Genomic DNA, 72,089 nt, shown 5'->3' on the forward strand with positions numbered 1-72,089 from the left:
GGATTTTTCTTCTATTTGGTAAGTTTAATTATCTTCAAATTTATTGCATTAGTTTTCAACTAAGAGATTGAAAAGTGTGTAAATTTTTAAGAAAGATCAATAATTTAATTAATAAATATTAGAATTCTAATTTTCTTAAAGATTTATCTAAGGTTTCATTTAGGATTTAGGATTTGTCTAGGGCTTGATTTAGGTTTAGGATTTGATCTAGGATTTAGTTAAGAACCATTAAGATTTTAATTAGGATTAAAATACGATCTAGTTAAGATTTATTTGAGATTTAATTAATATTTCTTTAGGATTTTTTTATGTTTCTTTTGTAATTTCTTTTAAATTTGATTAAATCTTGATTAACATTATTAAGATTTAATTAGATTTTATATAGGATTTTATTAGAGTTGTTAGGATCTTGTTGTTACAATTTCTTTTCTACATTCTATAGTCAAGTGTTTGATACATCTTTAAGCAAGACTTCACATAATACAACAATGCATGACATATAAAGACAAATTTGAGTGGAACAAAGAAGCTGAAACATCTTTTGAAGCCTTGAAGATAGTATTTATTTCTATACCAATCTTATCTCGAGTTGATTTTTTTAAGGTATTTTTCATAGAAAAAAATGTATCTAACTTTTTTATGCACGTTTTTTCATCATAAATGGAAGCAAATAATAAGCTCCATCTGATAGCCTTTCATTCCAAGAAATTTTCAATAGCCAAATTTAACTACGAGATCTATGATAAAGGATTTTTTATAATTAAAGATTCATTTTAAAAATAACATCATTATTTGGAAGGCACTTCTAATTGAGTTATTGTATATATGGATCATAAAATATTAAGTATTTTATATCAACATGTGTTTTGAATCATTGTCAAACTTATTAGAGTATAATTTTATCAAGATTTGATTTAAAAATCATCTCTAGATGTAGAAAATAACAAGGTTTATCAAATACCCTTTTTAGATGTTCTTATCTTATAACAAAAGAAGAAGATAAAACTTTTGATCAATAAAGAATGATTCTCTTGAAGTTGGAGCATTTTTATCTTTAAGCAATAAAATCAATATTGACTGTTGATTTAATCTTTGTCAATATGTCTTTTGATTCTCTTATTCATAATATCAAGAATAATTCTTTTAAGTCTCATGATACTTTTAAATTTGAGTTTAAAAATAATCTATTATATTTTGAGAGATAATTATATATTCTAGGAGATAAAGCTCAATTATGTCTTTTTGAAGCTCGTCATGTTTTTCTAATAGCTAGATATTTTGATATAATAAAATTTTGGAGCTAATATATACAGATTTTTGATCGCTTCAAATGTAGAAGGTAGTCAAAGACTTTGTAAAATCATGTGATATTTCTTGAAGATTCAAAACTTCTTGTCATTGATCTTATAGACTTTTTCAACCATTACTTGTTCTAGAATAATCATGGTCTTCTGTTTCTAAAGGATTTTTTTTGTAGGTCTTCTAATCTCAAGTTTATATGATTCTATATTTTTTTTATAGTAGATTATTTTATCAAGATGGCATATTTTTTATCATGTATAAAATCTATTATAAGTCAAGAAATAGCTAAGCTTTTTTTTCTTAATAATATCTATTGTTATCATGGATTATTCAAAGATATTGTATCAGATAAGAAGATTCAATTTATAGCAAGATTTTAGAGAGTCTTTTTTAAGATTTTAAAGGTGGATATGAAGCTCTCTTTAGCTTTTCATCTTTAAACTAATGGACAAATAAAATGAGTGAATAAAGTTCTGGAGCAATATTTGAGATATACCATCAATTATCATCAAGATGATTGAATAACTCTTTTACCATTAGTAGAGTTTGCATAAAATAATTTAATATATTCTTCAATTTAATAAACATTTTTTTTTTATTAATTATAGTTATCATCCATGACTTGATACTTTTAACTTTTTAAAAATTGATAAACTTGTAGCAAAAGATTTGGCAAATTATTTATTAGATCTATATGCAATGATGAAGGCATAATTAAAAGAAGATCAAGAATAAAAAAAAGATCAATGCAGATGCCTATTGTAAGAAACAATAACAATTCAATGCACGTGATAAGATATAATTATTTTTTTGTAATATCAAGACTATTCATCTTTGTGACAAGTTGGACTATTGTACGCTTTGACCTTTTCTTGTTTGTAAATAAGTCAATCTTATTATTTATCAATTACATCTATCAGATTCTATAGAGATTCATCTCATATTTCATAAATCTCTTTTTAAGTCATATAAAATAGTGAATATTTTGGGAAGAAGACAAATGTCACTTCCTCCTATAGAAGTGGATAATAATCAAGAATTTGAAGTAGAAGAAGTCTTAGATTGAAGGTAACGCCAAAATAGATTGGAATATCTTGCTCATTGGAATAGATATGATATTAGTAAATATACATGGAATGAAACATAACCGGTCTATCTCAAAAATCCAAGACCTTTTTAATCTACCGCAACATAAAATTTTATTATGAGATAAGAAAAATTAGACTACAAAAAAACTGAATAAAACTAAATAGAGTGGAAAACAAAAGAAAAAATTAAGCAAACAAAAATAAATAAAAACTATACTAAACAAGAAGATACAAAACTAAATTTTATTAAGAGAAGATTCAAAGCCATACCTGATCAGATATCCCAAAAGGTCCTAGCCAGTCCTATTTATATCTTATTCCACCATCCTAAACTTTCTAGAATATTCTTAGGTAGTGGATTTCACATAGATAACTATCCTAAGTCTTTTTTAAAAGGTTCTATGATAGGTTCTACCTATTTAAGTATTGTAAACTCTTTCTAGAATGTTCTACAATAGATCCTACCTAATCCACTAATTTAACCTCAATTTTAAAAACTTCTATAGTTCTAATTATCTATCCTTATACAAATATCTTATTCATATCGTGTTACAATTAATCCCACTCCATTAATACAAAACATCCTTATTTTGCTCTCAATGGTATCTCCAAATTGTATCTTGGCAATAAGTGAGGTTTTGTGCACATTTCCATGTTGCATCGTGAATGGGATAATCTTTCCAAAGAACTTTGTATTAAAATTATAGACATTCACTTCAATAGTAATGGTAGCAATATTCCAAAATACTGTTGATTTCATATTTCTATTAATCATCAACTACAACTAATGGTGTTGGTGGTTGGTATCAATCTGAAAAGTACTTTGGCTAGGTATGAAATTCTTTCAATTATGAAATATGAAAGATTGAATGGACTTCAATATGTGGCAGAAGCTCGAGGCAATATGCGACATCAAAAATTACTACAAAAATGTGAAAAGGTCCCAGCAATCAAGGTGTTAGTTTAAAAATTTGGATTGATATAATAAGTGGCAAGTTGGTATTGAAGAGTAACACTTGATCACCCTCTCGAAAGATCTTTTATTCCTAGTGGTTATCCACATATTATTTTTCTTGATTATGTATAGTAAAGAAGCAATACCATGACTTTTGTAATGTTATTATAAGCCATTGTATAAATTCATCTATTGTTGGGTTGTTGGTATTGATGGAACAATGGATAATTATTGGTGTAATTACATGCTGATTGGTATTAAAGAAAAATGGTGAATGATTGGTACTTGCTTTAATATTGTCATTGTAAGCAAATTCTCAAGGCATCAAGTATTCATCCTAATCATTATGATGAACCACCACAAATGCTTGTATTATATCCTCCAAGGTTTGATTTGAATGCTCTATTTATCTATTTATTTGGAAATAGAAAGTTGTAGACATGACAAGTTGTGTGTCTAGTAGCTTGAATAAAGCTTGTCAAAAACTTCCCATGAAGCATGGATCCTAATCTAAAATGATGACATGAAATAATCCATTATGACAAAAGACAGAATAAAAAAGGACTTGTGCAAGTGCTAAGGCATCAATATCTGAGCATATTGTGACAAAATGAAGTTGTTTTGAGAGTCAATCTACAAAGATAGCAATCATGATATAATTATGAGGCATTTGCTATAAATACATAATGAGATCTATAGTCACTTGCTTCCAACATGTTGTAAGTAGCACAATTGGCTATAATAATTTAGGAGATTTTGCATTGCGTGCTTTATTACATTGACATGACTTGCAGGAACATATAAAGGCTTGAACATCACAACTCAATCCTGTCCAAAATCATATCCTTGAGATGCATTCTAGAATCTTCTCTCATTTCAGATATCCAAATATTAAGATTTAATGTCTTTCTTGAAGTATGAGCATCCAAAGTATAGTATTATAAAGTACATAAATTTACTTCTTGAAATAGAAGAAGCCATTACTAAGACTATAATCTTAATACTATATATTGCTCATCTTCAATCAATTGCTAACCATCTTGAAATAAGCATCTTGATGTGTAACTTCCTTCCATTTCACTTCTTTTGTTAGATTTGAAATAATACTACTAATGGTAGCGATTTCTACCTCGTCTTTTGATTTATTTTTCAAATCTAATTTGTACAATAAGATGTCTGGCATAGTATGTTGTCACCTTTGCTTGTACTTAAGTTGGATATCAAAAAGTTGTAACTATTCTTTTCAATGATGATGTCGTGATTTTATATTTTTCAGATACAAATTCTGTAGCAAGGGTCAATAGTGAGTTCAAATAACCATTGGCTTCTCCAATAGATAGTGTCACCATAGCTTTATGATATGTACAATCGCTAATTGCTCTCGATTAGAGGTAGAGTAATTGCACTCTTTCTTTCTTAACTTCTGTGATTCATATGCCATAGCTTGAAGGTCCCTACCAAAGTCTTGTTAAAAGATTGTTCCAATAGTAAAGACAGAAGCATCAATGTCAAGCGTACAAGAAAAGTTAAGATCATGTAATTAGAATATTAGAGCAATAATAAGTGCATTCTTTAACTTGTGAAAGATGCTTTGTTGCTCCAATTTCCATTCAAATGGGGCACCTTTTTTTAATAGATTTATCAATAAAGCAGCAATGTGAGCAAATTGCTAAACAAAACGACAGTAATATCTAGTAAGGTCTAAAAATGAATGAACTTCAAAAGGATCTTTAAGGGTTGGCCAATCCTCCATTGCTTTCATCTTATCTTGTTTTATATGTACATCTTTGAAAGACACCACATATCCCAAAAAGATTACTTTTGATTTTTAAAGTTCATATTTTGATTGCTTGCAATAAAAGGGACTATCTTATAATTGATGTAGTACTTTTCATAGGTATTATTCATACTCTTCAGGAATTTTATTGTATATGAGGATATCATCAATGAAAAAAACTACATACTTATCTAAAAGATTCCAAAACTATTTATTCATGTGATCTATGAAAGAAGTTAGAGCATTGGTGAGGCTAAAGAATAAAACCAGCCATTCGAAATGTCTATAGCGTGTATAAAATGTCATCTTTTCTACATCCTTTCTTGAAATAGGTATTTTCTAATAGTGGCTCCAAAGGTCTAATTTATTAAAAATGGTCGCACCTTGAAGTTGGTCAAGAAGATCATCTATGCATTGTCAAGATAGAGAGAATTTGCCTCAAGAAAGCATTAGGCTCCTCGTTGCCACTAATTGCTCAATTAAGTCTTAAAATAAAGAAGACTAAGTTTTTATATATAAATATAATACTTTTAGATGTTATTACATCAAATATATAAGTCTTAAGTTCCCAACAACATCCAAAATATGATAAAATATCTAAATCCTTTAATATCCTTATGTAGTATTATTCCCAAACTTCAAAAACTCATATCCTCTAATTGGACCATTCACACATATTCAAATTTTACATGAAGTAGTGATGTACTTCTAACAACTACAACAACAATTTTTAACTATAAATTCATTGCAGATCTTAAGATATCACCAAAATCCTAACATAAGCTTCAAACCCTAGATTTTATATATTTGCATGAAATTTTCTTCATATCTCACAAATTAAGCACTTAAATTTCACAAATTTTTTATTTATAGCTTTTTAATATAATAATCTATCTTCTTCAAAAGGTTTGAGCCAAAAATTTGTGAGATATGAAGAAAATTTCATCCCTCCTAATAAGCCTCCTACAAGTTAAGATTTTCATCTTTTGGCTCTAATCTCCTCTCAAGGCTTCATACTGAATATTTAGGTCCTATAATTTTTTTGAAATACTAGAAACAAAAAAATTAAAACTCAAAATAAAGATTCTTAAATCCACTCTCTTTAATTAATCTATTAATTATTCTAACACATACTAAGACTTATGAATATATTATATATTATAACTAATTTTTACATACTGTAAGCAATTACAATATGACAACATGGAGGTGGATATGCATTCTTAACAGTTTGTTTGTTGAAACCTCGATAGTTGATGCAAATACAAAGTCGACTATCCTTCTTGGATATAAAGAATATATGTGTTCTCCATGGTGATGTGGTTTCTTCAATGAGATCTTTCTCCAAGAGTTCATCCAATGTCTTTCACAACTCTTCAAGTTCTTTTGGTGCTAGACAATAAATTGATTGACTTGATAGTTTGGCTCCAAGCAATAGTTCTATTTGAAAGGGGGCACCTCAATCAAGATGCAAGCCACTAGATAGGTCGATTGGAAAGACATTCTAATATTCCTATATAAGTTACTTTGTCCTTTTTGCTCCTCCAATTGTCTTGCCTACCAATGATGTAAGATTTGAAACCACTATATATACTAATTATTTATGCTGTATTTATTTCTTCATAAAGCTTGTCCTTACAAGTAAATCTTTGGTTGCAAATTATCTTTTTTCTTCACTTGATACAAAGGTACAAAGAGTCACCTTGTATCTACCATCTTTAAAAAAAATTGTCCTTGCTACTCAATCAACTTACTTATTTTTCATCTCTAATCATGGAATACCAAGCATAATATCATATCTTAGCTTTGTCACCTTAAACCTCTCTTTTAAGACACAAGTCTCAATCAACCTGAAGGTTTCTTTTGCACATGTTTTATTTAATATGTTTTCTTGGTCATCTACAAGGTATATACTTCTTCTCTTGATTTCTTTAGTTTTAATTCTAAGTCAATTAATAATTTCAATAAAGATATAATTTTTCATAGAGCCAAAATCTATAAGTACTTGGCATGGTTATCTTCTAAGTAGTCCTATTAGATACACTAGTTGACTCTTGTTATAGTTGTCTAAGGCCATGCCATTTGTCTTTGAGGGACAATAACTATCCTCAATACAATCCTTGGTACCTTTACTGAGGAACCTCATTTTTTTGCTCTATCTCATTATCAACTTAGTGAGTTTTGAAACTATAAACCAGCCTTATCTTATTGGTGCTTGAATTTTGAGGTTTTGGATAATCTTCAATCTAATGGCCTTATTCCAAAATATAGAAATATAATTCCATTTGTACCAATATTTGTTGTCTTTGTAGTGTCAATGATCCTTGTAAGGCATCAATCTCCATTGATATTGGTTTTTGTGCCATAGTATTAAATGGTAGCATGTAACTTTGTGCTATAGGTCTTACTCTATAATTTTTGAAATCTATAGCATCGATTGTCTTTGCAATCCAAATTGCATCTTCAAATATTTTTGGATCTCTTAGCTCTACCTCTTATTAGATTCTAGGTTTCAAATCTCATAGAAATCAATCTATCATTTTTGCTTTCGAAACATTGCCAATTTAAAAATATAAAGACTTGAATTAAGAGACATAATCTTGCACCAATCTAGATTGTATAAGTTATATCAATTGATTGTGAGCTATCTTCTCCACATTGATGGACCAAAATTGATTCTTAAACTTGGTCTCAAACTTCTCCCAATCACAAAATCCACCTTAAGCTTCATAGCTTTGAACTCGATGTCCCTACCAAATGATTGTTACATCTCTCAAATAGCTAGCTACATATATAATTCCTTTAGTGGTATTTGTTTCAAATACTTAGAGGTATTGTTACATGTTGAAGAGTTATTTTCATACATCTTCTTGTCTTGAAGTGCCAAAGTATTTACTAGGCTTATTCAATTTTATCATAGCAAATGTAGAATCTTTTGTCCTTGAGGCCATTATTTGTCCTTACAAAGTAATTATTTGGCCTAAGAGGTGTTATATTTGAGCTTCCATCCAAGATTGCTCTATCATATTTTCCATGTTGTAATTTCTTTGTTGGATTCTATTATTGTAATGCCTTTTCACTTTTCAATTGATTTTTTAAGAGTAATTCATAGTAGCTTCAATACAGTACTTGGTGTGATCTTAACAATTGATCTTGGACTAGATGATGACTATTGATATATTATCAAAAGTAAATAATATAATACATGCTCTAATATTAATGAAACATGACCAGTCTATCTCAAGTATTGAAGCTCCTTCTAATCCATTGTAACATAAAACTTCATCACAAGATAGGTCAAATTGGACCATAACAAAACTAAATAGAATTAAACAAAATGGAACATGGATGACAAAACTGAGCAAACAGAAATAGAACAAAACATAACTAAACAAGAAGATGTAAAATCAAATTTTACTAAGAGAGAAGGTTTGAAGACATATCTGACCAAATATCTCAAAAGGCCCTAACCAATCCTATTTATACCTTGTTCTATCACCTGGGACTTTTTAGAATGTTTCTAGATAGTAGATCCTACTTAAATAACGGCTTTAAACTCCTTCTAGAAGCTTCTATATTGGACCCTATCTAGATAACTATTCTAAGCCTTTTTTGAAGGATTCTATAGTAGGTTCCACTTATATAACCATCCTAAATTCTTTTTAGAATATTCTATGATGGATCCTATGTTATCTACTAATAAAACTTTAATTCTAGAAATTCCTATGGTTCTAATTATTTATTCCTATATAAATATTTTATCTATATCCTATTATATAGGATCAAAGAATGAATCTTGTAAATGCAACAAAAAGAGTTTAGGCTTTTCATAGATGACATCCATCAATACTAAGATAAAAATTAATAAATCCTTATTATAATAGAATCAAGTTCCAAAGAAGATAACATTCTACCTTCTATTCTTGTTTGTAGTTTCTATGTATTTGTGATACTAAAGAGATAGAGAACCAACAACTAGCAAATTTAACTCAAGAGCTTTTACTTGCTAACTTATTGAACAAGACATTACAATTGTGACAATCTTTAAAATAATATAATCAAGTTGAAGATCTTTAAGAACAACATGTCTTTCCTTGAATAGATGGCAAGATATAATGTTATTGTATAGCATGGTTTTCTATCTAAGAATACACTAAGTATCTAATTGTAGAGAGTTTAGCTTTAATTTATTGGTCAAGTTCCAATAAGTGATATATTTTTATTACATAGCCCAAATAAATACAATAGTATCAAAAGATATTCTATTGATAAATTTCTTTTCTATTTAAGAAGGTTTATATATAAGGCTTTTTAAAGCATCTACGAAAGCTCTATCATCTTTTGTTATACCAAATTATAATTAATTAATTACTAATGAATTTAATTTTTTATAAGTTTAAAAAAATTTATAATCTTTTTATAGCTCTATATCACTATTTTTAATAGACACACATACACACACACACACACACATATATATATATATATATATATATATATATATATTAACTATTTGCTTCCAAAAACCCCTTCACTTTGCATAAAATGTCCAAATTGTTGAAAAAATCCTTTTGAACTATTTTTCTTCCATAAAAGATTTTTTTTCTTCTAAATTTTAGGAATTCATATCTCTTAATTTAATTCTTCAAATTTTCTCAAATTTTTAGATAATATAGGCTTTATTTTTAAGCTTTATTACAAAAAAATGAACTATAAATGTACTACAAATCATCTGGTATCTTAGAAATCCTAGTAGGTACTCTAAATCCTAATTTATAAGCACTTGAATACTATTTTCTTCATATCTTAAAAATCCAAATTTTAAATACTACAAAACTTATAAATAAAGTTTAATTATATAATAAAACATATTTTTAAAAAAATTTAGCTAAAATCTTATCGAATTGCTTAAGATATAGCTCAAAACACAACCACTAATAAATTGGATCTTTTACTACCCTTAGATTGCAAGTGCTGACTTCAACTTCTTATAACTTCTTAATTTTAGTATAAAATTCATCAAATAATAAATAAATAGTATATTAAAAAATCTATTTATTTCAATCCTTGTTGTCAATCTTTCATTGCTTTTTGTATGCATGCATTATATCCAAAAGAACGATAGAAGGTATATAACCAATATCTTAATTTTGACTATCTATATTTATTTCATAAAAACTCCAAATCACACAAAATTTACTTCAAAACTATAGCCAAAAACCTAGTTTTTTTTTACTATAGCCTCTTAAGTTTTAATTACTTCAAAAATTAATCTTAATTACTAATAAGCCCTCAAATAACCTCCTTGAAGCCTACTAGCTATGCCTTTTAGCCAAAAGTAATAGGAATTTTCATCATCCATTTCCATTCATCCATATGGATATCTTAACTATTCTTTTTGCTACCAAAATTCCTCTCCAATATTTTTTTTTTAATAAGATTTACATAATATATGTCCTAAACATCAAATAAAAGAAACAAGATAAGATTTCAAGTATCACTTATATCTAATAAATATGGCTTTAAATATATAAAACTTTTAACAACATAAAATCAATTTTAATAATAGCTCTTCAAAGTAATAATCTAATCATATTTTGTAATTAACTAAAATCTAATAATGTTGTTCTTATTATATTGTATAGTAAATTATATATTAAATATTTATATGTATTATTCACATAGTAATCAAACCACAACACAATAAAATATTTGATATCACAATCTTAAAAAAGAGTCTCTATGTTTGATGATTTTATTAATTTGAATGCCTATCATAAAGAATAACCACAATTCAATGTAGGTGACAAGATATGATTACTTTGCTTCAATATCAAGACTACTCATTCTTGTAATAAGTTGGACTATTATAGGCTTGAATCTTTTTTTATTTGTGAATAAATTAATTTTGTTGCTTATCAATTATATCTATTAAAGTTTATGAAGATCCATCTCGTATTTGATGTGTTTCTTCTTAAGCCATATAAGACAGTGAATATCTTGAAAAAAAGACAAATGCCACATACTACCATAGAAATGCATAGTAATTAAGAATTTGAGGTGGAAAAAATCTTAGATTTGAGACGGTGCCAAAATAGGTTGAAATATTTCATTTATTAGCATGGATGTGATATTATTGAACACACATGAAAGCCAATAAAGAATCTTATAAATACTATAAAAAAATCTTGTAAATACCATAAAGAAGCTTATAAATGTATTAAAGAAGGTTAAGGCTTTTCATCGATGATATCTATCAAAATTAAGATGAAGAATAATAAATCTTTGTTATAAAAGAAAAAGATCCAAAAAAGATAGCATTCTACCTTCTAACTTTATTTATAGTTTTTATATATTTGTGATACTAAGAAGATAGAGAACCAATAATCAACAAATTTAATCCTTAAAAATACCAAGTCCTTCCTCAAATAGATAGCAAGATACAACATGTTTGATATTACAATCTTAAAAAAGACTCTTGATGTTTGATGATTTTATTAAATGAATTGGAACTAAATTCTCTTAAGGATTTAAAAACCATTCTAGTTTATAGCAATATAAATTCCATCACAAAGTAGCATAAAATGAACTAGAAAAAAATTAAATAGAACTAAATAAAATAGAATATGGAAGAGAAAACTTAGCAAAAAAAAAAAAAATAGAACAAAACAGATAATGCAAACCAAATTTTACTAAGAGAAAGGGATTGAAGCCATGCTTGATCAAATATCCCAAATAAAATCAATTAGTTCTATTTATACTTTATATAATGATCTTAGAACTTTCTAAAATATCCTTAATGGTGGCTCCATTAAGATAGTTGTCTTTTTAGAAGATTCTAAAATTGAGCCCCATCTTAGTAACTGCCATCTTGAGAGATTTTAGAAGTAGGTTCTATGTAGATAACTTCTTTTAGTTTTTCTAAGATGTTTCATGGTAAATCCTATATAGACTACCAAATTTGTTTCAATTCTAAAAACTTCTAGAATCTTCTAAAAAACAACTTTAATTACCTATTCTTATGTGTCAATAATACAATTATCTTATCTATGCCCCATTACAATTAATCCTCATCTACTAATATAAAACGTTCTTATTTTGTTTCCAATAGTACTTCTAGATTGTTTCTTAATAATAAGTGAGGTTTTGTACAAGTTTTTATATTGCATTGTGGATGGTATAGCCTTTCCAAAAGATCTTATATTGAAGTTAGGAACATCCATTGCTACAACAAAAGTAGATACTTGTTGATCATTAATCACAAATGATGGTGGTGGTAATTGATGCCACTCCAAAAAGTGCCTTGGTTTAGTATGAAACTCCTTGAACTGCAAAACATGGAAGACTAGATAGACTTGAATATGTGATGGAAGCTCGAGGTAATATACAACAAAAATCTTCAAAACCATCAAGGAGCTAGCTTATGAAGTTGAGTTGATATAATAAGTAAAAAAATTTGTATTGAAAAGTAATATGGGGTCATCCTCCTAGAAGGTCTTATATTACGGGTGGTTATCTGCATATTACTCTTTCAATTCTATATAATAAAGAAGCAATGCTATGCTTCTTATAAGAAAATTATAAGTCATTATATAAACTCTTCCATTATTGAGTTATTGATGTCAATAGAATAATAAAAAATTATTGGTGTAATGAGATGTTGATCAATATCAAGGAAAAATAATAAATGATTAATATTTTCTTGAATACTATCATTATAAGCAAATTCTAAGGGCATCAAATATTCATCCCAACTATTATGATAAACCACCACAAATGCTCGTAGCATATTTTCTAAGGTTCAATTTGCAGGCTTTATTTGTTCATCCATTTGATGATAAAAGACTCTAGATCTAGTAAGTCATTTATCCAGTAGCTTGAATAAGACTTTTTAAAAACTTTCCATAGAGCACGGATCTTGATCTGAAATAATGACACAAAGTAATCCATAGTGATGAAAGATAGTATCAAAAAAGATTCATGTAAGTACTAAAATATCAATATCAAATTGCATCATAGCCAAGTGAAGTTGTTTTGACAATTGGTCTACAAAGACAACAATTGTAGTATAATTATGAGGTATCTATGGCAAACATGTAATGAGATTCATGGTCACTTGCTCCTAACATGCCATAGGTAGTGGAATTGGCTACAATAGCTCAAAAGATATTGTATTGCATACTTTATTACGTTGATATGACTCTCAAGAGGATACAAAAGTTCAAATATTATGGTCCAAATCTATCCAAAATCATATCCTTGAGATTTGTTCTAGAGTCTTTTGACACCTTAAATATCCAGATATTAGAATATCTTATTCTTCTTAAAGTATGCATGTTTGGAGTATAGCATCATTACATGCATAACTTTTCTTCTTGAAATAAAACAAGCCATCACTAAGATCTTAACCACTTTTAGCCAATTGCTAGCCATTTCTATATTATACATCATCCACTTTTAGCCATTTGTTAACCATCTTGAAATAAATATCCTAATATATAGCTTTCTTTTATTCTACTTCTTTAATTAGATTTGAAATGACATTCGTAATAGTAGCAATTTTTGCTTTGTCTTTTAATTCAGCCTTTAAGTCTAGTCTCCATGATAAGTTGTCTAGCATAATATATTGTACTCAAATTGAATTTCAAATAATTTGAAACTATTCTTTCCAATAATGATGTTGTGATTTCATATTTTTCAGATGCAAATCATATAGCAAGAATCAATGGTCAATCCAAACAATTATTGGCTTTTCTTACAAATAGTTTTGCCATATCTTTGTGACATGTACAATCATTAATTATTCTCAATCATATGTAGAGTAATTATGCTTTGTATTTTTTAGCTTACGTGATTCATATATTATGGATTGAAGGTCCCTACTAAAGTATTATTGAAGGACTACTCTAATAGCAAAGTGGAAAGCATCAATGTTAAGTATATAAGGAAGGTTGGGATCATATGATTGCAATATTGGAGCAATAATAAGTGCCACTTTCAACCTATCATAGGTACTTTATTGCTCTATTTAAATGAAGTACTTTTCTCTAATAGACTTGTCAATGAGATAATAATGTATGCAAACCACCAAACAAAATGGTCATAATATCTAGCAAGGTATAAGAATGAGTAAATTTTAAAAGCATCTTTAGAGGTTGGCCAATTTTCCTCTGCTTTCACCTTATCTTCTTCCATATGCATGTCCTTGGAAGATACTACATGTCCTAAAAATATGACTTCCAACTTCTAAAGTTTAGACTTTGATTACTTGTAATAAAAGCAACTATCTCATAGTCGGCACAATATTTTCTATAGGTATTACTCATATTTTTTAGAAATTTTATTATAGTCTAGGATATCATTGATGAAGACAACTATATACTTGTCTAAAAGTTCTTGAAATAGTTTGTTTATGTGACTTATTAAGGAAGTTAGAGCATTAGTGAAGCCAAAAGATAAAACAAACTATTGAATATGTCTATAGTACATACAAAATACCATCTTTTTTATATCTTTTTTTATAATAGATATCTTTTAATAGCTACTATAAAGGTCTAATTTACTAAATATAGTTGTACCTTAAAGTTAGTCAAGAAGATTATCTACATATAAAAATAGATATGCATTCTTGATAGTCTATTTATTGAAGCTTCAATAATCAATGCAAGGCCAGAGTCCACCATTCTTATTAGATACAAAGAATATAAGTGTTCTCTATAGTGATGTGCTTTTTTGAATAAGCTCTTTCTTCAAGATTTTTTCTAATGACTTTTGTAGCTCTTCAAGTTTATTTGGTATTAAGTGATAAATTCGCCGACTTACTTGTTTGGCTCTAAGTAATAATTCTATTTAAAAAAGGGTACCTTAATCAAGTAGCACGCCACTAGATAAGTCAATTGGAAACATATCTTGATATTCTTTTTTGAATTATTTAGCTTGTTTTTCTCCTTCAATTGTCTTTTCTACCACTGAAGGAAGATTTGGAACCACTACATATATTAGTTGCTTATGTTATATTTATTTTTTCATAAAGGTCATGTCTACAAATAAGCTTTTAGTTGTAGATTGCTTTGTTACTTCACTCGATGTAGAAGCACAAAGAATCACCTTATATTTATTGTTTTTGAAAGAGATCGTCCTTGCTAACTAATCAATTTACTTATTTTCTACCTCTAGCTATGGCATACTAAAGATAAAATCATATCTGAACTTAGTTACATTAAACTTCTCTCTCAAGGCATATATATCATTCAATCTCAAGGTTTCTTCTTTATATGTCTCATTTAATACATTCTCTTGATCATTAATTAAATATATGCTTCTTCTTTTGATCACTTTGATTTAAATTCTAAATCAATTGGTAATCTCAATCGAGATATAATTTTTTGTAGAGCCACAATCTATAAGCACTCAACATGGTTGTCCTCTTAGTCAATCTACTAGATATGCTAGTGAATCCTTTTGATAGTTGTTCAAGGTCATGCCATTTATCTCTGAGAGACAATAACTATCCTTTGTATTGGCCTTTGGTGCTTTTATTAAGAAGTTCCATTTCTATACTTTACTTCTTTATCATTTCAATGAACTTCAAGATTAAGAATATACCTTGATTTATTAATATCTGAATTTTAATGCTTTAAATAATCTTTGATCTCATGGCCTCACTCTTAAAAATAATAACTTAATTCCTACTATACCAATATTTGTTGTCTCTATAGTATTAATAGTCCTTATAAGGTATCAATCTCTATTGGCATTAGTTGTTATGCCATACTATTGGATAGTATCATAGAATTTTGTTCTATAGGTTGTACTCCATGGTTTTTGAAATCTATAGCATCAACCTTTTGTGCAATCCTAACTACCTCTTCAAATATTTGCGGATCTCTTAATTCTACCTTTCAGTGAATCATAGGTTTTAATTCTTATACAAATTGATCGATCATGTCTGCCTTTTGAAACATTATCAATTTGAAGACATAATAATTTGAATCAAGAGACATAATTTTGTACTGACCTGAATTGTATAAGGTTAGCTAATTGATAGCATACCAACTTCTTTGCTTTGATGGGCCAAAATTGATTTCTAAGTTCAATCTCAAAATTTTTTTAGTTACAATATCTACCTTAAATTCTATAGTTTTGAGCTTCATATAGCCACCAAATAGCTGCTACACCTGTTAAATAGCTAACTGCATACATAATTCCTTGAGTGGTGTATGCCTCAGATAGTTGGATATATTGTTGCATATTGAAGAGCTATTGGCATACATCTTCTTGCCTTAAAGTTTCAAAATATGTTTTGAACTTGCTTAATTTTAACCTAGCAGATGTCAACTCTTTTGCTCTAAAAGCTTCCATTTGTCCTTGCAAAGTAGCTATTTGATTTAGAAAGTGTTGCACCTAAGCCTCTATTTTAGATGGCTTTATCATATCTTCTATATTACAATTTTCTTATCATACTTTACTAATATAATGCCCTCTATTCTTCCAATTGACTTCTTAATAGTAGCTTGTGGTAGCTCTAAAATAGTAACCAATATGATTTCAAGGATTAACCTCTAATTAGACAATGGCTATTAACATACTACTAAAGAACATACTAAACTTTACTCTAATACTAATGAAATGGGACTGAATTCTCTTATAGATCTAATAATTCTTTCAATCTATAGTAATATAAATTTCATTACAAAGTAGGATAAAATGGACCACAATAAAATTAAACAAAATAGAATATAAAAGACAAAATATAGCAAAAAGATATAGAATAGAACAAAACAAAAAATACAAACTAAACTTTACTGAGAAAAAGAAATTTAAGCCATATTTGTATGACGGATATACACATGTAAACCAATAATTACCTATATGATTAGATAAAAATAGATAAAAGTAGATTAATTCCATAACATCTTCTATAGAAGCTTTTTTGAAGCTTTATAGACGGTGCTTTGACTTTATAAGTATCTATAATTAATTTTTTAAGTTAAAAAGTTAGTCAACAAGTTGGCCATGTGCCACACATGTTGGTAGCTTGAAAAAAAAAACTAACTATATAGCCGACATATAGAAAATTTGTTTTGTAAGCTAAGGCATTTGTCCTATAAAGTCAACACATATAATATTGAAACATAGAAAGCAAACTCCACACAAGCAAGTTAGGACCAGCAAGGTTGCACTTCACAAATAGAATGTGGTATGAGATAATTCTTCCCATGCCAACCCTTTTCTTATATACTAGTACCAAGGTACCATGTGTTACAACCCATATGGGATATCTCTTAGGACCAGCCTCTCCTTGTATTCTAAGGCTCTATAGACCAGCAACTAACCTTGTAGGATATCCCTCATTACTCATATACTCTATTGACCATTAGCAACAACTAAATGAGTTCTTTCCTTCAACACTCCCACTTTGCTATTGGTCAATTAGCTATCAATCCTAATGCCTTACTCAATATGTTGTATCTCTCTTTCACCAAGGCTTTTGTTAGCAAATCAGCCAACATGTCTTTGGTTTCACAATACATCATATCAATAACTCCCATCTCTATCTTCTCTCTTATAAAGTGGTGTTGAATATCAATGTGCTTGGTTCTTGCATGATGCTTTGGATTCTTTGCAAAAGCCAAACATCCTTGATTGTCACATCTCAATGGAGTGGCTTCCAATTGCACAAGTCCAATGTCTTCCAACAACAACCTCAACCAAATTGCCTCCATTGCTCCATGACTTGCTGCCATATACTCCGCCTCCATTGTGGACCTTGCAATGGTTGGTTGTCTCTTACAATTCCAAGATATGGCTCCCATTCCAACAAAGAATACATAGCCCGTTGTTGATCTTCTATCATTTGTATCTCCAGCCCAATCCGCATCACAATATCCATGTAATCCAATATTATTTCCTCCAAGACATAGTTTATGGTTCAAAGAGCCTTTCAAGTACCTCATGATTCTTTTGATGGTTGCCCAATGCATAGGACCTGGTTTTGCCATGTGTTGACTTACAACACTTACTGCAAATGCAAGATCCATCCTTGTACCCACCATTGCATACATGAGTGAGCCTACTGCTGCCTTGTATGGTATGCCTTACATTTGATGCTCAACTTCAGCATATTCCTCATCCGTGAGCTTCATCAACTTCAAGTTGGCTTCCAAAGGAGTTCCAATGGGCTTGCAATCTTGCATGTTGAATCGTTTCAATACTTCTTCAATGTATTTGCTTTGACTCAATGTGATGGTCTTTGATACTCTATTCCTTATAAATTCTACACCCAAACAATAATGAAGCTCTCCCAAATCACTCATTTCAAACTCTTTCTCCAATTTCTTCTTCAACCAATCTAATTTTACCATGGTGTTGCTTAAGATGATTAAATCATCTACATAGAGGATCACAACCAGCAAGAAGTCCTTGGCTTGCAACACATACAAAGAATGGTCAGCTTCACTTCTTATAAAACCTTCCTTCACAAAGAATGAGTCAATGCGTTGATACCATGCTCTTGGTGATTGCTTGAGTCCATACAATGACTTCTTCAACTTGCATACAAGTTTGGGTTTGTCTTGATCAATAAATCCTTGAGGTTGCTCCATGTAGATGTCTTCTTCCAATTCTCCATTCAAGAAGGCTGTCTTGACGTCCATTTGATGCATCTTCAAGTCTATTGATGCTCCAATTGCTACTATGGTTCTAATGGTAGTGAATTTGGCCACTGGAGCAAATGTCTCATTAAAATCCACTCCAGCAACTTGTGAGTAGCATTTGGCAACCAATCTTGCTTTGTACCTCACAACATTGCCCATAGCATCTCTCTTGGTTCTAAACACCCACTTACATCCAATTGCTGAACGATTTGGTGGAAGTGGAGTCAACTCCCATGTCTTGTTGTCCATAAGAGATTTGTACTCTTCTTGCATAGCAATCTCCCACTTCATTGCATCACCACACCTCATTGCATCACACAAAGTCAATGGATCATCAAGAAGAGCAACATTGGCCTGATCTTCACTTACTTGTGGAAAGATGTGGTTTTTCCACCATTCACCTTGTGGTCTTCTTTCACGTGTTGGATATCTTCTTTCATGCAAAGAAGATGAGCCTTCATGCACCTCTTGCTGCCTTCTATGGCTCGTACACTTCCTTCTCTCATTCATTGGTTGATATTCTTCATCTTCATTCTCTTCATTGTGCTTGTTGTATCTTGCTGGAATTGAAGTCTTTATAGAGTTGGGCTCTTCTTCAATGATATCTTCATTTCCATCTTCACTTTGAGAATGCTCTTCTTCATCTTCTTCTTTGTTTGCTGAAATTGAAGATGTGTCCACAAACACACCACTACTCCCACTTGGACACATCTCCCACTTTTCACTTGTACTCTTATACTCCAAGAACTCTACATCACGACTTTTGATGATCTTTTTGGTGTCTAAACACATGAGCCTATATGCCTTGGTGCCTTCACAATATCCAAGGAATGCACATCTTGTGCCCTTTGCATCAAGTTTGCCTCTCATACTATCTGAAACTTTAGCATATGCAATGCATCCAAAAATCCTCATATGAGATAAACAAGGTTTCTTACCAGTCCAAGCTTCTTCGGGAGTCATTCCTTCAAGTGCACTTGTGGGACACCTATTTCTTGTATATACGGCATTTACCACAGCTTCCGCCCAATACTCATATCCAAGCTTTTGAGCATGAATCATACTCCTTGCCATCTCCACAATGGTGCGATTTGCTCTTTCAGCAACTCCATTTTGTTGTGGGGTATAGGGAGTGGAGGTTTGTCTTGCAATGCCTTCATGCTTCAATAACTCATCAAAGTCTTTGGACAAATACTCACCTCTATTGTCCGATCGCATCACCTTAATCTTGTGCTCACATTGCTTCTCCACAAGTGCTTTTCACTCCTTAAACTTAGCAAAACACTCACTTTTGGCCTTGATGATATAAATCCATACCTTCCTTGAAAAGTCATCAATAAATGTGACAAAATATCTTGCTCCACTCATAGATGCTGTTTTCATGGGTCCACAAACATCCGAATGCACAAGCTCCAGCAATTGATTTGCTCTTGTTGCAATTCCACTAGGAAATGGTGTCCTATGTTGTTTGCCTTGAATGCAACCTTCACAAGATAGATTCATAGTAGAATGGCCAAGGTCTAAGCCACTTACCATGGATTGAAGCTCCTTCATGCTTTTGGCATTCAAATGTCTAAGTCTTTGATGCCAAATGCCCACCTTATCTTCATTTGATGGAAATTCAGCAAAAGCAGCAACCTCTACTCCATTGATGCGCTTGCAATTGATAATATAGAGATTGCCATCTCTAATCCCTTTTGCTACTTCTTTGCCTTCCATGGTTCTCACAAAACATCCATTCATATTGAATTGCACTTTGCACCCATGACTTACAAGTTTACTCACCGAAAGGAGGTTCTTCTTCATCTTTGGCACATGCAACACATCCTTGAGTGTGATCCTCTTGCTTATGCCCTTGACCACTACTTCCACTACAATGGTGCCCATTCCAATGGCTTGTACCATACCATTATCACCTAACCAAACCTTAGTTGCTGGAATTGGTTGATAAGTGTTAAATAAACACTTGTATGGAGTCATGTGTTTGGTACATCCAGAATCCACGATCTATTTGCTCATATCAAGCATGGAAGAAGTTTGTTTTGCCATGAATACAAAATCATCACCTCCATGGTCATGAAAAGCATTATTGGCATTCTCTCTTTCTCCACTCTTTGCCTTGAAACAATTCCTAGCAAAATGCCCTGGTTTTCCACAAATATAACAAGTTTTGGGAAGATTACGTTGAATGAAAGTACTTGCCTTACTTGGTCTCGTGAATAGTGCTGATTGCTCTCCAATAGACTCTTTTTGCTTTCTTTTGGTCACTTCATGGGCTAGTCTTGCCGTGACATAGTCCAAAGTAAGATCTTTTCTTGAAATTGACTCCAATGCCACAATGAGGGAGGAATAGGAGTCCGGAAGGCTTGAGAGCAATGTCATCACAACATCTTCTTCAGGTAAAGGCTTGTCAATAACAGCAAGTTGGTTTGCAAGTACTTTTACCTTATTTACATGAGCCATGAGATCTTCACCTTCTTCCATCTTCACGGTGAAGAATTTTTGCCTTGACCATAGTACATTGGAGAGATTTCTACTCTCATAGACGTTGCAAAGAGTCTTCCATGCCTCTGCTGCCCCTTTGCAAGAAATGACATGAGCAAAGTTGCTCTCATCTAAATTGGTGGCAATTAAGCCAAAAGCCTTCTTTTCTCGTCTTTTGAACTCCTTATGCTCTTTGATGCTTGCCTCTACCCCAAGTGCCTCTTCCTCCTCACATACAATCTCCCAAAGATCCAATGACACCAAAAGTAGCTCCATTTTGGCCTTCCAGTGGTGAAAGTTGTCACCTTTGAACTTTTCAACCATTCTCAAGCTATCACCCTCAAAAGATGCCATCTCAAGCTACACGTAGGTCCAAAAAACTCTTGATTTGGAGTTGTAATGGAGAAGATATCACTACTCAAAGATCGCTAAACCACAAACCCAAAATTCGCTGTTTTGCAACTTTTTGTAAATTATGAGTCCAAATCACGTCTAAATGGTGGGGAATGAATTGTAAAGTAATTCTATAGCTCTCATAAGTCTCCCTCACGTCACTCCACTCAAAATGACTCACTATCTCATATAACTTTCAAACACTAGTGTTACTTCAGCAAAGACACTATCAAGGTCTTGCACAAAACTCATATACTCACAAATCCAGGAGCAATGACTTCAACAACACACTAGCAACACTCTACCATAAGATCCCAACCACCAAAGTAAGCAACAAAGAAATAATGCAAGAACAACTTACTTGGTAAGAGAGTGTGGGCCCATAACCTATTGAAACATAGAAAGCAAACTCCACACAAGCAAGTTAGGACCAGCAAGGTTGCACTTCACAAATAGAATGTGGTATGAGATAATTCTTCCCATGCCAATCCTTTTCTTATATACTAGTACCAAGGTACCATGTGTTACAACCCATATGGGATATCTCTTAGGACCAACCTCTCCTTGTATTCTAAGGCTCTATAGACCAGCAACTAACCTTGTAGGATATCCCTCATTACTCATATACTCTATTGACCATTAGCAACAACTAAATGAGTTCTTTCCTTCAACACATAAGAGGTCCTATAGAACATCATCATGTAGCTCCTAGTTAGATAGTATATATAGAAGCAAAAGTGAAGCCCTATTCATTTTTGTCAACTCTTTTCTTGCTTCTAGTCTAGATTTAAGAGTTTGTAATTTTCTTGTCTTTTGGCAATAGCCATTTTAGTTTTTTTTTAATATACATAATATTTTATTGCTATTTTTTTTACTTTTCTTTTAACATAATTTTTTAGATTTATGTATCTTCTTTCAATTCATAACTTTGACATATTGATAAGAGTATACTTGTAATATTAGAGCCTTGTCTTTTCTTGATTAAAAGTGGATTATCTCTTTTTCTTGATAAAAGATAAGTATACTAGAAATCACAAATTATCTTCTTCTAAATTAATATTGTTCTTAGTCTCTTCTCTGTTCTCAAGTCTCATCTTTTTCTTAACTTGAGTGATATTAGATATTTATTTTCAAAGTATTATCATGACAGAGCTTCTTGAAATGAAGAGCACAATGGCATAAATACAAGTTCAATTGAGGGAGTTAATGCTTGCAATGCATCAACTTAGTTTACCACCATAAGGAACAACAAGAATGGTAGGAAATAAAGATATAGATATTATTGCATTTAATCATGCCCCTTCTCTTGCAGTGGAACATCCTTCTAGTACTAAAAAATCAAGAGTTGTCCTATTTGAAAAGTTTGATGGTACAAGATCCAAGTTTAAGGATTTATCAATCAAATACAAATTGTGATTAAACTTCCAATTCCAAAGCTATCCAACTCTAAGATCACAAGTTAAATTCATTGATACACTTCTTTTAGATTCAGCATTATTATGGTTTTCATCTTTTCTAGAATGACAAGATTTAATATTAGATTATTTGGAGGCTTTTTTTACCATAATTTCGATTCATGCATAGAAAACATGATCCAACTTGTGTTGCAACCAACTTGTGTTGCAACCAACAAGATTTGTATTTTATAATAATGCAATCAATCTATAATATTATATATTTCATAATTTCAATAACTTATAATTGATATCAAGTAGAATGATGCTATATTTATTAGCCAATTTTTCTATGGATTACAATATGAGGTAAAGAAATTGATGCCCAACTTACTTGATCTTCAAACATTGAGTCAAGCAATTGACTTTGTTGTGAAGTATGACAATCAACTTTTCAAATTTTGATCTGAGAATTAGATAAGTAGGCCTCAATGTTATTATAATTCAGTAGCAATATCAAGTCCTCTTCAACACATACATTCAAAAGTAGAAGATATGTAAATTAATGTAATACATTTTAAATATCTTATTGAGCAAAAAAAGACTCTTGTTATTAGGAAAGATTGTGCTTATATTATAGAGAGCCTAAGCACACTATTCAACATTGTTTAAAAAAACAATACAATTATAAAATAGTGACTACTAATATCAAAAAACATAATATATCAAAATTTAAATTTTTCTAATTATGTTAGAAACTATGCACGTAGAACCTTATACAATATCTAATGAAGGTCCTATTCTCTCCTCAAAATCCTCTCTTTGTTTTATATTAAATATTATTTTAGAACCTATACATTACAAAGCCTCTGCCTTATTAGATTTAGGAGCCTCAAAATATTTCTTATATGAAGAATTTATTAAAAGACTTAGTATAACTTTAGTAAAAAAAACTAAACCTGTTCAGATAGAAGTCATAGATGATTATTTATTATCTTCTAAAGATGTTATTCACAAAATCCTTCTTATAGAAGTAATAATCAATGGTCATAATAGCTTTGTGGTATTTAATATCATTAAATCTCCTTCTAATCTAATTATTTTAGACTTGTTGTAGTTAAAAAAATACAATCTTTAAGTAGATTGGATTTCTTGTACTTTCAAATTTTCTAAAAGTAAAACTAAGAGTGTAATTAATTAAATAAAAAATTATAAGTCTAGTATAATTAAACCTATATTTGTAGGTGTAAGACTTTTCTTGTATGTTGCAAAAGAAGGATCATCTTATGTCATTTATGCCACACTTTTTTTTAATGGTGCAAAGACTTCAAACGGCATTCTAAGCTAATATCAAGAATTTTAAGATATATTTGAGAAATATAATGTAATTATTCTTCTAGAAAATTGTCTCTATGATTGCTCAATTGGTCTTCAAGAGATACAAGACTCTATACCAAAATAAAAAAGTGTATATTTCATACTACTCAAGTTGACTTCTTAGGTTATATTATTTCAATCAATAGACTTATGATAGATCCTATGAAAATTTAAACTATTTTGAATTAGAAGATCTCAAAAATAGTCTAAGATATCCAATGTTTTTTGAGATTTGCCAATTGCTATTTGATCTTCATCAAGGACTTCTCTTGAATTGCCATTCTACTTATATGTTTGACTTGTAAAGACAAACTTCAATAGAATCAAGAAGAGGAAGTAATATTTGAAGCTTTAAAGAGAACATTTATTTTTGTACCAATTTTGTACCATATTGACTTTTTTAAGGCATTCTTCATGAAAACAAACACATCGAACTTTGCTTTAGATGTTATATTATCACAAATAGAAATAGATGATAAACTTCATCCAATAATTTTTCATTCCAAGAGATTTTTGACATCCAAGATTAACTATGAAATCCATGACAAAGAGCTTTTTGCAATTGTAGATTCTTTTTTAGAATGGCATTATTATCTAGAAGGTGCTTCTTGTCTAGTCATTGTATATATGGATCATAAGAACCTCAAGTATTTTATGCCAACTTGTGTTTTGAATTGTTGCTAAGTTTATTGGAGCATGTCTTTATTAAGATTTGAGTTCAATATCACTTATTGACCAAGAAAACAACAATGTTTATTTGATGTCCTTTTTAGACATTCTTATCTAGCATCTACAAAGAAAATGTAGCTTTTCATCAATAAAAGATAATTTTATTGAAGCTAGAACAATTTCAACTTTGAGCAATGAAATCAACATTGACTATTGATTCAACTTTTTTCAAACAAATTTAATTAAATATATTCTTTGATCTTTTTGTTTATGATATCAAGAATACTTCTTTTAAGTCTCATAATACTTCTAAGTTCAAGTTCAAGAACAACCTACTTTATTTCAAATGACATCTATATGTGCCAAAAGAAGCAATATGTTTACATTTTCTTCAAGCATGTCACAATTTTTCAACAGCAAGACATTTTAAATACAACAAGACTTTGGAGCTAATATCCAAAGATTTTTGGTGGCTGCAAATGTCGATGGCTATAAAAGACTTTGTTCAATCATGTGACATTTATTCAAGGTCAAAAACTCCTCAGCATCAATCTTATGGACTTCTTCAGCCATTACCTATTCTAAAACAATTATAGTCTTTTATTTCTATAGATTTTATTATGGATCTTCTAGTTTCAAGATTGTATGATTTTATATTTATGATAGTAGATTTTTTTTTTTTTTTTTTATCAAAATGGCACATTTTATACTATGTACAAAATCTATTACAAGTGAAGAAACTGCCAAGCTTTTCCTTGATAATATCTATTGATATCATGGATTGCCAAAAGATATTATATCAGATAGGAGGACTCAGTTTGTATCAAGATTTTGAAGAATTCTTTTTAAGATTCTAAAGGTGAGCATGAAGCTTTCTTTGGCCTTTCATCCTCAAACTAAAGGACAAATAGAGTATATAAATCAAGTTTTGAAGCAATATTTAAGAAAACCCTCTTGTAATTAGTAGAATTTGCTTATAATAATACAATGCATTCTTCTACGTAACAAATACCTATTTTTGCCAATTATGATTACCATCCATGACTTGATATTTTGACTTTTTAAAATTTGATAATCTTGTAGGAGAAGATTTAATAAATTATTTGTCAAAGCTACATGCAACAATCAAGGTGCAATTAAAAGAAGCTAAACAATGACAAAAGATCAATGTACATGCTTATCAAATGGAACAACCACAATTCAATGTAAGTGACAAGATATGGTTACTTCATTGTAATATCAAGACTACTCGTGCTTGTGATAAGTTGGACTATTGCAAGCTTGGATCTTTTTCTATTTGTAGATAAATCAATCCAGTTGCTTAATGATTACATCTATCAAAATCAATGAAGATCTATCTTGTCTTTTATATATCTCTTTTTGAACCATTCAAGACTTTGAATTTACCAAGAAGAAGACAAGCTCTACTTACTTCTATAGAAGTGGACAATAATAAAGAGTTTGAACTAGAAGAAGTTCTAGACTCAAGGGAGTGCTGAAATAAATTAGAATATCTTGTCAATTTGTATGGATATGTTATTAGTTAAGGTACATGGGAGCTAATAAAGATTTTAAAAAATGCAACAAAGATGGTGGAGGCTTTTTACTGACGTCATCTATCAAAATCAAGATGAAGAATAATAAGTCTTTGCTATAAAAAAAACAAGGTGCAGGGAAGATTGTATTCTATCAATTATTTTTGTTTGTGATTTCTATATATTTGTGACATCAAAGAAATGGAGAATCAACAAGTAAGAAATTTGATTCAAGAGCCTTTTTTTCTTGACTTTTTGGATGAAATATTATAATTGTCTCAACCTTCAAGACAATGCAATTGAAATGAAGATCCTCAAGAATAACATGTTCTTCCTTGAATAGATGACAAGATACAATGTATTTGATATCACGACCTTGGGAAGAACTCTCAATATTTGGTGATTTTATTAGAGGTAGAAACAATTCTTTATGGTATTTCAAATCTTTTATTTGAAGGAGGTTATGAACGCCTCAACAACGATCAAATAATTGGATGGTCTTTCTGCCTTGGTATAGAATACTATCGATGGTTTAGAGGCCCTATCAACCATCTTCAAAGAAAACAAAGATCATAATATGTCGCAAATATAATTTGTCGCAACTTAAATTTCTTTAACAAATGATGATCACTATTGATAGAACTTATCTCTTAAAGGAGGAAATAATATCACAGACATAGACATGTAAACCAATAATTACCTATATAATTAAATAAAAGTAGGTAAAAATAAATTAATTCCATAATATCTTCTATAAAAGCTTTTAAGACGCTTCATAGATACTGCTTTGACTTTATAAGTGTCTATAATTGATTTTTTAGGTTAAAAACATGGTCAACAAGTTGGCCATGTACTATACATATTGATAGCTTGAAAAACAAGCTAATTATGTGGCCCACATGTAGAAAATTTATCTTGTAAGCTAAGGCATGTATCCTACAAAGTCAACACATATTAGAGGTCCTATAGAATATTGTCATATAGCTCCTAGTTAAATAATATATATAGAGATAAGTGTGAAGTACTCTTCATTCTTATCAACTCTTTTCTTGCTTCTAGTCTAGATTAAAATGATTATAGTTTTTTTTATCTTTTGGCAATAGTCCTTCTAGTTTCTTTTTAATATACATACTACTGTATTGTTATTTTTTTACTTTACTTTTAACATAGATTTTTGAGGTTTATTCATCTTCTTCCAATTCATGTCCTTGACAACTTGATCAAAAGCTCCAAATGGCCTCGGTTAGTCCTATTTATATTTTGTTCAAGAATCCTAAAATTTTCTAAAATATTTTTAATAATAGGCTCTACTAAGATAATTGCCCTTCTAAAAGATTCTAGATGTGAGTTCTATCTTGATAATTGCCCTCCTATAAGGTTTTAAAAGTAGACTCTATAAAGATAACGGCCTTTAGTTCTTTTAGGATGTTCCATAATAGACCTTATATGGATCTTTAATCTATCCTCAATTCTAAAAACTTCTAAAAACTTTTCAAATACGACTCCAATCACCTATCTCTATGTATTAATAATATAATTATCTTATGTATGTCTTATTATAATTAGAAGTAAGAATAATTTCTAATGATATTTTAAATATTTTATTTGACTAGAGTTATGAAGGCCTCAAGAATAACCAAATAATAGGATGGTCTTCTTACCCTAGTATAAGATATTAATAGTTGAAAAGACCTATTAACCATTTTCAAAGAAAACATAAATCACAGTATATAACAAACACAATTTGTTGCATCTTAGATTTTTTCAACATATGATGATTGCTCCTCATCAAACTCATGTCTAGAAGAGTGAATAATATCACAGACATATATAATTATTCTAATAATTACCTATATAATCATGTAGAAGTAAGTAAAAGTAGATTAATTTTATAACATCTTCTAGAGAAGCTTTATAGACATTGCTTTGCTTTTACACATATTTATAGGTTAGAAACTTCGTCAACAAGTTAGTCATGTATCATACATGTTAATAGCTTATAGAACAAACAAACTTTGTGGCATATATATAAAAAACTTGTCTTGTAAGTTAAGATATATATTTAGTAAAGTCAACACATGTTGGAGGCCTTGTAGAATATTGTCATATAGCTCTTAATTAGATAGTATATATGGAGGTAAGAGTGAAGCCTTCTTCATTCTTATTGATGCATTTTTAGTCCTCAATCTTATTTCAAGACTTTCTAGTCTTCTTGTCTTTGGCAATAACTATTTTAGTTTAATATATTACCATCTTTGAGTCACTTTCTAATCTTCTTGTCTTTGGAAATAACTATTCTAGTTTAATATATTACCATCTTTGAGTGACTTTCTAGTCTTCTTATCTTTGGCAATAACTATTCTAGTTTAATATATTACCATCTTTGAATGACTTTCTAGTCTTCTTATCTTTGACAATAACTATTTTAGTTTAATATATTACCATCTTTAAGTGACTTTCTAATCTTTTTGACTAATACAAGAAAGTATTGAGTTTTCTTTCTTTATGATTCATATCCTTGACAACTTTTTAGTTACAATAGAATCATAGTCTTACTCCTTTAAGTTCTAATTTTTGTGATGTTAAGATAATACAAAACCCAACTAATTATAAAATTCTTGTAGAATATTTTTGTTTAAGGTGCATTCTAATGTAATTGAATAACATTTTTTAGATGTAAGATTTTCAATTATAATTTTTAATAATATATCACTTTTGATTTGAGAATCCATCAAAAATTATATTGAATTATATTTGAAGTAAATTCCTATATATATGGGCATTGCATACTTATTAGTAGGAGCTAATTAGATAAATCTTAAGTCCTAAATTTTTTGTTGTTGCAGGTCCTTGCATGTTGAGTAGATAGGCACATGTGTGTGGCTTATTTATTTGCTTTAGCACTAATAAATATTCATTGTAGAATAGTAAATTCCAAAAGAAGTATCATTGTAAGAAATAATAAAAGATGTACTTTTTAAAGTTCAAATTGTATCAACTTTATAGATGGAGATAAAAAAGTCCATCTATTGATAAATGTTTTAGTGTACATAGTATTGTCATTTGACCATTCTTTTGTATTAGTATATTTTTATAATTAGCTTATTTGACTTATTCATAGTCAAATTTAGCTAAGCCACTTTAAAAGCAACATTTATTTAGGTGGCACAATCTGCAAAGGAACATGTGCTACACACTAAGTGGCTACGATTGCAAGTAGTACACAAATAAGCAATAGATAGATCTCCCAAATTTGAAGCTTTTTATTCAACCAAATATTTTTAATGCTTTTATAGTAAATAAAATCAATGCATTAAAAGCATATATCCTCTCATTTATTATTTTATTTTTATCACCATATTTTTATTTTTGAAAAATTTTGTATAAATAAAAAATTATAATACATCAAAAATTTTAATATAAAAAATAAAATTTGAAAAAAAAAAATGTAAGAGGAAAAAAAAATGTAAAGAAAATATCTTTTGACATTATTTTGTTGCATGTTTTTTTCTTCTTTTTCTTCTCGTATTTAATTCAATTAACATATTTAGAATTATTTATAAAACAGAAGTAGCCCAATAGCTGCATAAAAATAATAAATCCTCAAATAAACTCAAACTTGTGGATATGAGATGTTTTAAGCGTTTCTTTTTTTAATTTTTAATTTTTATGTCATAGTATTTCTGTATTTTAATAATGCCACACTACCACATCTTCTGATGCAAATTAGGGAATAGCGCTATTCTCCATGAAGCAACGAGGCGCTTTCATATTAGCAAGCCCACCACGTGCGCACCGCCCCTATTTACGGCCCCCCCCCCAAACCCGTCGGATGTCCACCCCATCATCGTCCCCTTCGTTGAAAGGGTTAACGCCGCTGCGTGCGGGCAAAGAAGAGCGCACGTCTCGGCGCGGCACCTTCGCTTCACCTCGATTCTCAAGACGCGCAATCCTTCCTTGCTCGCTCGCTTGCTTGCAATGTAGCAGATCCTCGTGCCGCTGCTTGGATCTCGCCTGCCTACACACTCGTGCAGTCTCAAATCCAGCCGGATTACAGTTGCAATCGGAACCCAGGAGCTGCAGCGATTGAGGTTCCATCTTCACTGGGTGGTGGGGTAGGTTTCACTTTTGGGTGGATTTAGTCGTTTCTTTGGGGTTTAATCGTGGTTCTGAGTTCTTGAGCAGGGTTGTGAGTCTGTGTTGTGACTCATTGCTTCGATCACCCTAGTATGATCTTTTCGGAACGTGGGTTCGTGAAATCGGGGGAGTTGTACTTGTGTTCTCTCGACATTTAGTCGTTGCGCTTCGGTCTCTGCGAATCTTTGGATAGTGGTTTGTGCAGAAGCTTGTTCTCTGTGAGATGGGGGTGTGGGTTATGTCAATGTGTTTCGAACTGCGGCTGGATGTCGATTTCGAGGTTGTACCGTTGTGTGGTGGTAGTTTTAGGCTTTTTAAATGTGAAAGTTCGAAAGTCACACAATTGCATTTTTGAGATTCTAGGTTTCAGCAGTGTTATGTGGTTGTGTCCTTGTGGTTTCACAATTAGGGGTGATGCTGGGCGCGCAGTCGATGTCAGTTGGATAACAAGCGACCCTCACATGACGTCTGCCACCGGTTTGATTGCAGTTGCAGTAGTTTTGATGTGAATCTCACGGATTGTCGCTCGTGAGCAAGAGTTGGGATTTTTGTTCTTCATATGCTTATGATGGTAGTTTTATCCTGGCTTCTGATGAGATCTTACTTTTTATTGGGTCTGGATTGCAGTGTTTGATTCTGTACGATGAAGTTCAGCAATTGGAACCGTCTCTTTCTGGTGCTCGTTTTGTTAGCTCAGACTTTGGTCTTTACAAGCACGCAAGAAGAAAAGCCTTCCTGTGATCTAAGATGTAAAACTGGGGTTTGCAATTATGACGGTAGTTGCCACTGTGTTCAAGCTACTCTGGGAGGCCCTCTTAATTTTTTTGGGTACCCAATCTACTTTCCCTCACCTCGAAATCTATGAATTATTACTAGTATTCAAAATTTTCTGGGTCCTACAGTTGAAAGGACGATACTGTGTGGTATTGTTTATGAATGCTAGCTATTATCCACACTCTTTTTTCCACCATGAGGTTCTTCAATGTGAACATGCGAAGGAAGTGTTGCTTTGAATAGGAAAATGAAAAGTTAAGAAGGTTTTTTATGCCGCAGCACTACTAGTCATCTGACTTAGCTTGAATACTGTTATGTTGTGTGTTTGCACATTTCGATAAGTCAAGTTATACAAGCTCTCGTTCTCGAAGTCGAAACGTTTTGTGACACACATATCATTGACTGAGTGATGTTGTATGTAGTGGGCAATTTTGTGATCTGCCGAGCCATTATTGCAGTGAATCTCCCGACCTTAGTTTTTGGTGCGTAGACAACAACAACAACAGCACTTGTGGAAAAAAGGAAGATGGCACCCCCACATGTATATGTCAACTTGGATATAGTGGAGATAGGTGCGAGTTCGCAGGTACTCTTTGTGGAGTAGGATACTGCTACAACAATGCAACATGTGTTGATGGAAAAAGCTGTGATTGCCCTCTTGGTTGGCAAGGAAATGCTAACTGCACTTTGGCTACTCCCGAGAAGTCTTCCAGTGGCTCAGGCATCAAGGTTCGTTGCTAGAAATTGCTAAATATTTACTATTGTGTCTACGCTCATCGTCACCTACGTTAGAATTCAGTGAACTGCCACATCTGGTCATTTGTATGGCTTTCCTTACAGCATACTATCTCTTCAGTACTCGCATGAACCTGCCAGTGTATTAAGTATCTGCGTCATCTAATTGTGCGGATTGTGTGGTCAGTGGTGGGGTGGTCTCCTGATTACAGGTGCAGTTGTTGCTGCGATTTCGGTGGCAGTTGCATTTGGCTTGAAAAAGTACAAAGAGAAAATGGATGGAGTTAATCGGTTCAATGAGTTGAAGAAGTCGCAAATGAGAGGCGGGGCTGAATCTGATGATGACGATGCATATGACAGCGATCCTTATGAAGAAGGTGGCAAGAGATCTAGAACAACTCCACAACTGTAGTATATTTTCTGATTTAGGAATTCCTCAGGTTCCTCCGGATGGACGTGAACTGCCGATTGGCATTTGATGTCTTCTACTGCAGCCCAAATTTGTTATCAGAGGGCAATTATTTCGGCTTTTAAAGCTTTTTCTGTGATCTTTCCTTAATCATTTTTTTTTTCCGTCTCCTGGTAGGCTATCTTATCTATTTCCAATTTTTATTTTATGTTCATAAAACTAATCAAGTTTCTGCCCAGCGTAGTGAAAGATCGGTTTCGCCGACTCGTATCAGTTTTAGTGTATTATGTCATGCAGTGTAATGCCAATTCTATTGCTTAAGATTATTGACTTCGAAAGTTTGAGTATAGTGTTCTATATGGTCATTTCACAATACACATTATCTCTTTACTACGATAGTTTGGTGGCATGGTGTTCAATTTCATAGCAGAGATGTCAAAAATTTTGATCGCTGGCATATCTATCTTCACATCCATAGTTTTTCGGTTTTGAGCACCTGTGCACAGGAACAGGTGGCATGTGATGTGATGGCACATATGTTAGTCCAATTGTTTATATTCTTCATCAATGTAAGTAATATGATTGTTGAGTGATCTCCAGGCCTCTTTAAATTAGGGCTTTTTTCGAAAGAACCCACAAGGGACAACACAAGTTGAGCTTAATAGAGAGTAAGATTTGAATTGCAAAGCATAAAAGGTGGAGATTAATTCTTTGCGGCTTTTCGATCTTGTGATTGATTTTGTCTTCTTTACAGCATTTTTTCAATTTCATGGATGTCACAAAGATTGTGTCGCACATATATTACTTCAATAGATACACTAATGACCATGTGGCTTTGTTTGTGAGGATAGTTTGTGTTGTGAGCTCCTCTATATGCAATAGACATATTTGCTTGGGGTTGTGCGAGATGTGATGTGCTTTGTACCAATTTGACCTCATGGTCCAAGCTAAGTATACTAAGCTGTATGACAACTAATTTATCAACATCTTGATGAGTCTTGTCTCTTATCTTTGTCGGTAGCACACTCTCATCAAAAAGATGAGTTGAACATGTCCAAAATTCATGGACATGCAATGGTCAACTATGAAAAAATTGAGTAGGTTTTTGTGACAAGGATGCACAATGATCTATGAGTACCTTATATAGAAGTTGTTTGAATGTATTTTTTTTCCTTTCTTGGTGGTTGATATTACTTGTACTTATTGATGTTGCAGAAGTAATCTCTATCATTGTGACATGCTTGCAAGGACTAAGCATCCTTCTAAAGGCGTAATTTAGTCCTTAATAGGTTTATATAAAGTACAAAGTGTACACAATGTAGAGATTTTGGCCATGGCTTATGGTACCTCAAATCTAGTCATCCACAAGTCTTGGTGTATAGCTCTTACGAATACAAGGACTTTCAATCAAGATTAAGATATCTTTGTAATAAGCTTCATGGCTTTGCTGCCTACAGCCAAGGGTAAAGTTATAGTTTGTATTGTAGAAAAATTGTGTACTAGGCTCGTTAAGAGCATTGCATCCATTGTTGTCCAATAAAATCACAACAATGATGCCAACAACAAGGATATTCTAAAAGTACTACTTGACAATTTGTATGCACTATGGCGTCTTTACTGTGCATTTCTATCCATCAGCATAAGCTATGATTTGAATTGACTAGGTGGAGTCTTCAATCTATTGAGAATATTAAGAATGACCACTAAGCCATTGTTAAGGATAAGAACTTGATGAAAGCAAATAAACAAGTGAGAGTCTTTCAAAGAAATATGACAAAATAGAAATAGAGAATCATGTATATTAAAAAGAAAATTGAAATGGCTATTGTTAAAAGACAAGAAAACTAAAGAATCTTAAAACTAAACTAGAAGCAAGAAAGGAACTAATAAAAGTGAAGAAGTCTTCATTTTTGCCTCTATATATACTATCTCGACTAGAAACTATGTGATGACATTCTATAGGACCTCCAAAAATATGTTGACTTTATATGACATATATTTTAACTTGCAAGGTAAGTTTTTTGTATAGGCACCACATAATTAGCTTGTCAAACAAGCTACTAATACATATTACATGTGGTTAGTTTATTCATCAAGTTTCAAACCTATCAATCAACTACAAGTACATATAAAGTCAAAATAGCATCTAAGAGGCTTTTAGGAAGCTCTTCTAGAAGGTATTATAAAATTAATCTATTTTTATCTAATTTTATTTACTTCTACTTATTCATATTATTTACGTAATAATTATAGTACATATATATTTGTAGCATTATTCTCCTTTATAGGAACAAGTTCCATGAAGAACAATAATTACATATTGAGGAAATCTAAGATGTGGCAAATTATATCTGCAACGTACTTTGAACTTTGTTCCCTTTGAAGGAAGTAGATAGGTCTTCTCAGCCATCAGTACTGTCCCATTCAAAGGTGGAAAGACAACCCTATTACTTCATCATTATTGAAACCTTCGTAACTTCCTTAAAATGAAATATTTATAATACCATCATAAGTCGTTCCTACCTTCAATAAAATCACCAAATATTGAGAGTTTTTTTTATAGGTTGTGATATCAAACACATTGTATCTTGCCATCTATTCGAAGGAGAACATGTTATTCTTGAAGGTCTTCATCTCTATTACGTCGTCTTGAAGGGTGTGATAACTGTAAGGTCTTATTCAAGAAGTCAGCAAATGATGGCTCTTGAGTTGAATCTGTTGGCTGTTGATTCTCCATTTCTTTAATATTACAATTATACAAAAATTACAAACAAGGATAGAAGGTAGAATGTAATATTTTTTAAATTGTGTTTTTTTTATAATAAAGATTTACTATCATTTATCTTGGTTTTGATGGATATCATTGATGAAAAGCTTTGACCTTCTTTGTTGCATTTGTAAGATTTTTTATTAACTTCCATGTGCATTTGTAAGATTTTTTATTAACTTCCATGTGCATTTGCTAACATCATATCCATGCCAATGAATAAGATATTCAATCCTATGTCAATGTCGCCTTAAATCTAAGATTTCTTTTACCTTGAATTTTTGATTATTATCCACTTCTATAGAAGGCTATGGTATTTGTCTTCTTTCCAACATATTTATTGTCTTTTATGGTTCTAAAAGAAACATGTGAAATACAAGATGGATTTTGATAGACTCTTATAGATATAATCGATAAGTGACTAGATTGACTTGTTTACAAATAGAAAATGGTTTAAATCTATAATAATCCAACCTATTACAAAGGTAAATAGTTTTAATATTATGAAAAAGTAACCATATCTTATTATCAATATGAAAATGAGGTTGTTTCTTGTAATAAGCATCTGCATTGCTCTTTTGTTGTTCTTAAGCATCTTTTAGTTGTGCCTTTATTGTTACATATAGCTCAAATAAATGATTTATCAAATCCTCTATCACAAGTTTAAAAACTTTTGAAAAGTCAAAAGAATCAAGTTATGGATGATAACCATAATTAGCAAAGTAAGGTGTTTGTTATGTAGAAGAATGTATCATATTATTATAAGCAAATTATGCCAATGGCAAAAGAGTTGTCCAATCATCTTGTTGGTAGTTGATGGTACACCTTAAATACTACTTCAAAACTTGATTTACACACTCTATTTATCCATCAATTTGAGGATGAAAAGCTAAAGATAATTTTAGGTGCACTTTTAGAATCGTAAAAAGTGTTTTTCAAAATCTTAATACAAACTGAATTTTCTTATCTGATATAATATCTTTAGGCAATCCATGATAGCAATAGATGTTGTCAAAGAAAAACTTGGCTATTTCTTCATTTGTAATAGTTTTTACACTTGGTGTACCATCAACTATCAACAAGATGATTGGACATACTTTAAGGTGTACCATCAACTACCATTGGTAGTTGATGGTACATCACAAAGTATGCCAAGTTGGTGAAATGATCTACTATCGCAAATATAGAGTCATAAGAACTTGAGACTAGAAGATCCATGATAAATCCATAGAAATAGAAGACCATGATTGTTCTGAAATAGGCAATGATTGGAAAAGTCCATAGAAAGATGGTGAGTTTTTGACCTTAAACAAATGTCACATGACTAGACAAAGTCTTTCAATGCCTTTTACATTTGTGGCTACTAAAAATCTCTAGATATAAGTTCTAAAATTTTGTTATATCCAAAATATCCAACCGTTGGAAAGTCATGACATGCTTGAAGAATACATAAATATGCTTTTTCTTCTAAAATGTATAGATGTGCTTTGAAATATAATAAGTTGTTTTTGAACTTGAACTTGGAAGCATTATGAAACTTAGAAGAAAGGTTTTTGATATCATAAACAAGAAGATATATTTAATTGAATTTATTTGACAAGGATTGAATTCACGATCAATGTTGATTTTATTGCTTGAAGATGAAAATACTTTGTCTTTAAGAAAATCATTCTTTGTTGATTAAAAGATACGTCTCCTTCTTTTGATACAAGATAAGAATGTCTACAAAAAAACATCTAACAAACCTTATTATTTTTTAAGTTGATAATGTATTGTAATTGCTTATAGTATGTAAAAACTAGTTATAATATATAATATATTTTAAAGTCTTGATGTATGTTAGAATAGTTAATAGATTAATTTAATGAGAGTGGATATAAAAAACTTTATTTTAAGATTTATCTATTTTGATTATAACATTTAAAAAAATTTCGGACCTAAATGCTTATTATGAAGCCTTGAGAGGACATTAGAGTCTAAAGAAAAAAGTCTAAACTATTAGGAGACTTATTGGAAAGAATGAAACTAAGGTATGGCTCGATGAAGACAAGGAATAAAGATCTTCATCCCTATTGATCAAATATCATACCCAATGAGCTTCAAGGAGGCTGTCCGAGCTATATTAGAGATTAAGGTTTTTTTTTCGATGTCATTCGAGCTTTGGAGGTTAAGATCAAGAAGTTTAGATTTTTGGATACAGATTGGGTGCAAATTTTGTGTAATTTGGAGTTTTTATGGAGTTATTAGTGTTCAAAGTTAAGGTATTAATTTTTACCTATTATCACTCTTTGTGGCATAACATATGCTTACAAAAAGTAATAAAGGATCAACAATTAGAATTGAAGAGAAAATTTGTTTGGCTAGACTTTCCATATATTATTTAATGAATTTGGAGTTTTGATGAAGAAGTTATAGAGAGTTGAAGTTAGTACATCCAAATCAAAGGCAATAAGCGAGTGATTTTGTTCATAGTAATGGTTGGAGCCATATCTTGAGTTTTTAGACAAATTTTTGGTTCAAACCTTTTGAAAAAGATAGATTATTGTATTAAAAAGCTATATATATATATATATATATATATATATATATATATATATATATATAAATTTTGTGGTATTTGAATATTTAGTTTGTAAGATATAAAGAAAATTACATACAAGTATATAAAAACTAGGGTTTAAAGCTATTGTTAGGATTTTGGCAATATCTTAAGATCTGCAACAAATTTGCAGTTGAAATTTGTTGTGGTATTTTTTAAAAATACATTAGTACTTCTTGTAATAATTTGAGTATGTTTTAATGGTCCAATTGAGAGATATGAGTTGTTGAAGTTTGAAAATAATATCCTATAAGGATAATTAAGGATTTAGAATTTTTAATTATATTTTGGATATTTTTGGAACCTTAAGACTTATATGTTTAGTGTGATTTCTCCTAAAAGTGATATATATATATATATATATATATATATATATATATATAAACTTGGCATTTTTTATCCCAAGATTTGATTGAGAAATTAATTATAGCTAGGAGTCCAATACTTTTTTAAAGCAAATTCTCTCTATCCCGACATCAATAAGTGATCTTAAAATCTAATTTTGATAAAGACATGCTCCAACGGGCTTGGCAACATTTCAAAACATGTACTCACATAAAGTATTTAAGATTCTTTTGGTCAGTATAAACAATGATTAGATTAGAAGCACCTTCTAGATAATGACACCATTCTTGAAACAAATCCACAATTGGAAGAAGTTTTTTGTTATGAATCTCATAGTTGATCTCGACTATTGAAAATTTTCTTAATTAAAAAGCTATTCGATGAAATTTATCATTTATTCCCATATGTCATAATATGATATCCAAAGCAAAGTTTAATGCTTTTGTATCTATAAAAAATTGCTAAAAAAAATTTACACAATACAAGATTGATGCAGAAATAAAGGTTGTCTTCAAAGCTTCAAATACTATTTCTGCTTCTTAATTCCATTGAAGTTTTTTTTTATAAGTCAAATATATAAATGAAGCTACAACTTAAGAGAAGTTTTTCATGAAGATCTGATAGTAATTGATAAATTTCAATAAATAATGAACATCTCTTACTGTTTTGGATCTTATAATTTATAATAGTTTAAATTTTTTTAGGATCCGTTATAAGTCTATCATTTGAAATGATATATACTAAGAAGTCAACTTGAGTAGAGTAGAATACATACTTTTCTATTTTGGCTTAAAATCCCACATCTTTTAGTTTTTGTAATACATGACGAAGATAAAGTTCATGTTCTTCTGTGTCCTTAGAATAGATTAAGATATCATGTAGATAACAGATAACAAAGTCATCTAAAAACTCTTGAAAAGTATTATTTATTAGATATTGAAAAGCTATTAGTATATTTCTAAGTCTAAAAGGCACAACATTGTTGTACTATAAATGCTTATAGTATATAAAAATTAGTTAAAACATATTATATGTTAATAAATCTAGATGTGTATTAGAGTAGTTAATAGATTAAATTAAAGGGAATTGGTATAAGAAACCTTACTTTTTTTGTTTTACTTGTTTTGATTTTGGCATAAAAAAATAAAAATAAAAATAAAAATATATAAGACCTAAATATTTTATAAAAATCCTTAGAAGAAGGTGGAAGCCTATGAATAAAAATCTAAACTAATAGGAGGCTAATTAGAAGGGATGAAAGCAAGGCATGGTCGGATGAAGGCAAGGAATGGAGAACTTCAATCCTATTGGTCAAATACCATACCCAATGGCCTTTAAGGATGTTGTTTGTGACCTTAACAAGGGTTTTGGCAATTTTAAAGAAGGCATTTGGAAATTAGAAGCCAAAGTTGTAAAGTTTAGGATTTGAATTACAATTTTTGTACAAAAATTAGAGGATTTGGAGTTAGGGTGAAGAGATTATAGCCATTTGAAGCTGAGGTATTAATTTAAGACATACTATTACTCTTTTGAGGGTACAAGGAATTGTACCGAAGTTTTTGAAGATTGGAAAGTGCGGTTAGAATAGTGATTTCAAAAACTACATCTTTTGTAAAAGAATTATTGCTTTTGGAGTTCATGTGAAGGAGTTATAGGGAATTAAAGGAGGTTCTTTTAAATCAAAAGTAGTAAGTGAGCGGTTTTGTTTGTAGTAATGGTTGGGGCCATAACTTGAGTTTTTGGATGAATTTTAGGCTCAAACTTTTTAAAAAATATAAAATTTTGTGTTAAGAAGCTATATCTATAAATTTCATGGTATTTAAACTTATATTTTGTGAAATAAGAAGAAAATTACACATGGGTGTATAAAGACAAGGATTTAAAGTGATTATAAGGATTTTCAAGATATCTCAAGATCCAGAATGAATTTTCTATTGAAATTTATTATTAAAGTTAATAAAAATATATAAATACCTAAAGTAAAATTTAAGTTTTTTTGGACAATTGAATTAAGAGATATGAGGTGTTGAAGTTGAAGAAAATTTCTACACAAGGATATACAAGGTTTTAGAGGATTTTATCATATTTTAGATGTTGTTGGTTACTTGAGGCTTGTATATTTGGTGTAATTATTAAAAAACGGAAATTTTATATGTAAACTTGGTCTTTCTTATCTCAAGACTTGATTCAGCAATTAGTGACATCAAGAAGCCCAATGCTTCCTTGAAGCATACTCTCACTACTCCGATAACGTTGTATTCAAAATGTCTATACCTAGTTCAAAATGTAGTCTTCCATTCATTTCTTTCTTTGATGTGTATCAAATTTTATGCTCCTCATAGATCTATTTTTGTATAGATCTTACCTTGATTGAACTGATAAAAAATTCTAGATATTAAAGATAGCAGATACCTATTTTTGATGGTGATTTTATTGAATCTTTGATAATCAACATATATCTACAATGATCTATCTTTTTTCTTTATAAATATATTGGAGCTACTCCTAGAGATTTGGAATGGCATATTAAGTTCTTGACTAGATTTTCTTCAATATATTTCTTGAGTTCAACCAACTTATTTTGTGATAAATTATAAATTGGTCCAAATAATGTTATATTATAATTATTTATAGTATATAAAAATTAATTAAAATAGATAATATATTTATAAATATTCATATACTTTAGAATATTTAGTAGATTAATTTAAAGAGAATAAATGTAAGAAAATTTATTTTGAGGTTTATCTGTGTTGATTATAGTGTTTAAATTATATAAGATTTAGATATTTAGTATAAAATTTAAGGAGAAGATTGGTGCTCAAAGATGAAGACCTAAACCTCTAAAAAAATTATTTGAAGGGATGAAAGTAAGGTATAGATGGAAGAAGGTTAATAGTAAAGATCTTCATTCCTATTGTTCAAAAGCCATGCCCATAAGCATTCACGTATCTTTTTAAGACATATTATTGTTCTTTTGAGAATGCAAGGAATTTTATGATATATTCTGGAAATAAAAAGATATGGCCACAAGGATGATTTTAAAATCTACATCTTTTGTAAAAGAATTTTTGCATTCAGAGTTTGTATGAAGAAGTTATAGAGTATTGAAGATAGCACATGTAATTCAAAAGCAATAAGTGAGTCATTTTGTTGATAGTAATAGTTGGAGCCATATCTTGAGTTTCTAAATGAATTTTTAGCTCAAAATTTTTAAAAGTATGTGTTATTAGGTTAAAAAGCTATATATTAAAGTTTTATAATATTTGAGTACTTAATTTGTGAGATATGAAGAAATTTACATATAAGTATATGAAAGTAAGAGTTTGTAGCTACTATTAGGGTTTTGACAATATTTCAAGATTCATGATGAATTTATAGTTGAAATTTGTTGTAGTAGTTATTAAAAATATATTAGTACTTCATATAAAATTTTGATTTTTTTGGATGGTCCAATCGTAAGATATGAACTGCTGAAGTTTGGAAAAAATTCACCTTAAAGATATACAAGGTTTTATAATATTTTTATCACATTTTTGGTGATCTTTGGTACTTAAGGCTTATATATTAATGTAATTGCCCCTACAAGGGTAATTTTATATATAGACTATATTTTTTATTTTTTTATTTTTATCTTAAGGCTTGGTTGAAATATTAGTAACAATTAAAAGTCCAACACTTATTTAAGGCAAATTCTCTCTACTCCAACATTGGTTGTTGAACTCCTTTTTGAAGGTCAATTGAGTAGTCATAGGAACAATGTTTTGGTAGAGTATCCACATTTTTTTTTTCAAATACATCTTGAAAATCTTTATATTGGCTTTGATAAATCTAAAATGATTGGATTAGAAGGAGATCTAATGATATTAAATATCACAAAGCTATTATATCCATTAATTGTTATCTCTATAAGAAGGATTTTAAGAATAATATTTTTTGAAGACAATAGATGATTATCTATGACTTTTACATGAATAGGTTTAGTTTTCTTCATTAAAAGTATGTTATATTTTTTTAGCAAATTCTTCATCTAAGAAACACATTAAAACTCTTAAATCTAACAAGGCATACTTTTAATGAAGAATTTATATATCTTCTACTTTTGAATGTATATATTGAGAAGACATTGGCATTGTCATTAAATTATAGTGACATTGAGGTGCACTTATGTGACTTTCAGATCAAAATTGAAAAAGTCAATTGTTACATTCTATAGCAAAGTCAATTGCTTGACTCAATGTTTGAGAATCAAGTAAGTTGAGCATCAATTTTTTTACCTCATACTGTAATCTATAAAAAAATTGGCTAACAAATGCAACATCATCTCACTTAATATTAATTGCAAGTTGTTAAAACTATGAAGCATATAATATTATTAATCCATTTCTTTGTCACAAAATATGGATCTTATTGGTTATAACTCAAATTATATCATGCTTTCTATACATGAATCAAAACTCTATAAAAAAAGCCTCTAAATTATCCAATATTGGATTTCATTGTTCAAGAAAAGATGAAAACCATGATAATATTAAATCTGAAAGGAATGTATTAATTAATCTAATTTGTGATCCAAGAATTGAATAGCTTTGGAGTTGAAGTTCAATCACAAAGTATACTTAGTTAATAAATCCTTGAAACTTGGATCTTGTGCTATCAAACTTCATGAATAGTGCAATTTTTGATTCTTTAACACTAGAAGGATGTTCCATCATAGAAAAATGGACATGATTTGGTACAGATATTGAAGCAATTCCAACCATTTCTATACCTTTATTTCCTATCATTCTTGTTGCTTTTTGTGGCAATAAATTGAGTTGATGTATCACATGTATTAACTTCCTCAATTGCTCTTGTATTTACACCATTGCACTCTTCATTTCAAGAATCTCTGCCACGATAACACTTTAAAAAAAATATGTCTAATATTACTCAAGACAAATAGAAGAAAAGTTTTGAAAAAAATAAAATAAAAAATACTAAAGATAATATTAGTTTAAAAGAGGATAATCCGAAACTCCTAGTATGCTTTAGTCTTATAAAGAAAAAAGGATAATCTACTCTTAATTAAGAAAAGATAAATCTTTGATATTATAAGTATACTCTTGTCAATCTGTCAGGGATAAGAACTTGATAAAAGTAAATATATAAGTAAGATTCTCTCAAAGAAATATGAAAAAATAGAAATAGAGAAGTATATATATTATAAAGGAAACTAGAATGGCTATTGCCAAAAGATAAGAAAACTAGAGACTCTTGAAACTAGACTAGAAGCAAGAAAGGAATTGATAAGAGTGAAGAAGGCTTTATTTTTGCCTCTATATATACTATCTAACTAGGATTTATGTGGCAACATTTTATAGGACCTCCAAAAATATATTGACTTTACATAACATATATCTTAAATTGCAAGGCAAGTTTTCTATATAGATGCCACATAATTAGCTTCTTCTACAAGCTACAAACATATGTAGTACATAGTTAGTTTGTTAACCAAGTTTCTAATGTATTAATCAAGTACAAACATATGTAAAGTCAATACAACATTTAGGAAGTTTTTTTAAAAGGTATTATAAAATTAATCTACTTTTACCTATTTTTACCTATTTCTATCTATTTATATTATTTATATAATATTTATAATAGTTATATATCCATAATAGCCATGGTGTGTGTTTACTACAAGGAGATGACTTTTAAGGATGCTATTGATAAATGCTTCAATTTCCAAAGAAAATTTCATATCAAATAGGTTCATTGCAATGGCTAATTTCCACAACTTCAAATTTTTTGTGGTAGGTTGGCTTCCATTTTTCTAACATAAGCACTATCAAATTTGACTTTTTCATGATGGTGTGGAAAAAGGATAACTATCAAAAGTGCCTCACGAATTTGTTGCTTAAGAGTATCTTGTATTCTAAAAAATTTGATAGAATCTATCAAACTTAATAAGGATGGATGTTTTTAGACAACTATAGAGATGAATTTCATCCATTCTTAATTTATCTAAAATATAATCTGGCCACAATTTTAAAATAAACTAAATTAGGTATTTCAAGGAAAGCCCTAATTTAAAGAGTCTTGGTGATCTTGCAACATAGGTACCCAACTTGCACTCTAAACTTTTTAATTCATCCATTCATCATCCATACACTAATAGATATAACTCACACTCTAACCTTTTTAATTCATCCATTCATCATCCATGCACTAATTGATATAGGTGTCAATGAGCTCAGTGACTAGCAACCAATTGGTGCAGTGATCCCTAATAGATTGGTACAAGGGATGCATGGTTAAGGTTTGGGCTTTTCTTTTTATTAAAAAATAATAATAATAATAAAATAAAATAAATCATTTATGAAAAATTAGACAGGATTAAGAAAATCAGTTATGAACAATTAGACAGGATTAAAGGTTTAGGGTTTATTATAATGATCTGAAGCCATTTGGGTTTTGCATTCCTCTAGTACCAGGTAGCAGCTGGGTACCTATTCCGCTACGGCCATTGTTGAGTAAGTTGACGTAGTATTTAAACGTAGGTTGGATTGGTTAAAATGTGCGGATTGAAGGCTGGTGTAGGGGTCTTCCTTCCTGTGAGAGGACCCACAGGGATGGTCCACATCAAGATTACTCTTGCCATGCATTCCAATTACATTGTTAATACGGATGGATAATTGCCTGTAAAAGCTACCAATGAGTTTGAGCTCCCAAATTGAGCGATGATAGACAAGATACCATTAGTCCTTACGAGAAGGAACACACGGAAGAATGCATCGCTTTGCACAGGTGTATTTTATTTAATTTCTCTATTCGTACGATATACGTAATTTAAAATTTTCTCTTCTTCATATGCTGAATGCCAATAGTGGCAGGATTCGTTTTTAGTGTTATTATGCACAATGCGAGGAGCGCGACAAAGCCACCACATGCTGCATACCTGTCTAGATTACACGAAACCATTGAATGGAGAAAAGTCGTCAGTTTGTTAGCATGCTTCCATTGTTAAGAAGATGGGAAGTAGAATGTTCTGGTTGTAGTTGTGTATAGCCAGCCTTATAATTATACGCCTTTCGTATGCCGAGCATGGACAGTTTCTAACAGCATTCTACCACTACCGGCAGATTCATGCAGAATGATAACGCAGGGAAGCATCGTGAAACTTGTGGGGAACCATCAAGCTACTCTGCACAGGAAATATTGGATCGATTCACTTGGCTGGTCACGAGAAAATCGCTGTCTGCCATCAACCTCTCCATGTCTTCTCTCCACAACGCCATGAATACATTGATAGCTTTAGGTCCAATGTGACTGGGCAGCATCAGAATGCAGCCATTATAGGGATTGTCAGCAGGTCCTGCAAACACTGGCTTCCCGAACCCGAAGTCGGTATCATAGAATGGCATCCGGAACCAACCCGCGGAGGAGATGTCGTTACCCATGAGGTTGATGGAGCTCATGGTGAGATGCTCCTGCGCCTCGCACCACGCCCAGGAAGATTTTACATACTCGTCCGTCATCTTCACGACACTTTCTCGAACCAGTTGCGCTGAGAACGACAGAGGCTTCTCCAGGATGTCGCAGACCTTCGCAGGCATGCATGTGAAGATGATCGCGTTGCCGAAGTAGCCCTCCGGCAAATTGGGCTTGATTCGCTTTCTGGCGTCCATAGTGGTGAAAAATCTGGCTTCCTCCGAATCAGCGCAGCCCTTGGCTCGGATTACCGCTCTAAAGAGGTGCGCAGACAGGCTTTCGAAAGTGGTGAATGAGCCCAAACTTCCGTCACCTAGAGCCTCGGCCTTGATCTTCTTCAGCATCTCGGGAGTGAAGGTGAACAACCTCTCCACCATTTTGCGCGTTGGCGGCGGCTCCATTACCTTGGGTCGGAGCCGGAGCTCTCTGGGACAAGTGTCGGGCTTGGCACGTCCCATTGAAGAGAGCAGGTGGTGGTCGTAGTTAGGCAGTTGCGAGATCTGCTCCCCGCGGACCAGTTCTGTCCACGACGCCATGAAGTTGTGAGCAGAGATGCCGTCGGCGACGGTGTGATGGTTGGCCATTCCCAGCGCGAAGCCGCCGCATTGAAACTTGGTGATTTGAATGATCTGCACGGGCTGGAATTCGATGCTCACGGAGTAGTCCACCGTGGGCACTAATAACTTGTTGAAGACGTAATTTGGCTGGAAGTTCTCGAAGTCGTCGATGGTACCATCCACTTCGGCGTCGACCCACACCACTCCCTTATTGTTACAGTGGATTTCGTACCCGATGTTCCCCTCCGCTCGCCGGACCCGCCCTGCCATGGGGTAAAACACCACCAAGAGCTTGGCTAGGGCTGCTTTCAGCCTGGTTGTCACATGCTCGTTGGCACCGGGAGAAGTCTCTCGGTAGAGATACAGAGTGCGCACATGGGTGGGACGGACAAAGTTATCGCAGATGGAGCAGGATAACACATGGAGCTCCGCGGGAAATTCCAGGTACACAATGGACGTCTTTGAAGATATGATGCGCATTCGAGGAACCGATTCCGTGACCTCATCGATCCCTGCCGTAGGACGAAATGCAAGGAGTTGACAAATCATTCGAAATTTCACAAATAGCAGAATAGATATCTGAATGGATACCAACCTTAGGTTACAAACAACATGATGAGGCTAGAATTAGCAGAACAAACGAACTGAATAATATGTTGTTTGAACTCGTTGGAACTACATCATGAGCCAACCAACAAGACTTCCATGAAGAAACTGTGTGTCAAAAAGTCCATCATACCCATGACGAGCGGTCGCCGTCGAGGAGAGCCAAGGTGAAATATTGCTTTCAGTCCGCAAGATGTGTGTCAAGGCAACAAACTATTCCAACACTCTCATGCCACTTGATTCTCAGTGCTGGAATGTATTAGAGTTAGGGATCGGCGAGGAACGCAACCGTGACTCAATGGCAGCCGCTACCTTGAAGATGCTTCCATGATCAGCAGCTGGAATGAAGTTGAGGGGAGTGAATCCTGCATGAGTTGATAGGATGTCGAAATGTGCCTGACAGACCCCGTGCAGACAGAGAGCTCTGCATTGCAATCGTCCTGCACTCTGCGCATGAATCCCGTCGACAGCAGAATAGTGACTGATAGAATGAGAGCAACATAAACAAAACAAGATATATTACTTAACACTGCAGGTACAGAGAGAATCTCAATATACTGAGATTACAGAGTGGCCTACTACGGGCTCCATTTGTGAAGGATGAGGAATCTAGACTTTCTGTTAACGGAGTAATTTCCAACACCCCCCATTACTCCAAGGTGGCTTGAGTGACCTTGTGAACTGCTGAGTCAGCTTATCAACACTAACTGGGACAAGAGTTCATACAAGGTATTATGTATATATATATATATATATGATTGGTTGATCATGGAGATCCTTGTAACTATAGTGATATTGGTTCCATTGTTCTTGATTCTAAGTTCTCTTGTGGTACTTATATTTGTGTCCAAGTGATTTTTTTGGAGTTTCTTGAAATGTTTAAACTTGTATCAAATTGTCATTGTTCCTCGCATCTTGACTTGTTATTGTGGAGTAATTGTTTTAGCTTAAGAGTTGTCTGAGAAGGTAGAGACAACAAAGTCTTAGTTTGGTTTTGTTGAGGTTAAAACATCTGACCTCTCAGTATGGTTGTCATTTCCTGATCCATGTGAGGGCTGTAGTTTGGTGGATAGTCTAGTGGGTGTGGTTGAAACTAGTATGCATTCTCTAATAAAATAATAGTGTAAAAAATATGTTTTGTCATTGGATTGATGTCTAGGTAGTTTTCTATTCTCATGCTTACTTTGTATTACAATGGATTGGACCTTGTTTGTAGATTTGTAGTCCCACATCTTGTATTAAATTTTTCAGCTACGCGGATTTCCTTGCGATTGTTGATAATGCCATGTATTCTACCTGTCAAGGATAAGAACTCGATGAAAAAGTAATTCAGACAAGTGAGCCTTCACTCAAAGAAAGGTAGCAAAATATAAATAAATAAATATGTATATTGAAAGAAAAACTAGAATGGCTATTGCCAAAAGTTAAGAAAACTAGAGATCCTTGAAGCTAGACTGGAAGCAAGAAAAGAGTTGACAAGAGTGAAGAAGGCTTCACTCTTGTCTCTATATATATTATCTAACTAGGGGCTACGCGGCGACATTCTATAATACCTCCAATAAGTGTTGACTTTGTAGGACACATGCCTTGACTTACAAGGCAAGTTTTTCTACATATGGGCCACATTGTTAGCTTGGTCTTCAAGTTAACAACATGTGTGGCACATTGCCAACTTGTTGACCACGTTTCTAATCCAAAAAGTCAATTAAAGACACCTATAAAGTCAAAGCAACGTCTATGAAGCTTCTAAGAAGCTATTATACTAAATACTATAGAATTAACTTACTTTTATCTACTTTTACTTACTTCTACCTATTTATATATATAATTATTGGCTTACATGAATATGTCCGTGACATTACCCCCTCTTCTAGAGACGAGTTCTACGAGGAGCGGTTATCATATGTTGAGGAAATCTATCATGCAACAAATTGTATTTGCCACATATTTTGATCTTTGTTCTCTTCGAAGATGATTGATAGGGCCTCTCAACCATCGGTAGTGTCCCATACCAGGGCGGAAAGACCACCCAATTATTTGATCATTGTTGAGGCCTTCATAACTTCCTTCAAATAGAACATTTGAAACACCATCAAAAGTTGTTCTTACATCTAATAAAATCACCAAACATCGGGAGTCCCTTCCCAAGTCATGATACCAAACGCGTTGTATCTCACCATCTATTCGAGGAAGAACATGTCGTTCTTAAAGATCTTAATCTCAATTGCATCGTCTTGAAGGTTGTGACAATCGTAATGTCTAGTTCAACAGGTCAGCAAATGAAGGCTCTTGAGTCGAATCCGCTGGTTGTTGGTTCTCCATCTCCCAAGCGTGACAACTACAAAGAAGCTATAAACAAAGATTGAAAGTAGAATGTTATCTTGCCTAGATGTTGTTTCTTTTATAAAGAAGGTTTTCATCTTGATTTTGATGGATGTCGTCAATGAAAAGCCTCCACCGCCTTTGCTGCATTTGTAAGATTTTTTACTGGCTCCCATGTACGTTCACTAATATCATATCTGCGCCAATGGATAAGATATTCTAATTTATTTTGGCGCGGCCTTGAATCTAAGACTTCTTCTACTTCAAACTCTTCATTATTGTCCACTTTTATAGGAAGAGGTGGAGCTTGTCGTCTTCTTCATATGTCCACTGACTTGTATAATTCAAGAAGAGATACATGGAATACTAGATGGATTTTCATTGACTCTAGTAGATGTAAACGATATACGACTGGATTGATTTGTACAGAAATAGAAAATGGTCCTAGCCTTCGATAGTCCAACTTGTCATAAGGACGAGTAGTCTTGATATTGCGATGAAGTAGCTATACCTTATCACCCAAGTAGAATGGTGGTTATTTCTTTCGATAGACATCCGCATTGACCTTTTGTTGTTCTTGAGCTTCTTTTAACTACACCTTCATTGTTGTATGTAGCTCTGATAAATGAATCGCCAAATCTTTTGAAGCAGGATTATCAACTTTTGAAAAGTCAAAAATATGAAGTCGTGGATGATAACCATAATTAGCAAAGAAAGGTATTTTTTTTATAGAAGAATGTATCATATTATTATAAGCAAACTCTGCCAATGGCAAAAGAGTTGTCCAATCATCTTATTAGTAGTTAATGGTACATCTTAAATATTGCTCCAAAACTTGATTAACACGCTCCGTTTGTCCATCAGTTTGAAGATGGAATGTTGAAGATAGTTTTATATCCACTTTTAGAATCTTGAAAAGAGTCCGCCAAAATCTTGATACAAATTGAGTTCCCCTATCTGATATAATATCCTTGAGTAATCCATGATAGCGATAGATACTGTCAAGAAAGAACTTAGCTGTTTCTTCACATGTGATAGATTTTGTACATGGTACAAAATGTATCATCTTGATAAAATGATCTACTATCACAAATATAGAGTCATAAGAACCTGAGATTAGAAGATCTGTGATGAAGTCCATAGAAACAAAAGACCATGGTTTTTCTGGAATGGATAATAGCTGATGAAGTCCAAAAGGTAGATGACGAGGAGTTTTTGATCTTGAACAAACATCACATGATTGTACAAAATCTTTGACTGCCTTTCACATTTGAGGCCACCAAAAATCCCTAGATATCACCTCCAAAGTCTTATTGTATCCAAAATGTCCTGCTGTTGGGAAGTCGTGATGAGCTTGAAGAATACATAAACGTGCTTCTCCTTCTGGAACATATAGGCGTCCTTCGAAATAGAGTAGGTTGTTATTGAATTCGAATTTAGAGGGATCATGAGATTTAGAAGAATTATTCTTGATATCATGAATAAGAGGGTCTGAAGACATACTTAATTAGACTTGCTTGAGAAAAGTTAAATCAACAGTCAATGTTGATTTTATTACTCGAAGATGAAATTGCTCCGGCTTCAAGAGAATCATTCTTTGTTGCTCAAAAGCTACATCTCCTTCTTTTGGTGCAAGATAAGAATGTCTAGACAAGGCATCGGACAAACCTTGTTGTTTTCTTAGCTGATAAGTAATGATGAACTCGAATCTTGATAAAGACATGCTCTAACGAGATTGACGACGATTTAATACGCATGCTAATATGAAATATTCGAGGTTCTTGTGATCCATATACACGGTAACTGGATTAGAAGCGCCTTCTAGATAATGACGCCATTCTTGAAAAGAATCCAAAATTACAAGAAGTTCTTTGTCATGGATCTCATAATTGATTTCTACTATTGAGAATTTTCTTGAATGAAAGGCTACTAGATGAAGTTTGTCATCTGTTCCCATTTGTGATAAAACCACACCTAGAGCAAAGTCTGATGCATTTGTTTCCATAAAGAACGCTTTGGAAAAATCAACACGATATAAGATTGGTGCAAAAATAAACGCTGTCTTCAAAGATTCAAAAGCAACTTTTGCTTCTTGATTCCATTGCAGTTTGTCTTTACAAGTCAAACTTATAAGTGGAGCTGCAACTCGAGAGAAGTCTTTGATGAAGATCCGATAGTAGTTGGCAAATCTCAAAAAGCATTGGACATCTCTTACCGTTTTTGGATCTTCCAATCTATAATAGTTTGAACTTTCTTAGGATCCATCATAAGTCCATCATTTGAAATGATGTAATCTAAGAAGTCGACTTGAGTAGTGTGGAATACACACTTTTTTATCTTGGTATAGAATCTCACATCTCTTAATTTTTGTAACACACGACGAACATGAAGTTTATGTTCTTTTGGATTCTTAGAATAGATCAAGATGTCGTCTAGATAACAAACCACAAAATCATCCAAAAATTCTCAAAAAATATCATTCATTAGATGTTGAAAAGCTGTTGGTTTATTTGTAAGCCCAAAAAGTATGACGTTGTATTCAAAATGTCCATACCTAGTTCGAAACGCAGTCTTCCATTCATCTCCTTTTTTGATGCGTACTAGATTGTATGCTCCCCGAAGATCTATTTTTGTATAGATCTTAGCTTGATTTAGTTGATCAAGAAGTCCAGATATTAAAGGTAGTGGATACCTATTCTTGATGGTAATCTTGTTGAGTCGTGGATAATCAACACACATATGCAATGATCAATCTTTTTTCTTCACAAATAGAATTGGAGCTTCTACCGGAGATTTAGAATGGCATATGAAATTCTTGGCTAGATTTTCTTCAAAATACTCGTTGAGTTCAGTCAACTTATTTTGTGATAAACTATATATTGGTCTGAATGGCGGTTGTGCTCTTTCTTGAAGGTCAATTGAATATTCATAGGGAGGATGTTTTGAGAATGTATCCGCATTCTTTTTTTCAAATACATCTTGAAATTCTTGATATTAGCTTGGAATGCCACATGAAGTCTTTGCACCGATAGAAACCAATGTGGCATAAATAATATATGGTAATTCTTTCATAGCAGCATGCAAGAAAGCTTTTGTACCTATAAACACAAGTTTAATTGAATTGGACTTATGACTCTCTACTTGATTAACTATACTATTAGTTATACTTTTAGAGAAAGTAAGAGTTTGGAAAATCCAATCTATTTGAGGGTTGTATTTTTCTAACCACGATAAACCTAAAATGACTAGATTAGAGGGAGATCTAATGATATTAAATACTATAAAGCTATTATGACCATTGATTATTACTTCTATAGGAAGGATTTCATGAGTAATATCTCTAGAAAATAATGGACGACCATCTATGACTTCTACATGAACAAGTTTAGTTTTCTTTATTAAAGATATGTTATGTCTTTTAATAAATTCTTCATCTAAGAAACACGCTGAGGCTCCTGAATTTAACAAGGCAGAGGCTTTGTAATGTTTAGGTCCTAAAATAACATTTAATGTAAAACAAGGAGAGGGCTCTGAGGAGAAAATAAAACCTTTACTAGATGTTGTGCAAGGTTCCAGCCGCACGGTTCCTATTGTAGCTGGACAAACTCGTTTTCTGACATATTGTCTTCTTTGATAGCCATACTCCGCATTTTGTGGTTGCGTCATTTCTTTGGACAATGTTAAGTAGTGTGTTTTGGTTCTCCACAATATAAACATAATCCTTCTTGACGACGACGAGTCTTTTCTTGCTCAATAAGAGGTTTAAAACGTACTGCATCAATTTGCATATCCTCTACTTCTGAATGTATGTGTTGAAGAGGTGTTAGTGTTGCCATTGAATTATAGTAATATTGAGGTCCACTTGTACGGTTCTCAGATCAAAATTCAAAAAGGTGATTGTCGCACTTCACAGCAAAGTCAATTGCTTGACTTAATGTTTGAAGATCAAGAAAGTTGAGCATTAATTTTTTTACCTCATATTGTAGTCCGTAGAAAAATTGGCTACAAAATACAGCATCATCCCACTTGATATCAGTTGCAAGTTGTCAAAATTTTGAAGCATACAACGTTATTGATCGATTGCCTTATCGTAAAATATGGATCTTATTGGTTGCAACACAAATTACATCATGTTCTCCATACATGGATCGAAACTCCACCAAAAAATCCTCTAGATTATCCAATATTAGATCTCGTCGTTCAAGAAAAGATGAAAACCACGATAGTATTGAACTTGAAAGAAGCGTATCAATGAATCTAACTTGCGATCTTGGAGTTGGATAGCTTTGGGATTGAAGTTCAATCACAAGTTACACTTGATTGATAAATCCTCGAAACTTGGATCTCGTGCCATCAAACTTCTCGGATAAGGTAATTCTTGGTTATCTAACACTGGAAGGGCGTTCCACCATAGGAGAAAGGCCATGATTTGATGCAGATGTTGAAGCAGCTCCAACCATTTCTATATCTTCACTTCCTGCCAATCTTGTTGCTCATTGTAGTGGTAAATTGAGTTGATGCATCACAAGCATTAACTCCCTCAATTGCTCTTGCATTTGTGCCATTGCACTCTTCATTTCAAGAAGTTTTGCCATGATAACATTTAGAAAAGAGAAGATGTCTAATATCGCTCAAGATAAATAGAAGAGAGGACTTGAGAACAAAGAAAATACTAAGGACAATATCAATTTAGAAGAGGGTAATCCATAACTTCTAATATGCTTATATCTTATCAAGAAAAAAGGGTAATCCACTCTTAACCAATATTAGACAAAGCTTTGATATTATAGGTGTACTCTTGTCAATCTGTCAAGGACAAGAACTCAATGAAAAAGTAATTCAGACAAGTGAGCCTTCACTCAAAGAAAAGTAACAAAATATAAATAAACAAGTATGTATATTGAAAGAGAAATTGGAATGGCTATTGCCAAAAGACAAAAAAACTAAAGATCCTTGAAGCTAGACTGGAAGCAAGAAAGGAGTTGATAAGAGTGAAAAAGGCTTCACTCTTGTCTCTATATATATTATCTAATTAAGGACTACGTGGCGACGTTCTATAATACCTCCAATAAGTGTTGACTTTGTAAGACACATGCCTTGACTTACAAGGCAAGTTTTTCTACATGTGGGCCACATTGTTAGCTTGGTCTTCAAGTTAACAACATGTGTGGCACATGACCAACTTGTTGACTACGTTTTTAATCCAAAAAATCAATTAAAGACACCTATAAAGTCAAAGCAACGTCTATGAAGCTTCTAGGAAGCTTTTATACTAAATACTATAGAATTAACTTACTTTTATCTACTTTTACTTACTTCTACATATTTATATATGTAATTATTGGCTTACATGAGTATGTCCATGACAACAAGTGTACTATATATGAAAAAAGAGACTCAAAATGGGCCAACCTCCTTGTTTAATAATTCTACACCGCAATTCATGACATATTCTCTCACTTTTTGGTAATTCCTTAAAAGTAAACCTCCTAATAATTTATCACTGTGGGATAGAGTGATGACTTGGGGATTGAATTGAGTGCACTATTCTTCTTTCTTCTTCCTTTTTATTATATAACATAACATTATACATGTCCTTGTAATAAAGATTTGCAAAAACGTCGTTACCTAAACCTCCGCCACGTATTCTCTTCGATAGTTGTTTCATAAGGACATAAAACCCTGAAGCTTCGCCGGAATCCCGCAGCACCAGTACTTCATATCGACATGGACGGGTTACGACGTTCTCTAGGCCAGCTCGACAGAAACTGGTGCTCCAATCTCTCGTCAGCTCTGGCATCCTTGTAGCACGCGGACCCACCCCCTAGATACGAACGAGAAGAGCTCTGTTCGTTGCATTTGGATGCTCCGCTGTCCTTTGGAACCTCCAATAGTCTACTGCAGTGCGCATCCAAACAGGATCTAAGCACTCTGTAACTACTTTCCGATGCATGTGCACTTTTTCTCCGTCCTGAGATGAGCACATCCTTTCTAAATTCGTCGCGTCTCCTTTCGCAGAACCCTCAGCGGGTTCCCTTTCAGAATAATTCTCCTCCAAGTGTCGGAAAGAACCTGTCGAAGGTGTCCATGGAAAGTATCTCCGTGTTTCATTCAGATGTTCATTTTCGAATAGAATCTGAAAGAAAAAAGAAAAGAAAGACGTTAAAAGAGTGCCCTCTCCAACAAGACCTCCTCCATCTCGGGATCATTCATGCTACAGCTCTGGATCCTACACTGACGTATTGTTTGTTTCTGTTTCCCTGCAATCTACACATGTCATGTATAGCACAGTCTCGTCTTTCATATTATTGTGCGGAGGTGTTAAGAATGCAGTTACGCTTGTTTCAAGTCCCTGAGCTGGGTAGAGTTTGAGATATAGAGAAATTGGAGGTGTTGCAGGATCTTGCGTAATTTTGCGAATTCTTTGTTGGTTGGTTTGTTTCCTGGCCGAGTGGCAAGGAGTCCGGTTGATTTGAGTTTTGAGGACAGAGGATTTAGGAATTTAATCTGTAAGTGAGGTTTGATGAGCGTGTGTGTGTGTTGTGAGTTTAAGCGATGAATTGGTAGTGAATCAGGGTTGATCGATCTGGTGAATTAGGGCTGAGGTGCTGGATTGTGAGCCTTTTAGGGTTCATATTCGAAGAGCGTGATTGGAATGTGCAAGTACACGGAGCTGGGCCGTTACTGAGGCCTGTTTGAGAAATTGTTTGACTGTTTTGGGAGATTTTAGGAACAGTGAGTTTGTTCTGATCAAGCTGTTTTCCAGTTTTCGCTGCTCTAGTTGCTACAAGATTTGTTTGACCAGGTTTTAGTGTTTAGGGTTTTAGCAACTGTGGCTGTGAGGACGTCACGGTTGAACCATCGGTTTTTGTTAGGACAGCGTTTTTGGTGAGCTGTTTTTGAAGACATTGTCATTTATTCTTTTCAGATGCTATAAAACCCAGGTGAATGTAAAGGTCTATCTCAATAGAAGCGTAGAAAGAGTCTTGTTCCTGTGCGATAGGAAGCGTTTCTGTGAGTAGAATGTGTTCATAGAGTTGTGACGATCATCCAAAATCAAGGTTTTTTTTCGTTTTTGTTTGTTTGTTTGTTTGTTTGTTTGTTGGGTAGACTAGAGTATGAAAGGTTGTGATACATGCTTTATTGAGGAACATCCATCATTTTCATTATCTTGTAAGCATTACTTGGTTTCTTGGAAAATAATTTTTCTTTAATTTTTCAAAAGAAAGGCGTATTTGATAAGCAATCGGCTATTTAATATTCTGTTCAATCTTGATCTATAACTCTTGTGTGATTATGGACGGTTGTGTGCACTATTCTAATAACACAAATTAACTTAAGTCATTTGACATTGTAAGTCTGCACAATACATTTTTAGCTAACTTTAACTTTATAAGCACGAAGATCACTACTAATTTTTTACTTTTTGTTCAATCAAATCTAGTTCTTAACTTAATACATTAACTTGGTTATTTAATTCAAACTTATGGTGTTTGCACCGTATATGGATGTATGTATGTATGTATGTATGTATGTGTATTTTTATTTTTTAAAATTAGATATAAATAGATATTACATATGAAAAATATATAAGAATATGATAAACAAATTGATATTAACAAACTAAAAAAGTAAGTGAGCATAAACTTTTATGGAGTATATATTATCATGAGCCTTTAAGATTCTAAATTCAAAATTGATGCTAATATTATTCTAAAAATATATATATATATATATATATATATATATCTTGCATTTGAACAAGTTAACCCCAAATGAAAAATACTAATTATGCATGTGTGTTATTATACTTGCAAAATATATATATTTCTTTTAAATGTTAAAAAAAGTATTAAAATTTTATTCTATTAAAAATAGAATAGAATAAATATTATCATTATTATTAATTTTTATTAATCAAATTATTAAAAGTATGTTTTTCAGTTTTTCAAAGTGAATGATGCCAACACACTAATGAATAATGGCTCATTTTTCATATTGATATGTATGTACACACATGCATACGCACTCTACAACTTTACACAGATTGATACACATATATTCCAATTATTCTTTGAGCGCATGTCAATAAAAGTGCACTGGGTATCTTCAAGTCAAGTGGAATTTGTGACAAAACATACCGGTAAATGTGACCAATCCAACACAGATGATATGCTTGGTCCAGAAGCTATGATCGACGGGAGTACCGACATATATTGGCCGACACGGTCAGCAGCAAAGTGTGAAGCTCATATGCAGGCTATTTGTGGAAACTCCATCTTCTTTAGTATTCTTATGATCCAATCGTCCCAGAGTGGTACATTTCAGTCCAAAGCTCCCACGACTAGGGCTGCATTTGATGGACCTTGGTTTCATGTCAATGCACAAATTCCTCCAACATGAGAATAAGCTCCATTTACTACCGATTACCTGGCCAAATATAGAATCTAACGACATGATCAGGATTGGTGCTGATCTTATTAATTCTCATCTACCGTATGACCCGCTGACAAGCGGTACTGTTACTTGAAAGGACCACCGCCAATTGCGCAATTTGTCATATCACTGACGAGCTCTTCCGTTCAGTGCAGACTGCACAACTTGTACAAAGTGAAAGGAGACGGTTGCTACTTAACTCATACAACACTAGTGTATTTACTTACGATGCACATGCGGTCCTTCCTTGAAGCTCTGCTGTAGATGTGACGTGACCTCTTCATTGCCGAAAGGGATTTTCTTCAGCGGTACCGATTCGTCCATGGAGTGTTAGGAAATTAGGTACTAGCAAACATGACAAACCACCAATGGAGCCGAAGTCACGTTGAACGGCTCTCCACAGCTGGAGAATTGAGACGGGACTAGTCGATTGCCTTCAGGACAGTCCGTGTTCACATACCACGAACGCTGGTTGACAGGCCTCGATGATGCATTGTGGCCCTGGTCAGCTACATATCAAATTTTCTCACCCACTATACTATTAAACCAAACTTCTGTGCATATTGTGTATTCGACTGCATCATACAGGTGCGGATGCGTCACCATAGTTTGCCTGCAACTATGCTGCGGCGACAATTTCACGCTCTGCGTCTCTCTTCCATTTCAAGCGCAAAAGAAAGAAGCACGCAACGATGAAAACCCAGTAGGATATGTAGGAGACCAACGTCCCCACCGTCCCCTCGTTACGCCACCCCACAACAGCGTTCAAGATTTTCCAGATGCCGCTGTCGTCTTGGCTGCAGCAGTTCATTTTCCAGATGAAATGCTCATTGTCCGTGTACTCCTCCAGCTCATGAACGGACCCAGCGAAAAGGCCAGCGGAGATTAAGAGAAGCAATGCAGTTGAAAACAGAAGGAACCATTTGAAGCCCACCGAACTGCAACCTTTGAACAGCAGCCAACCGACTAAAATCCCGCACAAAGCTCCCACCACGGCAGGAATTGGAAGTGCTGTACCGGAATCATTCAATCCGATGCCGCCTAGAAAGATAACCGCCTCGCACCCTTCTCGCAAGACAATGCTCAGCGGCAGTAGAACGAGCGCGTAACGACTCCTCCTTCGTTGCACTCCTATCCCGGCTTGTTGCTCCTCCAAGGTGTCTTCCGTTACCTTGGTGAGCTTCTTCTCCCACTTGGCCCTCCATGTGTCTACTCGCACCATGGAGAATGCCATCAGTGTGATGAGCACCACTGCGATGAGGCCTAGAATGCCCTCCCACAGAGGTTCTGAGCTCGCCCAAGCGTCCTTGGCCACCGTGTAGTACAATGATAGGAAAACAGCCGCGGCTATAAACGAAAGCAACACTCCCCCGACCACCCCTGACCACACCTGCCACTTCATCCTTCGTCGCACCCGCTCATTCTCCACCATCCTGTCCAAGAGAGCCATCATCACGGACAAGATGATCGCCGCCTCCAAAGTCTCCCGGAACAAGATGAAAAACGCTGGGACGCTGAAAAGCTGCACCATCTTGCCTCAACTTGACTGCACGCACCTCCGATCGACTTCCCTCACTCCGTTTCTCACAACCTGCAGAACAGTTTATGACGTTCAGCGGCACGGGGAATGACGCAACAGAACGAGTGCGTCATAGACTGAAGTGGCTATCCGTCTTTATATACTCACCGTAGAAGCGCCCTGAAAGCAGCTACCGAAAGGTCTACCGGAAGGTGTGCAGAAGGCCCTTCTCATTCGAGACCGCCGTGGTATCGGCGTTGACGAAAGAGGATCAGTTCTGCGAGCGGATCAACGGCTGCAACACTCAAGCATTCTGCACTCGCCTCCGGCACATGCCCCCCGCGCTGAAGCACACGCTCAGCCTGTGCCGCGCACTCTTCCAACCTCCCACATCAGCTCCGCAACAGACACCTCGTCGACAAAAAATGCCCCCTCCTCCGCCCTCCTCCTCCGCACGCAGCAACAACAGCCTCCATTAAACTCCAAATCCTCCCTGCTAGCGAGCAACACAGCCCCAACTCCCCGCATCAGCTCACACCACCACGGATCACTCACTCGATCAGTACCTGTGGTCCCAGCAGGTAGCGCCGCGGCACTGATCCATCAGCAACCTGGCGAATTGGTCAGGGGTCACTGACTGCGGAGTACCGTGGATTAGAATCATGTGCGGCGCGTTCCAAGGGAGTGGAGGTGTACGTCTCCTCCATTAGCGATTGTTAGCTTGTTGGGATCAAGCTCGTCGCCGTGATCACCACCGCGCGGCGTGGTCGTCCCGCGACGCTCCCAAGCAGCGATCAGCGAGCGCTGCTGGCTGGTAACTCGTGACGAGCCCTGGTGCGTGTCGCCGCTGCCGCGGCCGTGACGCGCCATGACGTGACGCAGCTGCGCGTCACCCTGCACACACGCCTACGTTAATATCCAATCAGTGGTGCTGATGGTTTGGTTATTAGGAGTGTGTGGGGTGTGTGAAGTTGCCATTTAGTGGGTGAATTAAATATTATTTATTTTTCTAATTCATGCGTGCGGGATTGATATTTGGATGCACTACTGAAGTGTCTCTATGTACTAACACATGTGAGATTGAAGTTTTTTTTTTTTTTTTTTTTTCTTCAGATTTGGTAAAAAAATTCCTTGTTTGATTGATGGAAGTTGGGAGGCTGTTTTACTAAGTGATTATTTCAATTTGCTATCAGTGGTGCAAGCAGTGGACATGATGATGGAGATGACACCGTTATAATGACAGGACTGTCTGCGTAGCATTTTTAAAGATATTTTTTGCATGTTTGTTTTAATGATGGTTTGAAAAATGATTCTGATATGGTAATATTCTATTTTTGGTCGACAAGAATATCAAATATGAGTATGCTTTAAGATTTCGTAATTTCATTATCTCTCTCCCTCTCACTCTCCTTGAGTCTGTGTGTGGTTGTATTTTAATTCAAGCATTTTGATTCATTAAAAAAAATTAAATTAAAGAACCCCATGAAACCCATGGAACATATAAAACATGAAAAAAAATCAAAAATCAAAAAACGAAAATCAAAATCTTAATCAAATTGAAAAAAAATAATCATTTCATTATTATTATTATTATTATTAATAATAATTTCATTCTTTGTTTTAGTTGCATTAACTGTATGATCTTCAAAGTTATTCAGTGTTTTCTCAAGTAGTTATTTAGAAAGGTTGTAATATATACTACAATACATAATTTGTGAAAGATATATTAGATTTTGTCATTTCTCACATTAGGAAATTTATTTTTGATATGATTTTAATTGAATTATTTTTAGTTTAATTTTAGTGTAATATTTCTTATGGGATGATAACATGTGTTTTTAAACCTGTAAATTATCACACAAAAGAAAATAAAATGAGTTCAAAAACTTTTATGCTCATAGAAACTAACCATGTTCCACTTTTTCTAGGAATGGACATCTAAATAAAGAACTGTATTGAATATTTAAACATAAGTTGTATGAGCACTTTTCAATTTAAAAGTCTTTGAATATGCTTATGCAAAGCACTGTATTCATATTTGACTTATTCAATACATCAATAATCACTGGAATTTGTTTGTTTATAAACAAATTGTATAATTCTATGTTATTGAAACAACTTTTTATTAACATCTTTTTTATCTTTTTTATCTTCCTTTTTTTTTTTTTTTTTTTTCGAGTTTAGCAATGTTCATGACTTTAATGCAATGTACATACATACATACAATATGTAAACATATATACATATATATATATATATATATATACAAACACATACACAAAGACATATTTGCTCACAAACATTCATTCAGATGTATATATAATGTATGTTTTTTGAGAATAAGACATTAAATTTTGGGTCTTAAAAATACCCATTAACTTGCTCAATGAAAACCAACCTCATTTCTATAGTTTGTGTGCATAGGAAAGTGTGCTACACAGTGCAAAACAAAAAAAGCACTGACAATATCAATTGAATCACATAACGCATGGACTGAAAAAGAATGCAACCATCAACGCCACATCTACTTACACCAATTATCAAACAAATCCTGTCCATACTATGCATGGGATACATTTTTCACCAGCACAAGATTGACTTGCACTAGAAGAAAATGATCCCTCACACAAACAAAAACACACAGTACCCCAAATGGACAAATAGAAGTGCAGATGAAGTGCCACCTCACTCCCACCCTCCATGTCCAAATCCTAACACACCCCTGGAACACTCTTTTCTGTTCGATTTGATATTTTGTACATTTGTTTCAGTATTCTAGAAACCGAACTAATTCAAGGCAGAGTCCTCCACAACCCCATTTTCTCATTCAATACACAACTGTGCAGATGCTCCTTCTCTTCCATTAGCTACTGCAGAGGGAAAGAACTTGGGAAGGTAAGTAGGTACATTGGGAGGGAGGTGGTTGCAGGGGACGATGAGAAGCTGTGTGTCTCTTGAAAGCATCGAAAGATGGCAGTGCAGAGTTGTGATGGAGACCAGGACGAGCAAACAACAGGCACCCAGCATAGCACTGCGCCAGTGCTGGGAGGTTCGAGCAAGAGTACAAGCATAACACAACACAACACACCAGAACACACAGCACAGGAGATGAGATGAGAGGAGAGGAGGGACCACCATGGCCGTCTCGGGAGTCTCATGGCCCTCACGGGAGTCTCATGGCTCTCCCTGTCACGTCCTACATCAGACAAATAGGAGCTGTGCAAAAGCCCCCCTCCCTTGCGCTGCGCCCATCGTCGTCGCGTCCGTTACAGTCCCGGTGCGCAAGATAAGGGGTACTGCTGCTTTGGTCTATCAGCTCCTCCTCTTCCCGAAGCAGCAGGCAGTGGAAGAAGAAGAGGAAGACGACGATGGCTTGTGTCGAACTGGGCCCCTCCGCCCTTCAGTTGCTTACCATCGCTGCCGCCGGAACAGTGCACAGGATCTTCCCACAACCGCATGATCTCGATCCCCATGCTTCATTGTGTGACAGACTGATTCACTGTCAGTGATCGATCGATCGAGGTATCTAGCATGGAAGGATTGGATGGGAGCGGCGGCGCCGACTGGAGCCTCGACGGATCTCATTCCGATTCATCTCTTGTTTCAGAGTAGCAGTTGTTGTTGCGGTGGGTTACTTAATGCAGCGATTATGTCACAACAATTCAGTTTTCTATTATAACATAACGTAGGATAAAATTGTAGTAGAGATGGTGCTGAAGACTGTTTAAGGATTGACTGAAGTTGTTTCATTCTAGGAATCTTTTATCAGGGGTTTCAGAGTACGACGATGTAGTGGATTATTTTATTTTATTTTATTTTTGAAAATCGAGAAGTCAATAAGAGATTGCCAACACACACTTCATTAGTAAGCATAATTTGTCAATTGGATAGGAGGATGATGGCTCATAATTTTAGGAGAACATTTATTAAAGACTTGAAGGGTTCAAGTTGATAAGTTCTACTTAAAGCTATTATCATCTTCTACTTAAAGTACTACAAGAACTAGATGTAAACCGATATAAGCAAGAGGCAATTGCTATATGAGTTGAAGCTATTTTGTTCTGAAGGGAATGTTCATTACACTTTTAAATTTATGTATGAAGTGCTTTAAATTATTTTGCCCTTGATTCAATCAACTTTAGCTACTATGATTTTGGATGTTTTTTATTTTGTAAAAATTTGTAAGTACTGGGTAGTGTGAGTAGTTAAGAGTGATTGAACTCTGGAAAGGTTGTAGAGATTGCAAATTCTTAGTGTAAATAGTAGTTTTTTGTCATATATACCATTTTTGGTTTTTTTGCAAGCAACCATATTCTTTTCTTTTTGGTTTTAGAGTTGGTTGTGATCAATTGTTTTGCAAGCATCATCATAATTAATTAATATATAAAGAACCAAGAATGCATTTCATACAAAGCTCACTATAGCTATGATATATTGTTATATAAGTACTATTATTTTTAATTCATGTGAAAAAAGCCATTAGTGCATTGCATAGAAAAATATTATTTTTTGTAATCAATTGCTATTTAAATGCTATCATCATTATTTTATGTATGAAGAGTCATTTGAATATTTGAATATTGCATGCTAAGCTCAAAACAATTGTAATTGTTGCTTAATGTGTGAGTGCCATTGTTCTTGATTAAAGTGTAAAGGATCATTGGTGCATTATATACAAAGCTTTTTTAACTTATGATTGATTGTTATAATTGTCATTGTAATCAATTTATGTATAAAGGGTTGTTGGTGCATTACATGCACATATGTCTTTCTTTGTGAGCAATTGTTACATTATTATTCACAAAAAATATTAGTTATTAATAAAGGCCTTTATCAATAAAACATTGTTTTTTTTTTTAACAACAATTAATGCCATTACATCATATTTGGGCCCTTATTATTAGTTGCAACTTAAATATATTCTTACACTAACTCTAATATGTTTGATATTCTTGTCATTGATGTACTCAATGGCTTATAAATGTTTATGAGTTTGATTGTATAGTATATATTGACCTTGTTACAAAAATCATCATCAATTTACATAATATAAATGTATTAAGTGTAATGTGTATTGTATAATATAAAAGTTGAAGCAATCTTGTTTTCTGAATTTTAAGTTATTTTAAATACCATATATTTTTGTAGATAAATCAATTGAAATATTTTATCTTAATGCTTTCAACTCCAAATAATTTATAATGTATATATTTTTTTAAATTTAAATTTTCTAAATTAATAATTTAAAATTTTTTAAAATTTTTTAAAAAATAGATTCTATCAAAATTTTAAATTTTAACTAATAATAAATTAAATTTTATTATCAATTATTAAAATTAAAATTTTATATTTAACTTATAAAATTTTAAGAAATTATTTTAGACTATTAATAATATATTAATATATATTTTTTACATATTATTAATTGAAGTATGTAAAAATATTATTTCTTTTGATATATATATATATATATATATATATATAATAATAAGATTAATATATCTTAATTTTTTATATAATTAGAAAATATAATAAAATATTTATTATATAGTTCATAAGATAAAAATACTAATTAGTATAAAATAATTAAATACAAAACAATTATATGCATGTATATTAAATTACTAGCTTCAAATAAAAATAGATTTGTATTACTATTCAAAATGAATAAGTCCAATGACTCAAGGACAACTAAAGACTCAAGAGCAATAATTGAATAAAGATAAGAGAAACAATCATAGTACCACCACTAAACCTGGAGACAAAACTTGATCTTGAGCTAAGAAAGTAGAATACTTAAAGATTGGATAGTCATTGCATTAAGCCATTGTAAAAAAAATGTAAAGAATATGATAGTAGTGGTTATAGTCAAACTTGGAATAGAGTAGCACTGGATCAAAAACCATATAATTTTGAAGTATATACTATAAACATAGTTTATTATTGAATTGGTGTGTATATTTCTAGTTCTAAACACTTTATAGTATTTTGTCATGTGATTGCTTGTTATTCCAATAGCTCAAGTAACACTTTGATGAAATTTCGTTTAAATAAAATATTAATTATATTCTATAGATTATAAATAATAATAATAATAATATAATTAGTACTTATATGTTTTGAATAGCATAAATAAAATCTTTTTATATATATCATTATATTATTAAATAATTTTAGTCCTTAAGTACTATATTTTATTATAAAATACAAGATTTTTTTAAAGAACATAATATGCTTTGTTTTATATTTTTGTTTTATTTTTTTATTATAATGATTTTTTTGTGTAATATAATAAATATTGTAAGATATATATTTTATATAAACTACTTATTTTTTATCCTTCTATCTAAGTTGATCTACATTTTGAATAGACACTAATTTTATAATTTTTTTAAAAATATATATATTACTCAAAATACATTTTTTATAACATACATCCATAGCATAATATGTTTTTTAAAAAATATATTTTTAAGATCATATAATTTTAGTAAGATAAAACTAATATTTAATAAGTATCTAAATATCTAAATAATGTTGTTTTATTTTAATAATTCAATTTAAAATATATTAAATGCTATAATATTTTTTAAAATGGATATTCTTTTTTGGAAAGTATTATAATTTTTTTGCTAGTGTTGAAGATCCTTGCTTTGATTTAAGAATGATAAGGTAAAAAAATATCAAAACTATTGCTTATGAGAGATTAATTTCAACTAAAGCTTACATTGGGCAACAAGTATCAAGTTAGAAGAATAGTTGTTTGTTAGAACTTTTAAAATCTATTGGTTTTTGTTAAAAATTACTCAATTTTTATTTAATTGCCTCAGCATTTTACTTTGGAGAATCAAAATGACTTGTGAAAGAGGACCTTTACCTTTGTACAACATGAATTTATTTTCTACATAATCAAACACTTCTTACTTTAATAAAGAAGTGTCATTTTGAATATGTATTTAATGTTAAGCTATCCTTAATAAATCACAAATATGATATTATATGGTTAAAGCATAAGTACAATTTTAGTTTTAACATAGTTTTAGATTAATTTTAATTTTACATAAGTTCTATATGCATGAATTATTTTTATTTTTTAACAATATTTTAATTATAGTGTCTTTATTCATACTGTGTGTGTATATATATTTATATATTTATTTGAATCAATTTAAAATAGTTTTTGTGGTCCTGTGCTTTTTGAGGAATATTTTTAGAAAAAATGTATTTTTAGATCATTAACTTAGTGTAAATGTCATCTAATATTACAATAGAATAATAAATTTTACTACCATAAAAAAAACCACTAATCTATCACAAACGCAGCAATTAGCATAATCTCCGCAACAAAATCAAAACAGAAAGGCATGAGGCAGGTGGTGCTAATCAGAGAGGGTGACAGCACCCACCTGGTACCAGCCCTTATCAGAACGCCGCTGCGTGGATTGTTGAACCTTCCGTTACCGCCCATGCGATAATTAGTTACAACCGTTTCTCCCAATGATGATGAGAATATGGAACAAGCTTTAGAGCAGTGACCCATGACCTTGGCAAAACAACCAAACAAACAAACCCACTAACAGAAACTGCACAAACGTCTTCGAAATGTATGCATTGAGTCGAAAGCGCCAACCTTGATGATGCTTGCGATGGGAAAGAATGCGGCGACGACGATCAGGTTGCGAATGGAACTGGGTGATCTTTTAGCAGCAGGAATGTGTGGATCGACGCATGACTCCGCTGTGTGTGATTCTTCAAGTGCTTAGAAGGCTAGATCCCTGTTTCCGATCCAATGTCGAATAGTTCTGTAGTTGGAGCTCCCGATGGTGATGAATTTAGCGTTGGGGGCCATCTTTGTGCGATGTGCTCACTTGTTGATGAGGATTTGCCTCCAACACTGGGCCGTCTCCTCTTGACCTAATTCTCTCTGATACTGTGGTCGTGTTTCCGGTTTCCGGTGTGAAGCGAGCGTTCTTCCTGTGTTCCACTTTGGAAAGGTAAAGACAACGAACGATGTATGTGAGATGGTGAGAAATAGCACCCGTGGTAGCGATGGTGATGTAGGACGAGAAGAAGAGCTCGGGAGGCAGCCTAGAGTGGGTGGCGGGCATTCGACTGCCAGCATCAAACTTGCAGAGCCGCTGGTCAGAAGAGCTGAAGGTCCGAGTTCTAATGGAAGTCAGAACTGGGCAAACGGTAGATCGGGCAATGAAGTACGTATCGTTAGTAGCAAAGGTGGTACGAACGTTGGCGCAAAGCCTGTTCCTCGAGGATCAAGCTCCTTCATGGGCAGCAACCGATTCGATGCTTCCAAAAAGAATCCTGATGTTTCCAAACCCGTGGTGTACACTTTCAGAGAACGGAGTACTGATCCTTCGAGATTGTCGAGCATCAAAACAATCAAGGATCACAATGGTGCCGGCCCAATAGATAACGTTTTTAAAATTTTGAGCAATTCAAACAGAAATAATCATGGGGAGATCATTTCAAAAACCTCGAAAGCTGCACTTGTGGAGGACCGCGTTAGTGTAGCCCTCGATTATTGCACTTCGAACCGCTTGAATAATCCTCCAAGCTCAAAACCAAGCCAAGGCTCATCAATGGCGAATAGAAACAGCACCCGTGCAACGAGAGGCACCTCCCAACTCCATCGCAATAACACTGGTGATATCGCTAAAGAGCAGCAGCGGCAACAGTGTCCAGGTCTTGCGCTTTGCTGCAACCCCAAGGAAAACAATACTGTGAATAAGCAGGAAAATTGTGAATCGGGTAAAGCTTCATTTTTACAGAAGATGTACGCAGATTCATGGATCGCAAAAGCGCTCGTTAACTGATGTAATGGTTGTGCCATGATTGAATGATTGGGTCCATTTCTTGAAACCTGTATCTTTTGAATTAAGTACTCTTTCTAAGTAACAAAGTTTGAGAGTCTGGATCTGAAGTTGATGCAGATCAACCCATCTCGCGTCACGTCAAGGGGCCAACCAAAACGGACTTGCAAGTCGTCGACGGAGAATTTTCGTCATCACAACAACCTTCAGATGAATCGCAAACGAAATTTACTCCACCGCAGCCGCCCCAAGAAGTTCGAGGACGTTCTCCATCCCAAGATTACGTATTGCAGGAGTGGATGCATGGTCCTTCAAGTCCTACCGGCCAACTTGTTAACGTCTCGGACCGACCGAGTTTGTGTATGAGTGTGCGAGGCAATGAAGCATGCATAGGTTCATCAGATCATGCACTGTACATCGTTGACTGTGAGAAATGTACCTTAAAACGATCACTCTATGGAAAACAGTATGGCCACACCGAGTGGGTTACATGCTGCGACTATCTGAAAGACGGACGGATTCTTAGTGGTGGCATGGATGGGAAACTGTGCCTCTGGGATAAGAACGGAATACGAACAATTGACCTCCTGGGTCACATGGCATCAATATCTGCAGTAAGATCTGGAGCAGAAGGCTCACTAGCTATAAGTGCAAGTTATGACAAGACTTTGATGCTATGGAATGTCAACCGTTCGCAAACAAAGAATGCAGCATGCCTCAAAGGGCACAAAGCTCCGGTGCTTGGGTTTTGCCTGAGCTCCCAGGGGGCCATTGTGAGCGGCTCACGTGATGGTGATGTCATCCTCTGGGACACTGCACACGCCACACCCCTCCTCCATGTGAGCAGTGCTCACAAGGGCCATGTAACTGCAGTCGAGTGCCTGGAGGACACCAAAAATAAAACTTGGGAGGAATGCCGAGAGATGTACCTGACCGGCGGCCAAGATGGAATTCTCCGAGCTTGGGATTTCCGAACGCGAGGGCCTGTACACTCGGCGGTGCTGCATAGAAATGCAGTTACAAAAGGCGCTGTCAACAGCATCGCTGTGTCTTATACTGCCTGTGGAAGTGGACCAATTGTTGTGACAGCTGGTGCAGACAACTCGATGAAAGTCTTAGAGCCACGCATGGGATTCAAGGCCCTTCACACAATCTGCACCCATCGCGACTTCATCTACAGTTTGTATGTAGCTGGGCCATTGGTGTGGAGTGGTAGCGGGGATGGGTCATTGTTGGTGCATGAGCTGCTCACGGGCCAATGCTTGTACGGTCTGGGGGCTGACTCCAAAGGTGCAGTGAGGTGTATATCTCTCGCTGGTCCTGACCGCCTTGTTGTAGCAGGGGACGATGGAAATGTGATGATATACAAAGTCTCGAGCTGTGATTCAAAGACAATACTTCCCACAGAACACTTTCAATCATAAATACAGCCAAAGCATTCATAAACTCGTGGAATTTAGGCCCATTATCCCCTTGAGGTACTCTCGCAAAGGCCCCAATTCATGGCTCTAAGATACTGCACAAGGTACCCACCATCCTTTTAGGGGTAATCACTTTAACTCCGAAAACTTCTGCATCGTAAAATTCGGAGTTCACACTGTTGAACCACAGTCTGGAATTGAATGAGGTAGACTCTAAAAGTGCCAAAAACAAAATCCCAACCTGAATTTTTTCTACCTAACACAGAGATCAATATGCAAAGACTGCACACAGCATCATACACACACCCTCCAAATGCTCACAGGTGATGATTCTTTAACTGTAGCAAGTTTGGTGAGTATCTTGCTGATTCATGTATACGAAATCACCCTACCGTGAACCTATGAACCTCTTAACAAACTAATCAGACACGAGCTGGACAATACGGTCGTGAAGAATGCCTCCATTAGACGCAAGAATAGAGCCAGCAGTCAGTGGTAAAACGTTCCCATTCATGTCGGTCACTTTGCCTCCAGCTTCCTGCACAATACAAAGCATTTCGCTAAGGAGTGGAAAATGTACACACACATTCTGAAACAAGAGTAACATGTCTAACCTCAAGATGAAACGATTAATTTATCATCAACAAGAAACTCGTAACATGTCTGACCTCCACGATCAGTCTTGCAGCTGCGACATCCCAAGGCTGCACATTATATGATAAAAACAATATCAGCATCAGCTATTGACAGCAGTAATCTGGGCCAGCCATATACTACCAGCTCTCAAGACAGCCTTTCATGCCGTTTAATGACTTGATACAGCTCTTGCTCAACAGTTATTAGAGTCGGTAAACTCATTTCTAAAAGAAAAATCAAATACCGGATGCACATCTATTAATTGCAGAATGGACCACCTAAATTGAAGTTTCAAAACTGTCCACCAAGTCCCCGACATGGCATGGTTGTTTAACCCATACTCAGAAGTGAGGACTACAAATATTGGGCCAGTAAAGACAAGGGTACACGAATGACCTTAAGATTATGCTCAAAAAAGCAACCTATACGACCAGCTCCAACATAGCTCATATGCAGTGCCTGAAAGATGATCGATTCCAATCAACGCACTTCAATTTTAAGAAGAAAATAGGGAGTACCACAAGCAACCCAAACTAACTCTCCTTATCGTATTACGCAAACTTCACTTTAACAAACAAACAAACAAACGAATAAACGAAAGAAAAACAAACAAAGAAAAGAACGCTCTTTAAGAGAAGGAGCGGAGCGGAACACATACAGCAGTTCCCAATGCACGAACCGAGCGTGCATTTGGTGCCACTTTTCCTATGTCCTCCAGCATCCGTAATCGCCATTCAGGCTGTCACAAACATTGTCAATTGATACAACTTGAAAATCTCGGAAGATAAAGATGCTCATGAGTTATTCGTGAATACGAACGCACACACTCTGCAAGAATACAAGACCCACAAACTACACAAGGGTAAGTTCATCAGATCTGGCTTAGTGTGACCTCGAACTGAAAAATAAGGAAATAAAATACCATACACAAGAATTTTGAACAAGTACCTTAGATGGAAAGCCTACAGACACAGTCGAATCCTCCAATTCTGTATCATGAGGCAAAACCTTTATGGGCATGCCATTTAAATAAGCCCCTGCCAATAGGAATGAATGGATTTCTTAGAAGTTGATCTAGGGAAGAGAGGGGAAGAAGAATTTTATATTTGTAATCGAAGTTCTAAAAAAACTATAAAAATAAAATAAAATGCAACAGTTCACGTAGGAATAGAGACCATAGTAACAAACGTGATGCTTTCTGCATCTGACTCGTACAGTTACCAGACAATACATGGGCGGATTATAAGGAAATATGCCACATACGTGTTTCGGTGGTGTCGAAGAGTTTGAAAAGATCAATCTATCAGACTATGATCAGCTTAAAAAGGCTACAGATGGATTCTGAAACTAAGACTGAGAATACTCTTGTAACCTTCCTATAACTGCATGCTCCATGACCGTGGTCTCGTGGAAATACCTTGACCTCTTCTAGCATAAAACAACTCGTTGTTGAAGGGGTTGTAGACAACTCCTATTTCCATGTTCTGACCAAGAGCAACACCAATCGATACAACTGACAACGGCATGCCTGCAACCTGCCACCATCGCCAGAGCGAATCTTAGTTCGAAAAGCACAAAGCTAGGGCGATACTTGAACAATCCCTGAATCCCACTTTAAAGAGCGACCGAAACTTTTACTACTTCAAAGAACGGCATGCATCCGAAAGGAGCTTCTCGATGTAATCACTAAGAAACAAAACTTGCAAAAAATGGTCAACACAAACAGGCTCGATAATTACTAATCATTCAGCAACACTTGGGCACAAGCTTGGGCACGATAGCTTACAAAGTTAAGGGTGCCATCTATGGGATCCACAATCCATGTCCATTCAGAGTCTTTCAAACCGCTTCTCAGCCTTTCAAACTCCTGATCTGTAAAAGTTTCCTCGCCAAGGT

The 72,089-nt window shown here is 33.4% G+C and overlaps 5 protein-coding genes across 12 annotated transcripts in view; 2 read left to right on the forward strand and 3 right to left on the reverse strand.

Annotated features, from left to right (window-relative positions):
- The first annotated feature begins 30,530 nt into the window (after positions 1-30,530).
- On the forward strand, positions 30,531-33,022 carry LOC112274596 (uncharacterized). Of its 4 annotated transcripts, XM_073529944.2 has the most exons (5): positions 30,531-30,744; positions 31,176-31,243; positions 31,394-31,594; positions 31,963-32,269; positions 32,463-33,022. In XM_073529944.2, the coding sequence occupies exons 3-5, from the start codon at positions 31,410-31,412 to the stop codon at positions 32,685-32,687; spliced, it is 717 nt and encodes a 238-aa protein (XP_073386045.1). In that variant the 5' UTR covers positions 30,531-30,744; positions 31,176-31,243; positions 31,394-31,409; the 3' UTR covers positions 32,688-33,022. The 4 variants fall into 4 exon arrangements, with proteins under 4 accessions (XP_073386045.1, XP_024360033.1, XP_073386046.1 ...); XM_024504265.3 differs by lacking the exon at positions 31,176-31,243; XM_073529945.2 differs by lacking the exon at positions 31,176-31,243 and having other exon boundaries at positions 30,531-30,720.
- A 12,335-nt stretch (positions 33,023-45,357) lies between these two features.
- On the reverse strand, positions 45,358-47,517 carry LOC112274047 (shikimate O-hydroxycinnamoyltransferase). Its single transcript, XM_024503187.3, has 2 exons — positions 47,165-47,517; positions 45,358-46,937 (listed from the first exon to the last, which is right to left on the reverse strand). The coding sequence occupies exons 1-2, from the start codon at positions 47,166-47,168 to the stop codon at positions 45,577-45,579; spliced, it is 1,365 nt and encodes a 454-aa protein (XP_024358955.1). The 5' UTR covers positions 47,169-47,517; the 3' UTR covers positions 45,358-45,576.
- A 10,891-nt stretch (positions 47,518-58,408) lies between these two features.
- On the reverse strand, positions 58,409-59,320 carry LOC112274152 (high affinity iron permease 1). The gene has a single exon (XM_024503391.1). It carries the CDS (start codon positions 59,318-59,320, stop codon positions 58,409-58,411), a length of 912 nt encoding a protein of 303 aa, XP_024359159.1.
- Positions 59,321-66,864: 7,544 nt separating this feature from the next.
- Positions 66,865-69,582, forward strand: LOC112274153 (uncharacterized). 4 transcript variants are annotated; one of them, XM_073529877.2, is made up of 2 exons: positions 66,865-68,074; positions 68,248-69,582. In XM_073529877.2, the coding sequence occupies exons 1-2, from the start codon at positions 67,330-67,332 to the stop codon at positions 69,558-69,560; spliced, it is 2,058 nt and encodes a 685-aa protein (XP_073385978.1). In that variant the 5' UTR covers positions 66,865-67,329; the 3' UTR covers positions 69,561-69,582. The 4 variants fall into 4 exon arrangements, with proteins under 4 accessions (XP_073385978.1, XP_024359160.2, XP_090101724.1 ...); XM_024503392.3 differs by having other exon boundaries at positions 68,257-69,582; XM_090245598.1 differs by having other exon boundaries at positions 66,865-68,008.
- A 68-nt stretch (positions 69,583-69,650) lies between these two features.
- Positions 69,651-72,089, reverse strand: part of LOC112274450 (inositol monophosphatase 3) — a 4,098-nt gene continuing 1,659 nt past the window's right edge. The window contains exons 4-10 of one of the 2 annotated variants that reach the window (XM_024503970.3): positions 71,980-72,089; positions 71,611-71,728; positions 71,142-71,230; positions 70,852-70,932; positions 70,590-70,652; positions 70,226-70,261; positions 69,651-70,095 (exon numbers count right to left, since the gene is read on the reverse strand). The exon at positions 71,980-72,089 is cut by the window's right edge and continues 22 nt beyond it. In XM_024503970.3, coding sequence (XP_024359738.1) covers positions 69,976-70,095; positions 70,226-70,261; positions 70,590-70,652; positions 70,852-70,932; positions 71,142-71,230; positions 71,611-71,728; positions 71,980-72,089 — 617 coding nt within the window. In that variant the 3' untranslated portion in view covers positions 69,651-69,975. The remainder of the gene's footprint in view (positions 70,096-70,225; positions 70,262-70,589; positions 70,653-70,851; positions 70,933-71,141; positions 71,231-71,610; positions 71,729-71,979) is intronic. The other variant, XM_024503971.3, reaches the window with a different exon arrangement.

This window comes from Physcomitrium patens, chromosome 21 (genome assembly GCF_059467195.1).
Source record: "Physcomitrium patens ecotype Gransden chromosome 21, ASM5946719v1, whole genome shotgun sequence".
Classification (NCBI taxonomy): Eukaryota; Viridiplantae; Streptophyta; class Bryopsida; order Funariales; family Funariaceae; genus Physcomitrium; species Physcomitrium patens.

What these genes read in the sequence shown, in the direction of transcription:
- LOC112274596 (XM_073529944.2), top strand. Translation starts at nt 31,410, where the DNA reads ATGAAGTTCAGCAATTGGAACCGTCTCTTTCTGGTGCTCGTTTTGTTA. An exon ending in GGCCCTCTTAATTTTTTTGG is followed by an intron (nt 31,595 to 31,962) that starts GTACCCAATCTA and finishes TGTTGTATGTAG; the next exon opens with TGGGCAATTTTGTGATCTGC. An exon ending in CCAGTGGCTCAGGCATCAAG is followed by an intron (nt 32,270 to 32,462) that starts GTTCGTTGCTAG and finishes TTGTGTGGTCAG; the next exon opens with TGGTGGGGTGGTCTCCTGAT.
- LOC112274152 (XM_024503391.1), bottom strand. Translation starts at nt 59,320, where the DNA reads ATGGTGCAGCTTTTCAGCGTCCCAGCGTTTTTCATCTTGTTCCGGGAG.
- LOC112274153 (XM_073529877.2), top strand. Translation starts at nt 67,330, where the DNA reads ATGGTGAGAAATAGCACCCGTGGTAGCGATGGTGATGTAGGACGAGAA. An exon ending in GCAGGAAAATTGTGAATCGG is followed by an intron (nt 68,075 to 68,247) that starts GTAAAGCTTCAT and finishes CTGGATCTGAAG; the next exon opens with TTGATGCAGATCAACCCATC.